Source organism: Protomyctophum parallelum (genome assembly GCF_964188405.1).
Source record: "Protomyctophum parallelum genome assembly, chromosome: 1".
Taxonomy (NCBI): Eukaryota; Metazoa; Chordata; class Actinopteri; order Myctophiformes; family Myctophidae; genus Protomyctophum; species Protomyctophum parallelum.
The window spans coordinates 9,422,629-9,491,055 of NC_139697.1; the positions used below are offsets into that span (position 1 = coordinate 9,422,629).

General features: G+C 40.7%; 2 protein-coding genes across 6 annotated transcripts; one reads left to right on the forward strand and one right to left on the reverse strand.

Annotated features, from left to right (window-relative positions):
- The first annotated feature begins 332 nt into the window (after positions 1-332).
- tmem79a (transmembrane protein 79a) lies at positions 333-4,113 on the forward strand. 2 transcript variants are annotated; one of them, XM_083776405.1, is made up of 5 exons: positions 333-453; positions 897-1,697; positions 2,386-2,571; positions 2,903-3,125; positions 3,371-4,113. In XM_083776405.1, exons 2-5 carry the CDS (start codon positions 1,004-1,006, stop codon positions 3,564-3,566), a joined length of 1,299 nt encoding a protein of 432 aa, XP_083632531.1. In that variant the 5' UTR covers positions 333-453; positions 897-1,003; the 3' UTR covers positions 3,567-4,113. The 2 variants fall into 2 exon arrangements, with proteins under 2 accessions (XP_083632531.1, XP_083632532.1); XM_083776406.1 differs by having other exon boundaries at positions 340-449.
- Positions 4,114-5,205: 1,092 nt separating this feature from the next.
- LOC310870784 (myocyte-specific enhancer factor 2D-like) lies at positions 5,206-33,283 on the reverse strand. Of its 4 annotated transcripts, none has more exons than XM_083782096.1 (12): positions 33,100-33,283; positions 25,364-25,801; positions 19,977-20,180; positions 18,899-19,036; positions 18,381-18,597; positions 16,970-17,026; positions 15,393-15,574; positions 12,754-12,883; positions 12,276-12,507; positions 11,070-11,138; positions 9,654-9,704; positions 5,206-9,134 (listed from the first exon to the last, which is right to left on the reverse strand). In XM_083782096.1, the coding sequence occupies exons 2-12, from the start codon at positions 25,415-25,417 to the stop codon at positions 8,693-8,695; spliced, it is 1,776 nt and encodes a 591-aa protein (XP_083638222.1). In that variant the 5' UTR covers positions 25,418-25,801; positions 33,100-33,283; the 3' UTR covers positions 5,206-8,692. The 4 variants fall into 4 exon arrangements, with proteins under 4 accessions (XP_083638222.1, XP_083638223.1, XP_083638221.1 ...); XM_083782097.1 differs by having other exon boundaries at positions 18,381-18,594; positions 25,364-25,806; XM_083782095.1 differs by having other exon boundaries at positions 25,364-25,806.
- Positions 33,284-68,427: the final 35,144 nt, after the last annotated feature.

A 68,427-nucleotide genomic window follows, 5' to 3' on the forward strand; every position in this document is an offset into this window, starting at 1 on the left:
TAACTTGAGTGTGGCTTCTTCTGAGAGTCTGCAAAGAGTATAGTTTCAGTTTTAGACCTGGCTCGCTTTATGGCGACATTATAGACTTCAGATGAACACTGAGGATTTTACTGTGTAGCCTGCCTGTCTACCCACTAGCCTACCGCCATACTATTACTTCCCCATCAGCCATCATCAGACTAGCGTGTTCACTCACTGTTCTGTCTGTGACTCTGTGTGTTTTTTTTGTTTTGTGTACTAGCCGGCCACGGGCAAAGTCTCCCTAGTTGCCCCGCCCTACCTCATGTAAAGAATGAACCTGCTATAGCCACACCTGCCCAGTAACTTTTCTGTCTCACCTAATATCAAGACAAGCAGAACTTCTTGTCAAACAGAAACAGGGGCGCATTCAGGATCGTTTACGTCTACGTCTTCTACGGGTTGATTTCGGCAATGGAGCGGGATTAATAGTAGGTAGGCTATGCTCTCTGACTCTGTACAATCATATTAAGTTTTGGTAGACTACCCTGAAGGATCGCAATTTAGACCGCCCCACACAGGAATGTTTTTTTTGCTATCATCTGAACCTGAACAGTTGTCACGCGGGTGTGAAAAACTATAATCGCATTTATAGCCTACCACTAGGGAAAAGTTTCAATTTAGCAGGTCAACTTTAATAAGGCATTGATCTTTTCATACAGTCCCAGCAGGCCATAGACCTAGATTGTAGCCTGCCTAAAGTTGTTATTCATACATACAGTAGTGATGGTGGTGTATATTATTGGAGGCTAGTCTATATATCTTTTGTAGACTATTGTTTGTAATATGACACACAGGCACACCCATGATAACAAGTGAACTTTGCTTTTTGAAAATGGGAGTTGAATTTGACAATGTCAATAACATTTATTTTTCAGAATCCACTGAAGACTGTATTCATGACATGCAACAACAAAAATGAGTTGTAGAGGCACAAAGAGACTAAAGACAGACACAGATAAATAAAAGTTATTGTCAGACAAAAATGTCTGGGCAAAGTAATTTAATCACAGAATCCGAAGCCACCCATAGTCCTTCTGCGGTAGTAGGCCTACTCCAAGTAACAGAGGCCAACAATCAACATGTAAAGAAGGGGACAGAAGAAGAGAAAGATGACAACATTGAAGCACAAGAGCTGATAAAAGTGCAGGAGCAGGAATTCCACAAGGAGGAGGAAGTATTTGGCTCTGCTGTTTTGGAACCAAGCACTTTGCCATGGCCAGGAGATGAAATGAGAAGGCTGGAGATGGTGAACAAGGGATTGTCATCAGAAAACACAGCTGAAAAGATTGAGAGGGACCAGAACATGGGTAAAGGAAGCCATGACCTGTCAGAGAACCAAAGCCAGGCATCAAGTGACACAAAGGGCAAAGCCAAATGGAGGGAGAGCATGCCTGAGGGAGAAAGGTGGAGGGACGAGGACATGGACAGGCATGACAAAGGTGACGGTTCATTTGCGGATGATGAGGAAGAGGACGAAGAACCAGTGAATTGGATGCCAGAGAAAGCAGCTTTGGTGTTCACCCCGCAAGTTAACATTGTGCATCAGTCCAGCAAAGAGCTTCCCCAAGAGAGCAGTCACTATATTGACCAGGACAAGAATGAGCTGCAGACGGAAAACCCAGCCTCAGCAGGCCAGCTGTACTCGGAGTGGACAGGAGATGACAAGTATGATGCATGTACGTATGTATCCTAGATCAGATTGATATGTGCTATGTACTAAACAGAATATAGGCCTATTGTAAGATACGTACCGGTCTGGTACATCAGATGGCATGACACAAAAGAGCATCCATTATATTCAGTGGAATGTGATTAGGTTAATATGTAAATGTAACGGAACAAAACAATACTGAATAACATTGAGTAAAATAAGTAGTAGTGTGAAGATCAACATTAAAGATTATAACATTTAAAAAGGGGAACATTATAGTACGGTAAATGCATGCGTGTCAGGTCAAATCCAATAGTTTTCCATCTTGCTTATTGAGATAAGGGCTTCTCTGACACGCTTGCACATTTTGGTCTCAGGGATGGCATTGGCACCCGTTTGAATGTACTTGACTGTTGCAAACCATAAAGGTTTGACCTTTGCAAACCATGTATCATCACCTTTGGAGTCCCCATATGGTAGTCACAGTATGTGCTGTACTAATCCTCGACTTGTCATACAGTGATAATCACCACAATGAAACATAGGAGCTAGGACTTCCCTTTGTGTCTTCCTCTTATCTGACCTACACCTTTGTTTTTGTTCTGCTAGAATTTATTTAAACATTTTAACACAATTTGATGGTTCGATTCTATTATAAACATAAAGGAAAGAAAATAAACAATACAACTCTGTAATTTTTTCTCCTTTCTTAGACAATATGTGCGGTGAAAAACTTAAACTTGGTCTGGGGATAGCTGCAGCAGCTGTCATATTCCCCTTCCTGGTGTGGGGGGGTTATGCCTTCCTTCCCTTCGATGTACCACCGCTCAAGAATGCTCCTGTTAGGCTGGTGTACACGTTGCGCTGCTCTTTCTTTGCCATCATCCCCATTGTACTTGGTAAGACGTTAACTTGTAACTTACTGTATGAATTAAGAAGTGTTGTGCCATGCCATAGAAGCAGCCCATCTGAAAATAGGTTCCGTAATACATACAAGTTGTTGGCTAATGCTTTGTAGCACTGCAGACTAAAACAATGTGTGGTTGCAAGGACCACCCTGCAGTGTTCACACCACAGCTATGCACAATAATTTCTAATAAATTCAATTATAAGACTAAACGTATCATTCTTTGCAGAAAAGCAAAACAAAAGCAAACACTGAAGGAATGAGGAGATCACACACCGTCCTCCCTTTCTGCATGCCGACACTGTTGTTTTGTCTTTCTGCAGGTGTGTTGGTGCAGGGGGTGGCAAGGCTGCGGTACAGTGCACTGAGCCCCCTATACGAGGGCAAGCTGGAGAACAGGGAAGTGGCCGTCCACTGGCACTATGTCAACGATTCACTGACCCTCTTCCTAGTCTACTTCCTGCAACTAGCCGTCATGGCAACCTACATCAGCCAAGAACTCCTCAAGCTTGTGCCCCTGCTCACTATAATATTTGCTTTTGGCAGGTGGGTGTGTATGAGTTTCAACAGTCTGTCTATAATTTACTGCTATCTTACTGTTTTTATGCTCTTGTGGAGATTAATCATATCTCGACCAGATTAATCATATCTCCATCTACCATATTAATCATAAATTATGAGATTCTCCACAAATTAGTCATTTCTATGTTTGCTCTCCTTTGGTCTGTCTAATATGTTCTCCAAATTAGTTATTTTCGTCGGAAATAACTATATTGTTTTCTTTCATAAAGGTTGATCTACTGGGTATGTCTTTCGCTGGGAAGCAGTGTGAGGGGGCTGGGATTCGGTCTCTCCTTCTTCCCCATGCTGGTCATGCTGGGCGCCAATCTGTACTACGTATGCTCATCACTTGGAGAAGAGTCAATCTTTGATGTGGCACCAGCTACTACCACGGCTCCACCTTCCATGAAAAGGTGGTGGGGTTAAGGGATGAAGTCTGGGGCAATGTTGTTCATAGAAGCAAGGCTATAAGAGAATATGTGCAATGCTTTTTGTTTCACGACACATAACAGCATATTGGGATAATTATGGTTTTCATCCTCATAAACATTCATTTTAATTCAATGGCATGTGTTCTTAAAGCAAACCAGCTGTCTTGAATTCACAGTGTAACATTATTCTGGGTGTGTTTCTAAATCTGGTGTGACTGTCCCAATACACCGAAGCAGCAGCCAATGCAGAGTGATATTTATACACAGCCGATATGAAGGAGACAGGAAGAAATTAAAACTGTCAGTCACAACTAATAAACCATCTGATTTGCACAGAATTCATATGAAGTGTCTTGGCATATTGTTACCTAGCAAGCTCAGTCAGTGAGATTGGTGTCACTTGGTTACTATAGCAAAAGGTGTAAATGTTCTGTTCCTCATGGTCCAGACGAGTGCCCAGACTACATGCACATTCTGAGATCCTATGATTTTAAGAACGTCAATTCTGATGGGGCTTTTAACAGGCAGTGTCCATTTCTGGGAGAAAATACAACAGGACAAAACAGTAAATTGCCAACTACATTATATGCACATGCTCATTGCCTTTTTAGGGTTATGTGGAATATGGAATATTCAATGAATTATTAAACAATTGCTAGTCTTGCCAGAAATGTGTTCTCTAATGTAGAATGTATATTTTTTTATCAATTTGAAACCAATGTTTACAATAGGCTACTAAACGTTTACGTTTTCCAGTGATTAAAGGCTTTTATCCTTTTTTGTCCACAGAAGCACATTACTTTTTCACTTTTGTATACTCTTTGGTGTTTTATATAAACTGTCGAATGATCTTATCAATGGAAATAATTTCTATTCGAAATAAACATTATTTCAAACCTTGGATGAATTCTAATTCATATTAGCAAATTTGACAGCTCAGGTCATTCTCACTGATCACCTTATATTTCATTAATCCGTCCATCCATCCATCTTCAACCACTTATCTGTAGTTGGGTCGTGGGAGCTCCACCAGAGAGCTCCAGACTGATGTGCCTTGGTCTGCCCCGGGGTCTCCTCCCAGTGGGACGTGCCTTGAGGACCTCCCTAGGGAGACACCGAGGCACCCTAACCACCTAAGCTGGCTCCTTTCCAAGCGAAGAGGTAGCGACTCTACTCGGAGTCTCTCTCGTGTGACTGAACTTCTCACCCCATCTCTAAGGGAGATGCCATCCACCCGTCGAAGAAAACTCATTTCGGCCACTTGTATTCGCGTCACAACCTTATTCTTTCGGTCATCATGACCCAATAGGTGAGAGTAGGAACGAAGATTGCTCGGTAGACAGAGAGCTTTGCCTTCTGGCTCAGCTCTCTTTTCGTCACAACAGCAACACCTTATATTTACTCAACACAATGTAAGACTGTTGAAGCATAAGTGACCATAGGCTGGCATAAAAACAGGCCCTTTGTATTCCACCTTTTTTGAGGATTCAAGCATGCATTATTCGATTACAGGCAGTGGAGTGGCGATAAAGATGGGAAAAATGTGATTTGCAGCAACTTTCATGAACCAGAAAACCCATTTAACTCATCAAAATGATTACCATTATAAAGGAATTGTGAAAGGTTCATACACATTTCACTCAAGTTTGTCTATTTAATATATAAAATACGGTAAAACATACGCAAAAAGGATAAGGTTTCAAGGGACTTGGATACTTTGGTACAACAAACACTTTTTTTGTAAAAGCGGTATAGAATTTTAGTAACATATCAGTGCATACTTTGTATATGAAAATATACACAAATTGTATATCATTCTCGAAAAAACAACAAAAAGAAATATTTCTTTACAACAAAACCCAAAGCAGACTAGCTGAACACAATATATTAGCTATAAATTTCCTCTTTAGTATTTCATATGCTACATTTTTCTGAGTTGTTTTAAACTCATTTGTGATGCATGTCCTTTATCATTATGGTATGTAACATATCTTTTGTTGTTACTTGTTGCTATCCCATGCATGTACATTTTTCAAATTTTATGAATTGCTAAATTTCAGTTGTTTCCCCCCCATTTTATAAATATATTCTATATCTTAATTAAAACTGCAGCATTTAACTGGTATTTTCCTTCATTGCATTTGCTAATACCACAATAACTGATCGTGCAATTTTTAGCAAGTTGTTTAAAAAAAAAAGGAAACCAGTACTATATATGTATATGATAAGGTACATCAAATAAAATAAAATAAAAACTGTTGGCTATCCTACACAAAATAGCAATGAAATAAAAAGCTCCATAATAATATCATAATAATAATAGACAATGGAACTGTCACCAGCACAAATTAACAATCCAAAAATAGTGAGATTCTAAAAAACATTGTACACAACAAGAAAAAGGGGTGCAGGTTTTCATTTCTCATATAAGATTGTCTTGAGACTAAATTGCTAGATTGGACAGAGAACCTTTTGTACATGAATGACCTGCATATGGCAGGATGTCGGAGCCAAATGCTGTGGTGTCACATATTTCACTCGACCACCTGCTCCCATGGAGCGAAGTCTTTCCATTGAAATGAGTCTGGTTCAAAAGAGAAATGGCCACGTGACGGTTATTATTCTTAATGGAGCGAAGAGAAGGTAAAATTACCTAAGCAATAGAACTTCTGAATTATTTCCTACCATACTGACATGGTATTGTATCATGTTGACATTTTCTCAATCTCACACACTGCATGCAACACTACAGCAGCTGTAGCAGGGAGGAGGGGTGTAAATGTCTTTGTTAGCTGCCCCAAAAAAGTGCAAACATCAGCATCTGCTCTCACATTTTAACAGCGAGGAAGATACACTGAAAACACTGCATTGCACTATGGGAGGGCCCAGGACAAGCCATGCTGAACATCCATTCAGGAGACTGCTACCTTTGTGCACCTGGACCAAAATTTATCCCACTATTTCCCCAACACAGACTTAGCACTGCTGCAAGAGTATACATAACCCATGTATTTAAGAAGTAGCACAACATTGTTTACCTGCATGCATGATCTGTAGAAACCGATGCTGATTGTATAGTTTTCATATAAAATGTGTATCCTATCTATGAGAACTTGGCAGAATGTTACCTCTTAACAGAAGTTTGTTCATGGTTATGCCTTTTCACGGTAGGAGTCTAGATGTGTTTGCTCAATGCATAGAGCCTGTATTTTCAAGATCAGTCTCGATTCTGTGAAGAAACAAGGTATACTAAGTCTTCACATTATTCAAATTTGAATGTCTGTCCATCTGGATTTCATCCAAATGTCTTGTGGCTTTTGACATCAAATGTTAAAATGGGTGGTTAGAGAACATAGTGACACCACAACCAAGCAGGCCTCTGTGAGTGAGAGACAGAAAGTGCACACACCATCAACACTAGCATAAAATAGGTTACTGAAACGAGTCCGATTCACCAGCACTAGCATGTGCGGTTTAACCCCTGCGTCGTAGCTCGAAACATATCAAATTCACACTCATATAATGCAAACAGATCCACTGAGAATTAACACATTGCTTGTTTTAGGGATACCTAGCAAAGTCTATGCAAATATATTCATATGTACATACACGTCATCCAAGCTGAAAAGCTATTTTACTTTGCTGCCAACTGAAGCGGTAGAAATATAGAAAACGTTCCTTTCACTTTTTGAAACACCACAAAGAGCTAAGGAGAGCTAGTAGATTGCTAGAGGGTGGACATCAAAGCTTTTTGTATAAGGAGTGATTTTATACAAAGTCAGAATTCCTACTTCTGGACTACTAACAGACCCTCAAAACAGATTTAAAATACCAACAGATAAAGAACACTTGGACTGAAACTTGAACCAAATACTTCCCTATACCAAAAGCCATCGGAGGCTCCAATAACTGACTACAAGTTTAAAGTGGATGGCATCTAGCTCCTGTTGTTAAGCTTTTATTACACTGGCTGGATTGGATTTCGACAACTTCCATCCACGTTCTAAAGGTGGCGAGGCGTGAGGACTGGAGAAGCACCCAAACTGAGGAGAGAGCTACGGCCGACTCAAATCGCTTATATTTTGCTAGCTTCACAAATAGTATCATAAGTCATTACTGTGGGAGTGTCAGAGTGCGAGTGATATTCTCCGGTGTCCCTGCACCATGTGTGAGAGGCATTTGGCATTTTCAAAGAGAGGAGGTTGATATTGGCACTCTGGCATGGCGCTTGGGTCTTTAGTCGTAGTTGGTAGCACACGTTGACCGCAGAGTGCCACCTTTAGCCCAGGGAGGGGGTTGGTAAATGTGTCAGGGAAGGGATCCATTCATGGTGAATTATTCTTACCCGGAAGCCTGTCTAACGCTCTTTGTCCAGTGCCAACCACTATGTTGAGCCAACAGTCTTCACAAACCATACTCGTCCAGGTACAGTGGCTTCCAAAAGTGCATTTTGGAAGGTATATTCATGAGAATGAACAGTACTCACTGCAAATAAATGACACTCGATTTGTAATAGCGAGAGTGGACAGTCAATATGGTATTCAAAGTTCCATGTGGACAACCAGCCTGTGTGCCACCTTTCAAACTGTGAGCAATGTGGCAGTGCTCAGTGAACATACATAAATGTGATGCTGTCAACAGGATCTAACAACATAGATTCTGTTTCACAATTGGTATAAGCACCGAAACCACGTGAAAGGTAAATGTTTTGCATAAAGTCTTCAAAGCAAGCCTCGGTTCTGCCAAAAAGGGGGGGAAATAAAAAATACTATGGGAGTCTGTTCATTCAAGCCACATTTGCTTTGAGGTTCTACCTTCTCTCTATTTACTGCACTGCCACAGACACAAAATCCTACTGGGCCACACCTCCCTCACTCAGAGCATGCCCCCAGAAGTGTTTTTCTATTTATTTATTTTTTACTTGTTTTGGCAAAGCCTCAAAAGTCTGGACAAATCAGTGGGGTATACAGTTTTGGACAGAGGCAGATGTGTGATGATAGTGTCATTTGGCAGTGGGGTTGAGGCAGTGGATGGGAGGGTACAGGGATGAGCATGTGGAGGTGATGGGAAGGTGTTTTAAGTGTCACCAGGACTGCAGGCGGCAGGCGTCCCTTTCTGCCTCTATGTGACCCAGCCGTCCAATCTCATGCGCTTAACGTTACCGCCCTCCTGCTCCGATTCACTCTGCACTCTAAGTAGCTCGGTGGATGGGCTGAAGTCAGAGGGCAGGGATCGCCCGGCAGAACCCGCGGTGATTGTTGCCGTGATGCCGCCCCCCGCTCCGGACTCGTCGCGATCGCTGCCTTCGTACGAACTGGCGTTGCTGCTCACGCTGTCAGCGGGAGAGCGGCCGGTCGGCGGCTCCAAGCAGAGCAGGGAGCCAGGGTACTGAGGTGGCGCGGTCAGGATGCTCACTCCGGAGGCTGATGCGGGCGTAGTGGAAGATGGAGGCGGGCAGGGTGTGCTGCGGTCTCGCCCGGGTGAGATAGGCTCTGACTTGATGCAAATGTTGGAATTGGTGTTGACAGTCAGCATGGCGCCTTGAGGTATATGCGTCACAGGCCTGAAGGATGAAGGACAGACAAAGAGAGAGACAGAGAGAAGAAAGTGGATGACGGGGGACAGAACATATGAAAAAAGAAACTAGAGGAAAGAGAAGACAGAAAACCTTCATCTTTTCTTTTTATAATTGCCAAGTCACTGGACAGAAAGCGTACATGAGTAACTGGCACATCACTCGAATGTCAGACAAAAAGAAACCTGACAATTACACGGCACAGCACCGACAAGGAGAAGCCACACCAACTGATTAAAAAAAACCCAGTCCATTCCAAGCACTTTCCAAGCATATGCAATAATCTTGCACCCAAATTATCCACAAAACAGCCCAAGAAGCATGAAATGATTGACGGGTTGATTGGCCATGAGTCGGCTATGTTGTGAAGAAACTTCAAATTAAAATAATCCTGGGCCAGAGAGGTATGTCTATTTCCTGCAGACATAACTTGACATGCTTGGGGGAGGGGGGGGGGGGGCAGCCAAAAGCACACAAACACACAGGAACAGAAGAGGGATACAGTACCGGCCCAACCACTCATCTCTACCCAAGAGCAGGTTGGACGGAGAGCCAACACTGTGGGGAGAAAAGAAAATGTTGGAGCCTGCATCCAAAAGGAAAAGGTGAATTTGAAGCATGTGGGGGAAAAACCCAAGAAGAAAAAAAACAAACAAAAAAACTGACTTCTCTGTAGTCATAGAGCTTGGATGGTCAACGCTAGACTAGAGCAACATTTGATTAGCATCAAACACTCTACTTAGCACCAGGGGGGATGTATAATAATAAGCTACTGTATGCTGAAAACACAACTTACTCGATGAGAACAGACAAAATTATTTTTCTCACCGGCTTATCAAGTCTTCCTACAAAAGATGACTGTTTGAAAGAATGAATCTATCATTATTTCATCCTCATTTTCCCATATCTTGCTAAACATCACAAGACGGAAGGTCTGGGTGTTTGTTTTTGTTGAGGTTTAATCATGTTTAAGCCTAAAGTCTTTTTGTTACATCATTTGTATTTTAATTTTTACATTGAGCGATATTCTGATACCGCTCAATTATGTATGAAATCAATGATATCATGTTCAAAAGCAGAGAGGTTTACACAATAGCCAGTCAACACTCTTGCAACCTTTCCATTAACTTAACTTCCGACACGTGAACTCTTTGCTGGCTAGCTGGCTGCTGCTCCCCTATACAACTATAATTTATTAAATGATCAGTATTGATGACGTCATATAAGTATACAGTAGTATCAATAAACTATACATAGATAGACACAGAGTTGGAGCATATAGAAAAAGTGAGAGATAGGAAATAGGCCATTGTTATGATTATTAAAACTGTGACTATCATCATGCAGACTGAGTTATTTTGTGTGTGTGTGTGTGTGTGTGTGTGTGTGTGTGTGTGTGTGTGTGTGTGTGTGTGTACGTACTGTGTAATCACATGTATGCACGCACACATCAGTTTATTTATTCATAAACGGCAGCCGAAAATCAAAAGGGAGACACAAAAATAAGAGTGCCTTCCATCTAAAGGTGGAATAAATAGTGCCCCAGACAAAGGTTATAAGTATAACATTTGACTAGGGCTGAGCGATATGGACAACATTTCTGACTAAATATCTCTCGATATCGATACTGACAATGATATATATTCCTTCTTATTTAAAAAAAATAGCAGATTTACAAGCACGTTGGAAGTATGTACATCTGCTACTTCCATTATATTTGACAATAGTATAAAATAAGGCTTTTTAGTGGTTGAAACCAGGAAAACAAAACAACACGTGTGCCATATCACAATGTCAATGTTACGATGTCCAATATCAACGAGACAATGTCTAGTCTCAATAATCAATATAGTATATTATTGATATATTGCCCAGCCCTACATGTGACACACTCCCACGCACACACACTGGTTGGCTGTTCACCTCAGATTGGCAGCCAGACTGGAGACCTGGCTAGACAGCTCGCCGCTCTGTCTGTCCACGCCCCACATGCTGTGGACGAGAGGAGAAGAACAAACTTCAAGGTTCGGCTGCAGAGCCCGACCGATGCCAGATTGTTGGGTCCCATCTTGACACTGGAGAGTCCGGGACCACCGATTACCCATGTTTTGACTGATTGTTTTGACAAAACGTGCACAAATGTTCTAATCAATTTGAAGAACTTGATTTCATTAAAGTTCCTATTTCAGAACATTTCACTTATACGCAAAAAAATAAATACAAATACAATAATAACTGTTGATATACTGTATATTATATATATATATATATATTATTTCTTTAAGTTTATTTAATTTAATAATTTACTGTAAGCCCTATTTAAAAACTTTCAAAAATAACTGATCTAAAAGCTGTTCTCCTATAATGACATGCCTAAAATAGGGATATAAGGTGGAAAGTGGATTAAAAATTGAGGAACGGAATAATTGCCGACACAGATGTTGGCATTTAGTTAAATAATGTCTGGCCCTAGTTCTGTATTCCGACCTGAACAGTGCCGTGCCGGGTTATGAGTGGCAATTGACGTAGTTCCACTGTCCGCAATCCACAGAGATGTGTAGTGTACATGTAATATGTATATAATGCATCTTGTATTTGTAATATAGCATAAACTAATTGTGGAGCATTCTATGTCCAAGACTGCTGACACTTTGAGACAATCAACTACAACCATCTCACCAACTATGTCCATTATAACACATCATCTCCATTCTCCCTCCTTGCTACCGCACAGTTCACAAAAGCACTGTATGTCAACTCCATGTCCTAAATGTTAGGGTACCGGTTAAAATGAAGATATGAAGAAACTGAGATGGTGAGATGCTGGTGAGAGACCAATTCACCAATTCAGGAAATGTGAATTGCTAGCATAGTTATGGTATGGGGACTCCATGCTAGCTGACTTGGAGTCAGCAGCATTGCATTAAAAAAAATAAAACAAAAATCAACGTTGCCCAGAGGATTGATTGATCGTACACAAGGGCTGTCGGTTTGCCAAAAATGTCTTAGCCACCAGGTTCATCCCGGCCACAGGCCAAGGATGATGGTAGCGATTTTTTGGAAACACAACCCAGATGCTTGGAAAAGGCTGTGAGGTCAGTGAGATAATTAAGAATCAATTGTACTTACACCAGGTTACTGAGTGACGCGAGATTGAGCTGTTGCTGTTGCTGCTGTTGTTGCTGCTGTTGTTGTTGCTGCTGCTGCTGTTGCTGCTGCTGTTGCTGCTGCTGTTGCTGCTGTTGCTGTGATTGTTGCTGCTGTTGCTGATTAACCGACTGTTGCCATGCCGCCGGCAACAGGCCTCCAGGTGACGTCAGGGCATGTAAAGCTGTTATGTCAGCACTCGTCAGCTGGTACTCTAGGAACCACAAATAAAAATCATGAATCTGAAGCAATTCCTCCTCTGAATTTTCCTTAAATGACACATTCTTCCAACCGCGGTTCATGAACAAAGTTTAGCTCTGTACAGCATGTCACCCTCACCAACAACACGCAGATACAGTAGATAAGCAGATACAGTAGCAGATACAAGAAAGGACATACATAGAAGGGGAAAAGAACTGAATGAGTTTTAATTCAGAGTATATGTTTATTATAATTTTACCTGTGTTGTAAGCTGTGGGCATAGCCGAGAAAGGCAGGCCCTGTGCTAGGAGGCTAGGCGTGGCCACAGAGACCACTGGCGTAGTGAGCGTTTGTGCCACCTGGGTAGCTGCTGCTAACCGCTGGGCGTTCTGCCAGAAAGGAAAACAGGAGGTTAGATGCAATAAATACCCAAGAAAAATGTTGGTGTGAATCAATCAGAATATTGTCTTGAATGAATGCAACTTTTTGACATGCTTGAAATGAAAATGTGAATCAGGCTGGATTCATACATGGTATAGTGTGTGGAGTGAACCTTTAACATGTTTGTTTGTTTGTTTAATAATTGACTTGAGGATGACGTAAAAAAAATAAGCAAAAGAACCCCAACCTATGAATTACTAATGAGGTGGACATTGTATGAATTATTAAGCTAACAAAAGTAGTCTGTGGTTCCACTGCATACTGTCGCAGTGCTGCACTGTTTCTTAATCTGTGGCTGTGCTTTGACTTTTATGAAACCAGACTAAACCTTTAAGGAGACTTATTAAAATCAGATCATAGCAAAAAGGCTATAGGTTATAGAAACAAATGCGTAGTAAAAATAATAATAATAATAAAGTAAAGTATACAGTATTGTCAAACCCGTGACAGAAACATATAGCTGACTGTAATGCTGAATTAACAGAGTCAAATTTGAACTGGTTGTGGACAGTCACTGGGTTCCACACATTGCCAATGCAGCAATGAGTGTCTCTCTAGTCTCTCTACTAGAAAAAGAAAAAGGTGGTACTTGCAGGTTTTTACATCCTTTTGTATCATAAATAACAAAACAAGTATTCAGTGGTACAGTGGGTGGTACAGTAGGTGAAAATGAGAACCAGTGTGGGATTTTGGCGAACAAGAAACATGCATGTGAAAAGACATCCATGCTTTCAAGTGTTTCAAGTGAGATCTCAATCAAGCAGAAAGTGTTTCGTCAGTGTTGCTCTGTTTGTAAGCGTAGCCTACCGTGGAGTTTTGCATTTACAAATTGAGAGAGAGAACTAGCATTTGTTTAACGATCATACGAGTATGATCCTCGGACTGTACACAATCATGCTGGAACCACAAAACAATGAGCCTTGAATCACATGCAGTCCGGTGACGGGCCCGAACTGCCAGTTTGCCGAGATCAAAAGGGAAAAACTATCGTTTCTTAGGCACACGTATGAGGACATTGCATCCATGCTAATGTGGAGGCAGTCGATGGCAAATCAACTCATGCGAGTGATTGACATGGGGAAATTCACCTCGTTCACCAATTCCAGCTCATCCTCTGTCTGCAAAAGGTGGTAACAGAGAGGGTTACAACTCTGGCCTGTGGTTACTGTACTGTAGCTATAAAAAATAATAACAAAATAACAAAACCTAAAAAGCCATATAAAAAACTAAATGACAGTCAAATCTATGCCTAAAAAATAACTGTGTGTGTGTGTGTGTGTGTGTGTGTGTGGGGGGTGTCCATTGTTTGTCCCACATTATACAAATACTAAACAATAATAGTATAAACAATTTTATGCTTTAACCTAAATATAACCTTAATATCTGTTAATCTTAAGGTGACTTGACAAACTTGTTCAGACTAGTCTGACTGCTTAATACTGTCAGATTGCAACAGACTAGAATTTTTTAATCAGCACAAAACCATTCACCCGACGAAACATAATTCTTTCCCAGTCGCTTATAATAAGCAGAACTGGCAACACTGCAAACTGCGTGCGCTGCAGGCTGCTATTTGCAATTTTCAAAAAGCAGCCTGCAGTGCAGTTTGCAGTGTTACCAGCTCTGCTTATTATAAGCGACTTTGGGCTAGTTTTCCTGTAATGTTCCATAGATTAATATTCATAGTTGCTTTAGTTTGGGCTTATTTCTGAAGTGCAGTTGCTTATTTGGGCTTGCTTTCATGATTCTTTTAGAAAATAGCGGATGTAATACAGTGGAGTATTTATTTTTTTTATTTTTTTTAAGATATTTTTTTGCGGCTTACGCCTTTTATTGATTTTTTTGAAGGGACAGACAGTAGGCTGACAGGAAACGGGAGAGAGATGGGGGGATGACATGCAGTAAAGGCCGTGTCGGGTCCGGGAGTCGAACCCGCGGCACACCGCGACTGGATTACCAGTCCGGTGCCCAGACCGTTACGCTACGGCCTGGGCTCAGTGGAGTATTTATTTACCCCCGTATCACTACAACACGGATAGCATCGGCTACCGAGGGTCACCAGCCGACCGAACATGTTCGGTTCTTGCCGAAAAAAAAAAAGAACAACAAATCAGACAGCTGTATACAATGAGGTAAATGCATTATTTTTGTGGCACATGTTTTGCTGGTACTGACAGTAAATCATTCTTTAATTCACTGTCCGTTTAGAGTATGCCTTTTGTTTGACATATTGAAATCATATACTTTTATTGCTATGTTTATATTGCTATAAACATTTCTCCACCAACTCCAAGATAATATATCATAGCTGCAACGTTATGCTTGCTTGGTTAGTCTGGCAAGTACCTGGCCACTAAAGACAAGAACAGTTTAGTGAGAGACGGACAAGATTAAGCCCATGAACTTAGTTAAGCGAGTCAGCCCTCGTGAAGACGGGTTCGGCGTGTTTAAGCTCACCATCTGCATGAGGTTCTTTCCCCCCTGTGAGGTGATGACCCTCAGGTCTGGCTTGCGGCTGTTGGCCATCTGGGGGCTGGGGGGCGGCGGTGGAGACTTGGCCGGAACTACTTTCCCCAGGCTGTTGCCATTGGAGACTGAGAGGAGGCCTGGGGAGGCCCTGGCACTGATGTATCCGTTTGCTGCAGGGGAAAGGAAACAGGTGAAGCTGAATGGAAATCAATGACAAAGCCCAGGCGTGTAAAGGAACGAACAAAGTAGTATACATACGTACATACTGTAGTATATTGACGACAAAACATTCAGGAAAGGCTAAAAGTTGTGAGAACATTCAAATGTTTTGGCAAACAGTGTCCGTTGAGGTCACATTAGCATAAAGGAAAAAACTAAAAAAGATGAAAATCAACTTTACGGGTAAACTTCAAGAAAATGTTTGAATCATAATGCCAATAGGCCGCTAGGAAGTTGGTTCAATGGAGCATATAACCTTGTAGAAATTGAACAGTTTCTGTTCAGATGTTAATAATATTCAAACCTTCAGCCAAGTTACTGATTGATTACCTCTACATTATCTTAATAATTATTTCTCATGATGCTTTGTCCCTTGGCTTTCAACTTTAACCCATTTTGACCTGAGATCAGATTCTAAAAATGTCTTCTACATCCTGACAGTTTTCTGTCATTCGTTCTTCGATTTTTCAAAAATAGCAGACCTACAAGCTCGTAGCGCCACTTGGTGGTGCGCTATGAGCTTGTAGATCTGCTATTTTTCAATAGCTAAAGCATAACATAATCTAACACCAAAAAGGGTTCCCGCCCAAAATGGGTTTTATAATAGTAATCCAGAATTAAATTAATTATTGAAATGCATAAAAGTTCTCCATTTTATTTATATCCATCAAGACAATCCATTCCTTATGACACATTTATAGATCGGCTGCCACAGTATTGTGCTGTGTTTGTACTCAATATAGTTGTTTATAGTTTATGTACATGAAATTTCGTTGTTTCATGTAAGCAATGACAAATAAAGATCTATCTATCTATCTAGTTGCAAATTCAAGTTTGTATGTAAGTTTAGAACACACTACCCTGATGATTCCTCTACGCCTTGGTTCAAATAAGTAAAGAGGCCGTGCTTAGCATACTGTAGTATGTAGAGGTCATTGAGGAATTTATGATGAAATGCATAACACATTTAAGGTATGAAAACACTATCTGCCGGTATCAGCACATTCAATTAAAGACGTTTTAATACCTTTTATGTTTTGAAAGATTTTTTAAATGTGGCACAAATCTTTTAATATATATTCTTTCAGAGTGGACGTCTTTAACTAAAATCTTTGCTCCTTGATCTTTGAAAAAGGTTGAGCACCACTGACAGAAACATTTGTAGTATCTGGTCTCCATTTCAGACCACTTTTGCATAAAATCGCTAGATAGCAATGCTAATGCAGAATTGCCTACTTACAGGGATTAGTTGGATGGGCTACGGTTGCACACATACTGTATGTCCCACTCATAAAACTGAGATGACATATAACTGATTATGAATTAGGTAATTCACAAATACTTACGGACTGGACTTGGGCAACCCCCATTCGAATTATTCAGGTCACCTCCGAGAAGAGCCCCTGTTGAAACGAGAGAAAACCGTCAGACTACACGAGTAAGTAGCCTGGAAAATAACAAGCGATTTATCTTTCGCTTAAATAACACAAAGATTGGGAAGGCCGCTTCTTATCACCTAACAGTGGGAGTTTATCCGGTAGGACATAGCACATGGATGGAACATGTTATTCCAACCAGTTAATTTCCCCTCCATCAGGCGCCCCAGCTGACCAGGGGGAGGCAGTATAGAGAGACCAGGTTTATTGTTTTTTTGTGAGGTTACCTACCCTCACAATTATTAGTATTATTAACTAGTAAGATGGATATTGAAAAACCCACATACCGGTAGTCTGATAACATAAAAAATGTCAACTGTATCGACATTATAAAGGTCTTTTAACAAGGGGAGCGACTGATGCGGAAGAGGCCACAATCCAGAGAAACTGTCACGTTCATGCTAGTCTCACACCCGCATCATGTCTGTCACTGAGTTGAACTGAGCTGAAATTTCTTCCATGTGAAGTGTAGAAACACATCTATTCACATGACTCCACGGATCCAAGCGAGTATGCAGGCATGCTGCCTGACTGTGTGAAAAGACCTTAATATACTGAGTAAATCCATGTATGCAAGTATCTGAATAATACAAAATAAGTACATAGATCTAAGGTAGCATCTCAGTATTTAGTAAATTATAATCTATTAATTTGGCTTTAAAGTATGAGGAACGTTTTGAGCTCAATGCGTTTGTTTGTCTTTGTTCCCTTCATGCTACCTATTCTCCTTCTTATTCAAATATATTTCAATCACTCCACAATTTAACAAAATGATTTGTTTGCGTGACAGTAAAATGTATTATAACAAATTTCCTTCCAGTGTCGATTCTAATCACTCATATGCAATTTAATTTTCTATTCCCTGTGTGTTTGGAGGTCATTTGCAGAAGATTCCAAACTGTAATTTGATGCCACTCATGGAAAATGATTTATCAAGCACTGCCTGATCTGTGAGTTTCCACACTGTCAAATCTTGGTTGATGAATGAGCTATATTTAGATGCTTATTTTACATGTTTAATTTGTTTATAGAACACGTTCGTCCTTGCAATAACATCTAGCAGATAAAACTTTCAACTGTGATTTTATGACTAAACATTTAAAAAAAACAGTCACAACAATTACATTCTGAAGCACAGGAATGACTAGCCAAGTCAAATACAAACATTAATTGCACAAAGAGGAGACGACGACAATGGAAGACCAGAGAGAGAGCTCAGTTGCTTTCGTGTTACTGTTGGAATTGATGACTTGTTAAGTCAAGGCATGCATGACTTCATTCTTAGCACAATCATTAGAATGCCCCTAGATCCTTTCCTCACCTGCGCTGGCCGGTCGCTGTGGCAACCCAGGAGATACCGTGTTCCTCTGAAGCGCTGGTTGCTGAGGCGACAGCAGGTGAGGATCGGAAAGTGAAGACGAGGTCACGTAGGAGGTGGTCACCAGGGCGTTGCCAGGGTTACTGAACTGTAACGTGTTCTGATTCGATGCCTGGATGGTGACTGGCATGGAGAATGTAGGGGGCTGGGCTGTAGACTGCTAGAATGGAAAGAGAAAACTTCAGTTTTAGTCACCACCACGGCTTACTGGTCCTAGGAGAGGTAGCATACCGTAATTATGGCTTTGCTCATATCACCTCACACAGGTATGTATCATCAAGTATAAAAATGTCAAAGTCAAATGACGGCAGATGAAATAAAATCCCACATTACTTTGAAATACTTCAACTCTGCAACTCTCGTCTTCTCGACTGACATTGTTTGGAAATATGTATTTCTCGAATCAGTGGAAGATCTGTAATGTTTGTAGAGTGACAACGTATAAATTAGGACAGACTTACTCCATAACGTTTGAAGAGTATGTCCAAGTCCTCAGTTGTCTTGCGGTACTTGTCATCGTTTAAAGGACTTTGATCGATGGAATCCTCTCCATCGGGCTCTGGGCTGTCACATCCATTAAAACCTTTCTTTCTCAACGTCTGAAGGCAAGAGAATTTCAGGTTAACAGGGAGGAATTTCAGTTACTTTGAGTAACCCATTTAATTTTTTAATAATCTAATTATTAAGGTGTGAATAAGAAAATCTATTTAGATTTTAGTCAAAAGCAGATCAAACAACATTACCACATGTGAGAGGAAACATGTTTTCCTAAACAGCAACAACATATATTTTGCAAATAATTCAGATAATACTAGTAATAATCATAATACTTTCTATTATTGAAATTTTAAAATTGCATAATTTGTTTCATTATACAAAGCACAATCATAATCCCACTAAAATACAAGCTTTCTTGTACACATGTTACACCACCGTCCACCACACAAACACAAATGTCATCGTGATTTACTGACATTTGCTTGTTTGATAAAGCATGATATATAAAATTAAAAAAAAGAAACATGAAGTGCCGTGATTTTTGTACTTTTTCCAATTTCTCATGTGTTTAAGAGGTGACAGTACTTCATTAGACCCCTTGGTGTGGTTGTTATGTGCAATGATGTCTTCCCTTTGTATTTAGGGTTTCTTCCTGGAGGCTGAAACCTTGACAGTCAAACATGCCAATGAAAAAAAGAGTAATATAGTGACATCACACTAACACCTCCCCCTTTATCATAGAACAACAGCTGGGGCTTCAGTTCAGGTGGATCACCACCCATCACCACCACCCACTAGGCAAACCAGGCATACTTAATGAACTGGTGAGCGTGCACACATAAAAACGACATTTTAACAAATACTGTACTAACACATTCTTCCTCCTTATATAACAATAAGACCTGATGATCATGTTTTAGGGTGGAAAAAAATCATGGCACTCCATCTTTAAAGTTCGCCTGCGATAGAGGAGTTGAGTATCCCAGACCCAGATATCTCAAGATGATTTGGGAGAGCTCTGTAAATGGTGCGGCGGTTTACCTCAATGATGTCTGCGTTGGTCCGGCTCTCGTGAGGCTCATTGTACTCTGTATATTTGAGCAGGACCTTGTCCATGTCAGTACTGGCGTACTGGAACAGCTTGTTGGAGTGGTTGAAGATGATGAGGGCGATCTCACAGTCACACAACACGCTGAGCTCGTAGGCCTTCTTCATCAAGCCAAACTTCCGCTTGGTGAAGGTCACCTGAGGGGAACAGGGGAGGGGAAACAGATGGCAGTGGGTGTCAAAAAAGAAATATGTAAGGATGGACGCCTTGGAATAAATGGTCCACTGACTGACTGTTGACAATTACAGACACGTTTTGAAGATTAATTGTGACAGATGAACTGAATTACGTACTGTTCTTCTGTGCTCGTTCTCACGTAGTTTCTCTGTTTTCTTTCTACCTGAATGCGGTTTCTCTCATTTGCAACACGGTGCTAATGAGATGGATATTGTATCAGAAAATATGGATTCTATAAATATTCCTCACTAAGCCAATGTCAAGTTATTATCAGCATTCAGTACACTGGCCCGTAATTCGTGTTCATGCTCTGTCCAGTTAGCCCACGGTTTGGTTTGTTTATACTTTGGTTTTAACAATTTTAGTTTGGTTGCAGTAATGTTTGGATATACACACACACACACACACACACACACACACACACACACACACACACACACACACACACACACACACACACACACACACACACACACACACACACACACACACACACACACACACACACACACACACACACACACACACACACACACACACACACACACAGGTCCATCCCAACGAATTAGAATAATCTGAAAAAGTTGATTATTTGCCATAATGTAATAAAAATAAATAAACTTTCATATATTTTAGATTAATTACACAACAACTGAAATAATTCAAGCCTTTTATTGTTTTAATATTGATAATTATGGCGTACAGCTCATGAAAATCAAAAAATCCTATCTCAGTGAATTAGAATATTTTACGAGACAACTAAAGAAATCTTTTTTTAAACGAGAAATGTCGACCATCTGAAAAGTATATGAATGTATGCAATTACTACTTGGACTGGGCTACTTTTTAACCAGGTTTGCTTTGATAACAGCCGTAAATTAAGTTGTATTGTTCAGTCTTATGTCTCACCTTCCTCTTGACAATACAATAGGGGTTCAGGTCAGGCCTGTTGGCTGGTCAGTTAAGCAAGTTAAGTCAGTACACCAGTTACTAGTAGTTTTGGCACTGTGGGCAGGTGCCAAATCGAGCTGGAAAGGAAAATTAGCATCTCCATGAAGCTTGTCAACATACTGAAGCACAATGTACTCTAAAAAGATGGCTGTGTTGAAACCATTGTTAAATTTTCAGTCATGAGTCAGTCAGTGGATCAACACCAGCGGATAACATGGCCTAAATCATCACTGTGTTTTGTCATGTCCAGAGTCTCAACACAACCATCTATTATGATATTTTACAGCACTGTGCTAGCACCTGACGAAGCTCACGGCGAAACGCTTCGTGCTAATACATAAGTTGATGCAGTAAGTTGTCCGTCTCTGTTCCCTGGAGTGTGCAGTCCCTTCTCTGGAAGTTTTTTTCCCCTTTTTGATGTCTATGCCTGCTAACTAGACTTGCACCTCCCACGGGTCTTTTTTGATGTGCAGGAGTCCCCTTTTTTGTCTGTGTGTGTGTGTGTGTGTGTGTGTGTGTGTGTGTGTGTGTGTACACACACACACACACACACACACACACACACACACACACACACACACACACACACACACACACACACACTTTTTTATATATATTTTTGCCTGTTTCTGCCTTTTTATTAATAGGATGAAAGTAGACCGACAGGAAATGGGGAGAGAGATGGGGGGGAAGACACGCGGCAAAGGCTGTCGGGATCGGGCCGTTGGGATCGGGCTGCAGCCTAGGTCTAAGGTGCACACACTTGTATTGAAAAGAATATTGAAAATATTTCCAAAATGTTCTCCTTATTTTGCTTATTAGCAGAAAAAAGAAAGGGTTCTTCCATTCATTCAGACACATTCCAGTATGACTGTATGACAATAAGATTATTGTCTGCCTTTCATTATTTAAGGGGAAACAATTAACATTATTTCACTATTCATTTCACTAACTTCACTGTGTGTAAGAGGGGAGGGACTATCACAAAGAAAAACATCAAATTACAGCAGTAAAACTAGGAACTCTGTATAAGGACTTAAAAATGTGCTTACAACAATATTGTCACTATATGGTGGGTTAGGAAGGTTTGACCAACTGATGGTGGCCCTCCTGAAAAATGGCTCCCACAGCCACGAGGGCGCAAATTTGTGATGCCCCAAATCCCCCAATATATATATCTGCCAAATGTTGCGCTTTTATCAAAGAATTTAAGATGGTTTGATACGTCGAGCTATGCCACCCCACCTCAATAAAGGAGATTCATTCTATGACCAAAATCAAATTCATGTCCAAATGTGCAACATTACTTATATGACTAGGAATTAAAAAAGGGCGGGAAAGATTTATTACGACTGTAGGTCGCAGATTACTATGAAAACCTGCAAAGCCTGTCAGTCAATCCGACACGCCTCCATACTGGTTGTCAGTCCATCACGCCTCGTGACACATCATGCCATAATATACTGTATGGTCGTCACAACACTGACCTCATCAAACCCTAGATAGCCATACATGGAGAAGACTGGCCCTTTAGCTGCATATATGGAGCCGGCCAGCAACTCTACATCTGACCTCAAACCTCAAACCCTTAGATCTCCATATATGGAGCTGACCTAGAGAAAAAACTAACGACAATAGAGAAAAGTCAGAGAACAGAGAAGACTGCACAACAGAAAATATTGTTTGGGTTCATCCTTCTTCAGAATCAGTTTAGTGTCAGATATAGATTATGTAAAGAATTCATCGATGTAAGGTGACTGCAGAGTGCGGACAGCATGATTTTGTCCATCTGAACACAATTTGTGCCCAAGACGCCCACAGACCTAGGAACTACCGCATGTAGTGCTCAGGACATCTGTACACGTCTTGGGGAAGAAAAGAATATTTGTTTTCTTCAAAATGTCCAAATGTGGGTCAAAATGTGGGCACCCCACGTTGCTATTTTGAAAGAATGAAAGGGCACATAATGTGTTCTGATCTTTACATCTGTCTTCACACAGATTATTGTGCATTCTGCCACGGTGATGTTTATGCTACAATATGGAAAAAAAGACAGAACAAAGACAGCTGATATTGTGCAGTGTGTGTCACATTTACAGCGACAGTCATGAGTGTCAATATTTACTTCATTCATGAATGTCAATCAAAAGTATTGAAAACCTTGTACGGTACAAGGTGTCCACCCGACAGCAACTAATATATATAGACAACGTCTATAGTTATAGAATTATAGTAGCTATATCATCATCATACTCGAGGTACTGCACAGGATGTTTGGCACTGCTCTGTACTGCTTGGAAATGAGCTTGTATCTTTTGTCTTTTCTTGTTTAATTCGTCTGAAATGCAACATATTTCCAAACAGCACCTTCGCCGTTTTCTAGCTATTAATTCAATATGAATTGACTTTTGTCCAGAACACCATCTCATATTGCTCAATCGAAGGTTCATGGAGGCTCTGCGCACTTGTCATCTTCAACAAGTTGACACCATGACAAGACCCGCAAACTATTTCAGTGAGAGGCGGGGCTGCTCCATGTGGGTGTGTATGTGGCCCCCAACTGGTCATACGCAGCCGTGTGTCTGTGTGTGTGTGTGTGTGTGTGTGTGTGTGTGTGTGTGTGTGTGTGTGAGGGTGTGTGTGTGTGTGTGTGTGTGTGTGTGTATGTGTGTCACTGTTGCAATGCAGGGAGACTTTTCCACTAGGAAAGAGTCATAGGAGAACGTGCGGCTGGTATCATACCAACAAATACTTCCAGTCATACACTTCCAAGATAAAACTCACGGTGGGGTCACATTACATGGTACACGCCGTAATATATACGTATGTTGTGTTCAGGGGACTCACTTTGAATGGGCAGTTGCTTGGCACAATTTTTCGGGACAATGAACGGGAGGCGGGAGCCAGAGCCAATTCTATTACAGCTAAACAGAACTTTATTGGTGTCCCTTCTGCTGCGTTACCGCAGTCACTCCTGCAATCAGTCACTTTCTTTACACAAAGCCAGCTACACTAAACTGCAGTTACTTTGTCCCCTCGGCCCTCATTATGCATTCCTATTGGCCGGTCGCCAGTTGTTTTTAACACAGATCTTCCTACAATTTAGGCATATAGAAGACACTAAATACAACGTGCAAGATCAGACTATTGGCTAAGGATGTCAGAAATGACAGTGGCAAATGGGAATGTAACAACAAACACAGTTGAATAGTGTGTTGCATAGATGCTCATTCTCATTTGCCGAGCGGCTGTTGTGGAGGTGCGAAGGGTACAGAATTCGACATTTCTAAAAGTGATATCTGCCCAGTATACCCAGTGTAAATTCAGCTTATGATCCATGTGTGTCCATGTTTTGCAGACTTAAGCCTCAAGTCTTTGATGAATGGAAATCGGACGCAGTAGTCCACAAATCTCTGCTTGTGCCATGTCAGCTCAAATACAACACATTCCCTCCAACTATGATGAAGCATTTCTATGCTTTTCTTTTAAGAAATGCTGCCTGTCAACCATGCAAAATACACACAGCACAAGCATGGATGAATATTAACACAAGTACACACTCACAGAACAGTCACATGTGTGCTGGAGGACTGCAGCTGCTACGGAAGGATTGATTGATCTGGAGCAGCTGTCCTGGGGCTCGTGTGACTGAGATGATTGGGCTTCCCGATGCTTACTACCCGATGCTTACCCGATGCTTACTACAACAGTGCAGCACTATCTCTCTCTCTCTCTCTGTTTCTGGCACAACAGCGCCACTTTTGCCCCTACTGGTACTCATAGTCACACACTGGTACTCATAGTCACACACATAGGTTAACACGGACATATAGGTTAACACAGACATTGCTAACACCAAATCTTGTGCTGCTCATGATGTCCTACTCTTTACTGCTGCTGCCAGTCCCTGAAACTGACCCCGACGGGACAGCCAAGACCTCGGAGGTATCATGGGTCTGTGTAGCAACATCTGAGCGAGCCAAGTGTGAGATTATTTCTAATCCATCTATCTAGGTTATTTTTCACAGAATATGTCATAAAATGTAAAGATAACTTTATCCGATGCAAACAAAAAGAGAGAAGAAGCCAAATGCTTAATTTATAATTTGTCGTATGATGGCGTCACATTGTTGCATAGACAATCCACAAGCTCACAGCGCGTCACAATGGAGTAGAAGGGGAGGGAGCTCACCTGCTTGTTCCTTTCATCTGTGATCCGCTGGATCTGAATCTTTTTCCTCCCCATGATGCCTTGCAGTTGCGGAGAAGGATGCTGAGATCAGTCAAGTAGAGAAGTGCCTCTCAGAGGGCGAGAGGGAACGCAGCCTACTACTTGTACAGCCAAACACTCACACACAGGCATGCAAGCAGGGACACACGCGCACACACATTTCTCTGCCCTGGCGTGGTGTGCCAAGGTAAATTACTCTATTGACGAAAGGCTGAGCCAGGCGATGGTGGGCACCGCTGAGTGAGGGGTGCAGGGTGTGTGTGTGTGTGTGTGTGTGTGTGTGTGTGTGTGTGTGTGTGTGTGTGTGTGTGGAGGGGAGTGTCTTAGTTCATTGTTTACTTAAAAGGGACAACACTGGCCAACTTCTCTATTGTTGTAGAGGTGCAGAAAACGTCACTCCTGTCCTGAGAGAGAGAGAGAGAGAGAGAGAGAGAGAGATGAGAGAGAGAGAGAGAGAGAGAGAGAGAGAGAGATTATTCCAATATTAGTTTATATTATCAGTCATATCAGAGGAGGCTAATATAAAGAAATGTGTGCACATGTAGGCACAATGTGTATCAGAGAGATAACAACTGACAAGAGTCCGATAATATGAAGACAATGCATTAATTTGCACAGACTATAAAAGTGTTTTGGTAAATCTAAAATTAGCTATATTTCTGTAGTTACACCACACACAAATAGTAAATTTATAGGAGCAACTGAAATAGCATGTGCAACCACAGACTGTTGCTCAGAAACAAATTACTATTATTATTAATGAGGACAATGGTGTCAGTTCTGTCAGTCAGACAATGTTCCCTCATATAAACAAACACACTTGCAAAGTTGCACACACAGGTGTGTGCACACAATGTCATTCACACACACCCACACAAACATAAAATCAATCTGAAACTACACCTCCCAAAAACTGAGAAAGGAAGTTGTCATCTGTTCATTATTTCCTTCACAAAAACATATTTTAGTTTTCATTTCTGTTAAACAGCAAGCTATATATGGTTCAAATAACTTAAATAAATGAATTGATTTACAGTAGGACAGTAAGTAAGTAAGGACCGAGTACGCAAATAGCGTTTGTTGAGTGTCACTGTTGCGCAGCCCCACACACACGCACACGCACAGACACAGACACAGACACACACACACACACACACACACACACACACACACACAGACACAGACACACACACACACAGACACACACACACGCACACACACACACACACACACACACACACACACGCACACACACAAGGGAGGAGGGCTTGTACACAGTACAGCACCACTCAGTTCAGATGGCTCTGATGTGTAGTTGTATTTTCTATTTACCTGTACACAAGATGTAACAATAAAGCACAACCTTGAATTTTGAAGAATGGTATAGTTCCCCCTTGGTGCCATGGTGACAAGATATTAATTATATTCTACAAGGCTAAAAAAAACAATCAATGGTGTCTTCCTTGGGGGTGGACGGGATGGGGGGGGGGGGGGGGGGGGTGGACGGGTCATAACCGGATAACTTACAATGGATTGAATGTCATACAATGGACCTGAAAATGGGGGTAGCACAGTAGATGGCAATTATTATATTACAATGAAATGTGGAGGGCAATACAGCCTGAGGTCTCAAGACTCAATTCTTTCTGCTGACTCCTCCTAAAGCTTGCACTGTTATGAGAAAGAAAGCCTTAATGTGTTCTCCATTTCCTCTGAATAGGTTGCAGGCAGATTTAAGCTTAAGGAATAGGATAATCTCATTAGTGTAGGGCTGGGTGCAATAACCGCAATATCGCCATACCGCCGGTATGTAACGCATACCGCGGTATCGGGTTCATTACCGCGGTTAAAAAAAGAAAAGTTAATGAAATGAAAAGTGTTAAAAAAAAAGGTTTATCAGACTATAAAGATCAGATTACATAGAGCAGTGATTCCCAAAGTGGGGTTCGGGGTCCGGGGACACCCAGGGTCCTTGAGGCAGTTCCAGGGGGTCCCCAGGGAAATGATGGTTTGGAACCAAATGGACCCTTATGGGTCTGTAACTCTGAGAGTGTACAAATGGAACCAAATGGACCCTAACAGGGTTTATTATCGTGAGAATGATGGCTTCCATTTTCGCATTGCAACTTTTCAGGACTAGAAAGCCTGCAGTTTCTATTAACTTGGATTCTCCATTGATGTCACTGTTGGGTGGGTTTCTGAACTGCCCAAAGCCCTCCTATGTGACACAGACTGGGTAGAAAAAAGATAGGTTGAAAAGTGGTCCTTTAATGATTACCGTCATTATGGTAATCTCACAATTAATATCGCACATACCATACCTGTAACTTTTATTAGCCCTCATTATTATTCCCTTATTTTTTGGGGGCGGTATGGGGGCTGGCAATAACCGCGGTAATACAAATCCCATACCGCCCCAGCCCTACATTAGTGTACTGTCAACTAAGACACAACTTGGGCTAGTTGTGTAAATAAATGTTATATTCCGTTTATGATGTGACAAGAATGTTAATTGAGTAGAAAGCGTCAACTGGTCATGTAGTATGGGTGCTAATCTCTAGTAGTACACTACTACACAGTAAGTATCGCTTTTTGAGCGGAGGATCGCTGTGGATATCATGTCCATCCATCGCATAACTACCAAAGCATGATGTTCTCCAACTGTCCAACTTCATGCTGTTATCTGTACATGAACCCCATCCAGTCTTGACCCTCAAAGCTCATGCTTTTCTGTGGGATATTTGTGAGGTTAAATGGAGAATACTAGTTAGCTGGTGGAGTGTGCTTTAAGCCCTTTGCTTCTGTGATGTGTTCAGAGGATGTGAGAAGTGACTTTGGTGGCCCATGGCCTTTCCTCTGGCACAGGGGTTCCCGAAATGTGGTGCACGCACCCCTTGTGGTGCACGAACGTGCTGGTAAATCTGGTAAAACACTGTTGTAAGGAGATGTATAGAGCAGCTGCAGGAGTATACAGCAGCTGCAGTGACATTCCGTGATTATTTTCCATAATCATATTAAAATATTTATGGTTTTCAGCCAAATACAACGAGACGGGGCACTGGGTGTGCGTCAGCTAGGTCAGGAGGTAACTGGGGGTGCACGGCCAAAAATGTTTCTATCACCACTCTTAGGCCATCATTTCTAGTTGGACACAAGATATCTCAAAACGGAAAGGGCAAACGATCGCGCTTGCTGAGCACACATGTTGTGTGGTGGATGAACATGAACCATTTAGGTAGCCCCATGATGTGCAGCCTATAGTGGCACGCCGCACACCCCCAGCCCAAAATATCAACTTTTGAAAAAGGCAGATTTCTGAATGAATCTTAATGTTTTTCCCCGTTGCTGTGTCCCTCCCTGTCATGCTTTAATATGCAAAAATATATTTAAAAAATGAAAATGAGCATGTGAATATATGGTATCATGTGTCTTGGAAATGAGGAGACATTAATTTAGGCTACAGTGATTCTGACCACAGCACGGCCAATGCATTTAGTCTACCTCTCCTTTCCAGGTGATCTTGTTACGGTGAGCTTTGTTTTCTCCTGAATCCTTTTTTTACTTTCTGTTTCTGTTGACATGTTTATTATTATTACCTATGTTTTTCTCCTTGCTCTCCGTTTCTCTGAACCTCCCTTTTACACCTGTGAACGAGTGATGAGACAATATAATTTATTCTGATTCACTGTTGTGTTGACGTGCAGTTTGGTCATGTTTCAATGACTATGGAGAAAACGAAATGTAAATGTCCTATGTTACAATACAGTGGCCCTAGCATACATACAAAGACCATTTTCCATTATCCAACTCCTGCCGCATATGGCTGAGCAGTTATGTATTCATGGCTGATGGCTGTAAAAGTGGCTTTCCCTGCGGTTTCTGTTGAAAAAACCATATCCTATATAATATACAATTGTCTGAAGTCAGGTAAAAGCTGCTTCAGAAGGTGTTTTATTATAAATGTTAAATGAAACAAAAGGTCCACTGACTGTTGTATGATGCCACACTCAAAACCTTCTCTATTTTGGATTGAGAAGTGCTTGAGAAATTGTCACAGCAGCTCTTTGCTTATAGGCCATGGCAATTTAACAATCTGTGGTATTGGCAATAATAATGAAATGATCTCCAAGGGTTTCGATTGCTGTAATGATTTCTATTATCAAACATTATATGCACTCAGAGTCAGACTAGCACTTAATCAGGAGCATGTACAGCACACTAATATTGTTCCGTGCTGTGCATAGATGGCGCTTTTATGTCTATTAGGGCCCTATTCCCGAGCAGGCCACATCAGAAATCATTCAGTCATTAGCTCTAACTTACTGAAAATCGCTGACCCTGAACAATTACCACAACAAGACATGTTGTAGAAACTGCCACTGCCAGAAGCAAACATGATTAAAACATACTGACTCTCCAAACTTTGCAACTGTCAGGCTACAATATTATCTTTAATTTGCTATGGACTGGTGTGAGTGGGGCAGCCATTCAGAACCCGGGTGCAGCCTTATTCTGCCCACCAACCTCTGCATGGCTGACCCCTCATTACTGTAATTGTCACGTTCATCCGTCCTCGACACCCTCAAGGCTCTGATGGTTCAATTAAGAGCAAGCTAGAGGACCGATTGGATGCCAAGATAATGAGGTCGCTACTTGGGTCAAAATTCTGTGACATGAAGGAAACAAGAACCCAGTCAACCCCAAACTAGAGATGACTCAAGACAGACACCTGTACTGATGGAAAATGAACAACTTTGGGATGTGCAAATTCTGCCTCATTGTCTTTGGAGGACAGGAATCTGCCACCTTGGTTAACCACTTGAGTAGATAAAACAATATATACATTGTTGAGTGTTCCCGTAAAACAATAGGGTGTAAGCCCTAATATGACTATAGCTAAAGTTCTACAGGCGCACTCTGCTATTTCTTTTTGCAACATAGATGCGAGGGCCGCTATGCCCTCACACCTTTTGGTCGGATATGCCCAAATTATGAGTGTATGAGAGGCACCCAGGGGAATAGCTCACCTAAAGTCACCTCGGCCATTAATCCGGCAGTATGGTAGACCGGTCTCTACCTGGTATTCCTAAACGTAAACTCAGTAAACTATGCCTAACCTTATTCCTACCATATTCCTAACCTTAACCTCAGTAAAACGGTGCAAAAACCTATGCCTATTCCTAATCTTAACTTCAGTAAAACTAATAATAATTATTATTATTATTATTTTCAAATGATTACTTTTTTGAAAATGTACACAAAAATGGGCACCAGGCTGGGACAAATGGGCATTTGCTTGAATCACCCAATTTGATTTAATTTGATGATGACTTTACTACCCGAAGATGGACAACTTGTGTGATTTAAAGTTAATGATGACTTGTAACATCACCCACAAAATAAAAATAAACTTTCTGCTGACAAAAAGGAATACAAGATGTCTAACACCAAAATTGATTGTCTAATCTTTATGTAGCCTACAAGCATGATTGACAGTAATTACATTGGAAGGTGTCTAGTTTTTCTTTCTTAGGAATCTTATTGCTGAATCTACTTTTACCATTACCTAACCATGAATCAAAGTTTTGCTTCCCCACCTTATGGCCTCTGCAGTTCCAGAACACAATTATAGGTTTACACACGTGCTATAACTACAGAATTCAAACCAGATTTACAACAAATATAGACTTCTGCACATAAATCATTGTCAAGATTTTGTGTAATATGACAGTGTTTGACAAATTATATCACCCTGACCACAAAAAAACAGTTCCCCAGAGGAGACAAACACATAAAAAAGATTATAACGTCATATTTAAAGTCACTTTTATGATCTGCATGAACCAAAGTATTAAAATTAAACTTTTAGTTAAAGGGAATGGTGAACTTGAATCACCTTCAAGTTCACCATAAAATGATCATTAGCAGACAACAGTAGCCCTTTTAAAACCTTCTGTGCTGACCGATTCCCCTGCACTGTTACCCATTTCAATTTAGCTGAATCAGAGAGAACTACAGAAAGGAAAGCATATCGTTAATACCACCTACTCCAATTTGAGAGTGATAAAGTCACAGTTGTTCACCTATAACTTTTCATTTAAATGATTGATACATTATAGGTCCCTTTAGCCAATGTGCATACGCCGTGCAGACTTACAATGAGTGACCAGGTACTGAACTCTCTGCCTTGCTCAATGACACTTCATGACCGGTTGTGGATAATGCCTATATTGAACCTGTGATGTTCTGATCACAGTACACAGTCTTTTTAACCATGAAGTGTTGTGCCCTAACCACACCAGAGGGTCGCCCCTTGTCAGGAGATATCTTACTGTTGCTCATGCCTGGATGCAGAAATAGATTTATGGAACTTCCAGAACATAGTCTTTAACTTTCCTTTTGTTTCATCAGGCTTTAACAATTAAAACACATCATAGAGATGATTAGTATTACAATAAACAAGCTGTGGTTCATTTCACACGTTACACCGAGCTCCTTGTATCTGCTAACATGGCCCAGATGCCCTGGAGCCTGTCTTTTGTGCTTTCTCTGTTCATATGAGTGGAGCTGAACTTCCCTACATTAGATGACTCCATCAGTGTTGGGGGTGTACTATGGTGCATGACACTGTCAAACTGGCCTACTTCTGGCCAACAGCTTTAGTATGCTCTCTTGGGATGCCACAGAAAACTGAATGACACCAAAATGACAAAGTCCTGTGTTAAGCCACAGTACATGCCGTTTAATGTATTCCTTATGGAAGTTGCCCATTAAGGCAATGATTGATACAAATATTTGTAAGCTACTATAGTTGCTTCTCTGGGGGAACGTGCACATTTGGCACCAGGTGTAAAAAAGAACTGTTAGGCGAGATTTATATAATTTGATGATTATTATTGTTTTAACCTAACATGTCTGTTCCCAGGGCTTCAAAATATATAAAAAATCTAATTTCATAAATTATTCAATATTACACCGAACGGTTCAACTAACCCTTTCCTCGTATATACGTAGACCTCAAGAACTGAAGAAAAAAAGCTATTTGCTGGGTAGCTTTGAACAAAAGGCCCAGTATCTGTGTAGTTATTGGCTACTTAATTCCATTAGGCTACGGAGCATGTTATTGGAGTGAGCTCCTTGGGATTGGATTTAGGAAAAATAGGGCTAGAAGCTCGGCCACTATTATCATAGATGACTATTACAGTATTACTCAAAACTATGTTATAAATGCCCGTAACTAACGTTATGAAGCGAAGTAGGCCCCCACTGACGGCAGACAGGTAAATAATATGATTTGACAGCTTGGAAGCATTCACGTACAGCCAAATGAGCTGTGCGATTAATTTGACCCATAAACCAAACTGCCTGTTTATCTTGACATAACAAATCGCGGTTTGTAGAATATGACATATACTGTAGCCTATGTGTATACTAGCCATTTCACAATATACGAATCCGACCGACGGACAGCCATTACCTTTTTTGCACTCTCCACAAGTCGGTTCTCGATCTGGAGTACACAATCATTTAAAAATCCTAATAACGGCATCACGACATATGCACTGTAGATTTCGGGCCGTATATACAATGCGAATTTTACGTGTTTCTTTTTTGTTATGTCTACATAATAAATGTAAGCAGTTCTGTCCCTGCGAGAGGAAAAAAGACGCAGGAAGGAAATGTATCATTCCACTTACCCTGAAATGACTGTCCAAAGCCCTCGACAGGCCAATCAATCCGCGTTATAATACGGCGTTTCGTAACTCAAACACATTCAATTATTCAGCTTGAAGCGATGTCGCTATTTACATCCATCCATGGCATTATTTTCTGTTTAATATTCGAAGTAACTATACTGTCTACCCAGGCGATACAGTATAACCAGTGTACGACCGACGTCATTGACATAGTTTATGACTGACGGTGTCGGCGTCCAATGAGAACCCGACTTTGGAGCAGCTCGGCCAATCGCTGAAGTGGGCGGGCCCAGAGGAGAGGACATGACGGAGGTGACGGCCATGTTCTGCCATGGTGTTCGTATCCCTCCGCCTCACTATTTACCTTTTGCATGATTTTGCATGTGGGGGGAAAATGTCACTGTAACCCGACCGTGGAGTAACCCACCTCCTTTCATTAGGAAGGTCCGTTAGGCCATTTGCTTTTTCACATTTGTTACTATAACAGCGGTGTGAACAACAGCTGGGCAGGTCCCAGGTTCCTTTGGAGATGGCAACTGGCAAATGAAAGAATACCATTATGAGGGACGGGTAGCTACTATTGTTGTGTTAAACCCATAGGTTACACCATAGAGGCCTAATACATTCCTAATTTCCTGGTCGGGCTAGAGTTCACACAGGAATGCCAAAGGTTAGAGTATTGTAGCCTGTAGGACTCGGAGCTGTGATTTGATTGATTGATTGAAGTATTTATTAACAGTTTGCAGAATTACAGTAGGCATACATTTGAAGCACAACTCAACACAGTATTGCCTGGCTGTGCCTTCTTTACGGTTTGCACTGAAGGTGCGCCAAATTCTTCATTGTGCCAAGTTGCGCACTGATTTTTGAGGCCCAGCTTTGTGTGTTTGTAGTTTGTACCACGAAAATGATTTGATTGGCTGAGCACGGAATGTGATGTATGATAATAAGCGCCCCCTCAATTCACACGAGTGTGATAATGACGTAAATTCTCCATTCATTGTCAATGGAAATTTAATGTTAGTGTAAAAAAATCTAGTATAATAGCTGAATATCAACAATACAAGGGGTAAATGTAAATAATATCAATGAAAAGGTAGGTATGCATTCTTATGAATGAATGATATGAGTGGAGATACATACAGTTACAGGGGGGGGGGGTACAGAAGAAACTGCAATCAGGCTTGCCGGATAAACTGGCCTGGTGGTGACCAAGTGATGAACTTAATTTCCAGCTCACTTCCCTGCTGGCCTGGAGAGAGAAGGCAGGATGCAACCGACGACCCTCTTGCCTGAGCAGATGATCCGCTGCAGTCTGTCCTGACTGTCCTTGGCGGTAGAGGCAGTGAACCAGATGGTGATGAAGATGGACTCCATGATATAGCTATGGAGAACTGCACCACCATTTTCTCCAGCAGGTTGAATTCCTTCAGCTGCCTCAGAAAGAACATACTCCGCTTGGGCCTACTGGATGGGTGACAGAAGACACATGATGATGATAATGTGAATTCACGCGACCGGGGTGGTTTACCAGGCTAGTGTTAACCAGGGAATCAGAATGAGGGTGGGCCTGCTGTCTTTTACAGCCTTTAGAGTTTAGACTATAGGGTCTTCCAGACTCCATTTGGTTCCATTTATACGCTCTCAGGCATCTTTTCCACCAAAAGAACCTTGGTTCCTTGTGGTGTTTTCACAGAACCGGCAGGCCATTTTTTGGTTCCAGTTCCGAACCAACTTTTAGGGTTCTGAACCAAAGTATTTTCAGAGGAATCAATCTGAACTAGGTCAATATTAGACATGGAAAAAACTGGTTCAACCCCAGGGGAACATGGAAAAGGGGCAGAGTTATACAGACCTGCAAGGCCCTTGCAGGTCTGTAACTCTGCCCCGTTGCTTGGATGGGCTTTAAGCCCTGCATATCCAATTGGTTCTTATACTCAGCGACCCATATGGGTCCCTAGACCCCACTTCAGAACCAGTATTTTAATTTAGAGCATTGGGAACTGAGAACCTAATTTAACTTTGTTCATGAAACCAGGATCCAATCAAATAGCACAATAGCCTATATAGGCTAATGCCAACAAAGATGTTCTCAGTCAGCGACCTTGTTGTATACACATTATTTTCTGGACCATCCACTGGTCCCCCAAGGGTCTACTATAGACCCCATCCTTTTTATCAGCTTTACACCAAATCTATTGAACGAAAATAGCAGATCTACAAGCTGATATCGTAACACAATGCTTTGTGAATTTATAGACCCATTTTACCAAATGTTTTCCCCAGAATGGGGACGCAAGGGTTCATGTGGTTAATACCTTATAGATTTGGTGTAGAAAGTGGAAACTAGGCTATAGGACCCCTGGGGGACATGACCTAATGCAGGTTATGGAAACCATTCCCCCACATTACTATTTCTCCTGATAAAATGGTTGGATCCGTAGTATAGGTTTTTCAAATTAATATTCTGAGTAATTCCTTGTAAACCATTAGTTTACTTAATATTGCATGTCAGAAATGTGTAGGCTATTTTACTGTGTTTTGACACTGGCACATGTGTGCAAGTGCAACTCTGTATCCGACTATGCTCCAGGGCTGAAGTGAAATAAAAGCAGTCAGATGCAACATTGTTCACATTAGGCCTACACTTTTAAGACCACTGGAGCAGGAGTCACCACCAAAATGTTGACTATACCCTCGGTCGACTGACGGGGCAGCAGTGTCTTTGGAATTCATACATCTACGGTTATTCTGTGCAATACAATATATCACCACACGATGGTAGCATTGTCCCATAAAAGAAATGACCACTCGACCTGTAAAACGAAATATATACATTTTCTGTCTGACATCGTAATGGCCCTGGCCCCTGGGAGAATGGCACTAATTTCAGGGCTTCAGGCACTATAAGAAGTCATCGACTGTCATTATTCACATTTGATTATTATTATTATTATTATGTAATAAAAATCAGAGTACCGTCCATACCCCAATTTAACCATTTAGTCCTATATAGCCTACTGAAGAGATTAGGCTTAGCCAGGTTTAAAAAGTGATTAGCATACTTTTAGCAAGTGGCTTTACCATGTAAGGCCCAATAATTTCCCTATAATTTCAACGGGCTATATGACATATTTGAATGCCATGGTGTGTTTTTGACATGCAGGCTTTCTATACAAAGTCGAATCTTCCTTATTTCGAGGGAAATGCCTATACCTGTTGCAGCCTCTGGTCTGCTGCCTACCTTAAGTTAAAGGTGTTGTATTAAGTTATTTTTGTTAAAGTTAAACCTATAGCATAGCTAATTATCTCTCTCTATCTCTCTCACACACATTTTCAGATGGGTTGTCAATTTAATCATTTAATCACGAGAGAGCTAGACCCCGCGTTTATTATATCGTAAAATATAGGCTAGTAGCCCATAGTTCCAAACGTGTCTGCTAATTTCTTTGTTTCATCACTTCCAGTTCCACTTGTTATACGAGCTGAGTTCTCTCTCTCCTGGTTAATTTAAATTGGTTTCCCGACCTGAAAATTTATTTTCTGTTTACTAAAGAGCTGCGATATGGGCCATCTTTTATTTTTGTGTGTGCAATAATGCAACATTCGAAATAACCATATATATAGAATAGTCAATTTGTACTTCTTGCATATAGTATACCAGATACCAACATTTTCTATTAGATGTGTATTTTTATTCATTTTTGGAAGTAGTCCTATACCATTATATGAATAAAATAAACTCTCATTCCAAAATAAATATTTATTTACAGAAATCCATAATCATGACTTTCTGCAATGAAATTAAAAGATGGGCAAAGTTTGTTGATCTGCCTCTGGCTTTTCATCCATTGTTCTAAAAGTCATTGTTTTAGATTTATAGATTAACTTTTGACTGGGTATAAAACGTGTCCTTTCAAATGTCTCTAAGAATGACATAGTATAGAATATATAAGCCTATGGCTATAAGTTTAACTTTTATTATATTTTGTAGAGCGTTTTTCCACTAGTTAAACCTATATGGCAACTAATTAAGGCAAGAGACCATGCTGCATAAAAGCACTCCTATAGTCCTAATCAGACCAGACGGACGGACCATGTTGAAAACTTCCATAAGCAAAGAATATAGTTTTGAACCACCGCAGGCAGGCTGAGGAACGTCCACTCCACTCTGATGAGGTGCGATCGAGCAAACGCATGCTTAAAACAATTAAGAAGAATTTGATCAACATTTTTATTTGAGAGTTGACTACATGTTTGAAATCCACTTTTTCTCTCTCAGTATAGAGACTTTGAATATATGGAAAAGTAAGTATCCATATAAACATGCGTCCTTCACTTTCACAACGAGGATTTTAAACGGAATATAAAATCACAATTATTTCCCTTGTTTTAATGTTGGACATTTACAACGCTGGGAACAGCTTAATTAGCAAATGCTGTTAGGCTACATGGGGCCTAACAATTAATTTACATCTTTATCTATCTATCTGTGATATATCACCACATATTTTCATGCGTGCAATAATCCACTCATCCACTGAAACTGAATGTCCTTCTCGTTTGAGTCTTTTGAATGTCCCACAATGTCAATAAAAAGTGGCAGAACAGCTTGAACTGCCTTTTAGGGTTTCACGGGAGAGACATATAGGCTATATAACTTACTTCACAGAATGCTCAAATGTGTCTTGACTTGATGCAAGGTGTATTATGCACAAATCCATATTGGGCAGGGCTATTTTAATCAATTAAATAGCCTGATGTCTGCACCCACAGACACGTGCATGCACTATGGCGCATGGAAGCTGTATTGTAATATATTTCATTGTGTATGCATAACAGAGTTATAGTCAAAGCTTTCATTGAAACATTTTTTTTAAACATGTCCACAATCTTAGATTTTTTTAAACCGCATGTCCAAAATGTATATGTGTTGCTATGTATTCAATGCAGACCCCCAGGGTGGCATAGTCAGACCTTACAAACCGATTAAAATGGGTCAAGTGCAAGGTGTTAATTTTATTGTCTGTCTGTCTGTCTACATGTCTGTCTGTCTGTTTGTTAGTTATTGTCTGTCAGTGAGGGCGGCTTCATCATCATCACAGCTGCAAGTGATGGCCATGGCTCATGGTTCCTTAGAGAGCTGGTTCACATTTTATGTTTTATGACATTTGAGCCATTAATTGTTACTTAGTTAGCTCTTAATTCTTTAAAAACGTTACAAATGATTTCATCATCCACTCATCCAGTCTTTTTAGTCAAGTCTAATTTAAGATATTCGTTGAAGTTAACTTGCAAGTATATTTTTAGCTTGTTAATTGTTAATCAATAATCAGTTATTTTTCTGCGCGATACCGTCATGAGACGAAGCGGCGTAGCCTATAGGCCTATACGTTTGTTACACTCTCCAACAACTGTCAAATATATATAGGCCCACAACACATGTCTTTAAATAATCTTAAAAGCAAGTCTGACTTAATGTGTGTTTTTTGTCGTAAGGAGTTTAAAATAAATGTATTAAATTGCCAATAAGACTTACCATTCTAAAATCCTATATAGTCTAAGTTAACTCTGAAGCATGACTTCAAGTTCAAACTTCAAACCCAACTTTAATTCATTCTGCACCATGCACCACCATGTGTCATTAGTATGCATGTTATTCAAATCAGCGGGCCCCAATTTGAATACTGGCGCGACTGTGTGTGTGTGGGGGGGGGGGGGGGTCTGCTTGTGAGCTATAGGCGCATAATGCTCAAGTTCAACACACACACACACACACACACACACACACACACACACACACACACACACACACACACACACACACACACACACACACACACACACACACACACACACACACACACACACACACACACACACACACACACACACACACACACTTTTTACTCGAATCAATCAGTCTTACCCTAAATCACACAAATTGCACATGCATCTGACTGTACATATATAGGCCTATATGTAATTTCCTGCGTAATCGTATATCTTTGAAGCATGGTGGTGATATGTTGCCTTGAACTGTTGCCTGGAGCATTGTTTTTTTTTTTTCTCACGCTGTGCTGCACAACGTTATAGGGCGGTGTCCCGCCCTGCCGCCATGCATTAAAAACAATAGGGGGGTATGGTTTGGGGCTGTTGGAAAGGTCTCCGATGGTGACCCACGAATCAGCCAAGTGTCTGTTTCTCACGGGCATTGCACTGGCAAAGAGGTGCACGCGAGTTCGTGCCTCAATGGTTGGTTCGCGTGGGACAGGGGCAGGGAAGTGGTGTTTCTGTCTCCCTGCGCGTGCGTGCGTGTGTGCGTCATGTGTCTGTCAGTCAGGGGATAATGTGTAATGAACTTGTGTTATCTCATCACGATTCTGACAAAGTCTTGGTGAGTGCACTGGATCCTGCAGTTTCCCATAGTAGGAAAAGAAAACATGGGCCCATTGTATATTATCCCTGGCCCATTAGCTGCACTTGCAGTATAGCTTCCCAAGGACCTCGATGGCTCGCCCTTGGTTACCAAGCACGTACCTTTTGACTCCGTGCAAACGAACACGTGCATAATGTTGAACAACCGACTACAACTATATAGGCCTACTCTAGGCCTACCTATCATGCTATCTTATAGCCTACTCTAGGCCATGTATACCATGTTTTTAATCGCCTGCTGAGTGCTGAAATAGCGGCCAAAGATGCAACTTTGAGAATTAATTTTATTCATGCAAATGTGTGTTATATTATATAACACACATTTGCACCTTATATATAACTTATAAGGTCAACCGGGTCCACGTACAATGACATTTGCAACAACATTTAAGAAGATTCACCCACTATTGAACAAATTATTTAATGAGCATGTATTGTGTTTGTGTGATTATCATGATAATTAGCCAAGCCAGAGTGCCTCTCAAATTTTGAATTCAGCCTGAGTGCACTTGTTTCTATATACCAACGTTTCAACTGCTATAGGCCTATACATATAAGCATCCATTCCACTTCATTATTGAAAGCATGCTTGCAGTCCTAAACTGCAACATTAAACTTTTACCCAGTGTAAAAGATTCAAAGGCTATCCTATTACCTAATAGTATTTATATTTATATTGGTATAAAATATATAGGCTATTTAGATTTGCAATGTTGGTGCCAGCTTGAAGGCATATCCTTAATTTCTAAGTGCATGTGCTCCATGTGGCCAGGGAGTGAATGGGCGACACAGTAGGCTATACTGCCATGCCATGCACGTCTGCGTGCGTCTGTTGGGGGCGTGAGAGACGCTGCGATAGGTCTACAACATTGTAATTACATCGACTGTCTTGCATAACATTAAAGAAAATCTCAGAGGGTGGCGTCAATGTTACCTCACTGATTCACAAGGGGGTGGGTCTTATACGTCGTATATGATTTGGGGCAAATGAGATATAAACCATTTGGAGACAAGTCGACCGAGGTGCCATATACATATAGGCTACACTGACTGGACTAAGCGAGCGGAAAAGGCAGCCCCAACTCCCCTTTTTAAGGGGAGAGCGGGGCTGTGGATATTGAGGGCGGTGGACAGTTCGATATGGGAGCAAAGGAAACCACGAGGACCCGGTTGATTACAAATGGATGCTGCCTATACCCGACGTCACGTTGAGCCATACGTCGCTCGCCACAAAGCTCCAGAATATGCTCATGAATGCGCTCATTTGGCTCCCAACATGCTGGACGCACTGTCTATTGCTGGCGAGGAGAAGCTTGTGACGTCCCAGTACAACAACCCACCTCATCTGCATTTAAGAAGAGCAGAGTAAGTTAATGAATATTAATATGGTTTTGTTGAAAAGATCGGTGCATATAGGTGCATATAGGCTATAGCAATGAGGTTATGTGGACTGGGGGTGTGCGTAACATGCATGCTATTTGACGCAGTAAAGGCAATCGATAGGCCTGCTGGCATTGTAGGATGCATTTATTTTAATTGCATTCCAATGAGCATTGCCTTATTGTTCAAATGAGGGCTGCACGAGTCGTGCACATAATGGGCTAAAGGCTACTATCAGCTGACAGTTGAACTTGTGGCTGTATAAAGTGCTCTATGATATCCTATGGCTGTTGGAATGCGTGAGCATCACTGTACGAACTTGACATTCAGGAGACATTTCATTTGAGTTCCGAGTCACATATATGGCAATATCAAATGATCGTATTTATTGATTAAGTCTTAGCTGACTTATTTGCTCTTTCTTTCTATACATTTCTGTCTCATATATTATCTTTATCCCACGTTAAATTGACAACATTTGCAAGGAAATGTTAGGCATGCATCCTTTATTCAACCTGCTGTGGACCTATATAACTATAGGCTGCACTCAAAGACGGATTAAAGAGTTTACACATGTACAGTATACTTTATCCAGAAATACTTTTGAATAGGCTATAACCTAAGTAACAAGTTCGTTGCTGTCTAATCGGTACAATCTAAAACGATGATTATAGGGTAGTGGGTCGCACACACCAAGACTGCAGTTCAAATATAGTTTATTTCATATTTGAAACAAATGGACAAACGTTTCGGCTATCCAGCCTTCATCAGTTGTATAGCTACCAATTTTCTAAACAGTAAATAGCCTATACTGTATAGCAGTGCATATAGTGGGCCTGTTCTGAACCAGGCAATTCATGGCGTATCATGTTGTATTCTGCACATTGCGTTTACGTGCGTAAAAAGGTGTGATTGACGCGCAAAAGGCGCAAAAAGCAAAGGTGACCACACCAGGCCGCGGTGCATGCATGAAACCTGCTACGCAGCGTGGGGTAACAAATGGCAATGCATGCGCTTTGGGGACCTCTTATACTTATACGTATAGGCCCCAATCATCTTTATATGAGCAGGAATTAAAAACCTCGTGCATGTTTTCCAATTAACACTTGCAATGAATTTCATGCTCAGTGTTCGTCTTTGACCCATATGGGCCAAATCGTCCTTTTGAGGCTGACTTTCATGTGCTGACTGCATGGTGGTAGACTGCAGTGAAGTTTTGGCTTTATAACCTTACACGTTTCTGAGTGGGTTCCGTTATATTATAGGCTAAATTTAATTTGGGGGAATGGTCGGTTCAAAGTCTTTGGAAGATTACCCATGGTCTGAATAATATGACCAATGAACTTCAAGACTATAATGAATAATGATAGTAACATTAGGCCTATTAGACGGCAGAGCTTGAAGGTGAGCGAGTCGTGTAATAAGTATAGGCAGGTGGTGCTGGATATAAAACAAACCGAACAGTTCCGAAGTCCGAACACTGGAATTCGCTAAGACCGTATATACATTTCTGATGATAGACATTTATAGAAACGAGCAGAATTAACACATGACATGACACACGTGCACCCATGTGACCTGCTCTCAAGAGTATATAACCAGGTGAATATATAGGCCTACACGGTGAAATAGCCATATAGGCTATTAATGCCTAAACACAACACAGTCATGGAGGAATAGGGCTTGCGTTAAGAGTTTTATATGAATGTATCACAATGAATTCTGAAGTTCTTTTTGAAAGTCTTCACTGAAACATTTTGATAAACGTATTATTTAGCTTTATTAAGTGCCAGAGAGATGGACATAAAACGCAGAGACAGAGAGGTGTTATACTGTTGTGGTTTCCGATGTTATTTGATACAAAAATCAAATCAAATAAAACATACATGCAGACAGTAGACTATAATGCATGCCGTATATCGTTTGCCTCCCCTGACAGAACCTGCACAAGTCTCAAGGGAAGGAGCGAAGCATGCTACCGGACCAGCACGTTGGAGGTGAATAGCCTATATAATGACCAGTGAAGTAGCCTATTATCTACCAATCAACAGTTTACTTTGAATGAATTACCAGGTGGTTTCAATAAAGGGCCATAGGCAAATATAGATCAATATGGATTTAGCATTTTCACACAAACAGACTCTCTTCTGTATTATTACAGAGAAATTAGTCTTGCGCAGAGGAAGTTGACTTACGTCATTTTGGTTCGCAACTTCATACCAAAATGGGCTATCAGCTATCACACAAAGCAACACACAGTCACACACACACACAAGCACGCACGTACGTACGCACGCACACGCACACACACACGCACGCACCAGCAGAGAAAAAGAGGAGGGGAAATGATCAAACCGTCATTAAGGAAAATCAAACCGCACCGTAGCACGCTGCGTGGAACTAATTGATTACGCCTGGAAATCTTTTTTTTTAAATCCTCTAGGGATCTTTTGTTTAGAATATGTTAGCTGCACTCTATATTATTCACGTGCGCTATCACCGTTTTACACACTTTAACAATCCCAGACAAATCTTCAATTTCCAGTTCCTATATAATATTCTTAATATTCTTTCTTTTAGTTGCAACTATTAAAGTACCTTGCTGGAGTTATTTGTTAATTGAACTCTGCAGGGCGTGTATAAAATGTAACCAAATGTTTGGTTACATTTTGTAGGCTACAAAGAAATTATGAAATAAAATAAGGATTTTACTTTCAACTCAAATTCTACAAATTCCTCCCAACAGCTAACAAAAAATAAATGGTTATTCTAATTGTTGGTTTATGAATAATGGTTAATTTGCAAGTTTATGCCATTTAGCCTTCTTTATGTATTTATAGAATTCTTCATGAATTATATACAGTATAAAACTTGTATTATAGAACTGGAAAGAAAACAGTTTTGTTCCTATACTTGCAGTATCAGTCAAAGAGAAGGGAAAAAAGCCTATAGCCTCACATATATATTTTCACATTGCTGTTATATAGGTTGATAGGCCTATATCCTATATTGGAAGAATAACTATTATTCATATGATTGTGTGTAATATACAATATTTAAATCAGCTAATTGTTCATATATTGGTTTTATAATAATAAGAATAATAATATAGCCAGAGCAAGCTCTTTTCAGTTCAAAACTAATTTTGTGACACCATTGAATGTTTCTCTCTCTCTCTCTCTCTCTCTCTCTCTCTCTCTCTCTCTCTCTCTCTCTCTCTCTCTCTCTCTCTCTCTCTCTCTCTCTCTCTCTCTCTCTCTGTGTGTGTGTGTGTGTGTGTGTGTGTGTGTGTGTGTGTGTGTGTGTGTGTGTGTGTGTGTGTGTGTGTGTGTGCATGTGTGTTGAGCTTAATTAGACATCTGCACCTCGCTGCTGCAAATAATTCATTAATTGAACGGGATCAGTGCCAGTGACTTCATCTCCTTCTTGCCAAAAGCTATTTGTGAAAAAAGCCCCTTATGGGGACATTTTTTAAGCAAGAGGGAGACTGGGGGAGAGAGAGAGAGAGGGAGGGAGGGGGAGAGAGAGAGAGAGAGAGAGAGAGAGAGAGAGAGAGAGAGAGAGAGAGAGAGGGAGGGAGGGGGAGAGAGAGAGAGAGAGAGAGAGAGAGAGAGGGAGAGAGAGGGGGGGGGGGTTAATCAACCATTCCATTGTAGCTTGAATGAAACACCAAGCATCAAAACATAATCTTTAGTTGCAACTCAGGTTCAATAGGGAATGTAACAAATAGGCTACTATGGTGCACGATTATGAAATTATGACCGATATCCGATAGCCGATCTCCGATTATTTGCAGGGTCATATCTACCGATACCGATTCCGATATTATACAGAGGACCACAATGGAAACACATATATATAGGGCTTGGCCCAAAACCTGTCAATAAAAGTATTCAATCAATCAATCAATAGCATATACTCTTTTCCAAGTGACTATTTTCACAACTGAATGACTATACACAAATTAAATGTAGAAAAATGTAAAGTCAATTTTTCCTTAAGATTTTACATCATATTTGACTTTTGTTCTAGAGGTATAGGCTACTAGACACTTTTGATTTATAGTGAACTCATTGATGAATTTTTACATTTATTTATTTTTGCTGGTGAAAACCGATTAAAATCTGGATTACTTTGAGAACAATCCGATATACCGAAATGGCATTTTTATGGCCAATATGGGAAAAAAGGTTATACATTTGGGTCCTGTGACTGTCTCTTGCTAGAAATGTACTGTAGTCAAAAGTATATATTTTTATTTATATCTGAAATGTAACATAATGAAAAAAATCCTTACAGTACTCATAAGCACTTATACTGTCCACCACTGAGAGTGGATGCAATTTCAAGCATCAAAACTCATTTTGTTGCATCTCAGGTTCAATGAGGAACTTAATACAATTATGCACATTATAGGTTTCAGATTTCTAAAGATTCACCTGCAAACTCAATTAACAGATACATCAAATGCAATTAAAGTCATGAAAGTAAAACATGTCTCTTCTTATCACTTTACACTACAGGCAGATTCAAAGTTGATGTGGTGCACTGAAAGAATTACTAAGTTTAGACCATTATAATATTACTAACACCTTTCATAAAGTCCACAAACACCTATACATTTTAACACCGTTGTACTGACATTTTGGTTTTGATTCTGATTAAGTGAATTTCTTTAAAATGTCAAATTGATTCACTATATCTTACAGAGAGTAACAGCATGTAATCTTGGAAAATTATCTTGTATCCTTTTAGAATACTATTAGTACTATTTCACTAGTGAAAATAGTCGATCTACAAATCGATCGACAAGTGTGTGTGTGTGTGTGTGTGTGTGTGTGTGTGTGTGTGTGCGCGCGCATGCGTGTGTGTGTGTGTGTGTGTGTGTGTGTGTGCGCGCATGCGTGTGTGTATGTATTTATATCCCCACTGTTTTGGAAACAGTGTTTTATACCATGTGTTAATTTAACTCTATATGTGTAGAGTAGAAAAGTCTTTAGAAAATTCTACATAAACATTGACAACCACTATATTTAAAAATGCTATCTTAACATTCGCCTCACATTCAAAATGTCTATGGTCTCTCTCTCGCTAACATCTCTAGGATAGCATAACTTTTATCCTATTTTAGTATAGGATTCTTCAAGTAATTCCTCAGATATTTTACCATATGCTGGTGTATGCTAACTATATTATTATTTATTGTGTGTGTTATTTCATTAGACAGTTGTAAGGCTTCATTTAGATTGATGTAATTCTCTGTTTATTCTTCACGTATAGAACCTTGAAAATCCTTTATCTTAACACTCAATAACTTTCAAGGAATTTGAAACCAAATGAAAGACCATTTCAACTTGTACTTCATGTGATAGTCTTTGCCTTTTGATTAATTTTGCACATTCTCCATGTCAATGCAGGTGTGTCTGGGAGTGGGTGTGTGTTCATCTCTGAGGGCTCGCCTACGAGCAGGCCTGAGGGGTTGTCTGTTATCTTTGGTTATCTAGCTGTATGAGTGATGTACATTCTTCATAAAGCTAGATAACCGAAAGTAACAAGAATCCCATTACATGCATGCAAGGCTGACTTCGTCTGCTGTCAAGAACAACATATATATATATATACTGTATATACAATATATAACAAACAGTGGAACCGACCGAATGGATGCTAATGGACGACATGAAGGTAAGCTGCTATATATGCATATACCATATACATTATTTTATATTTATTGCCAATGGTCATAGTGGGTAGGGTTCGGAGTTTGGTAGAGGGGTGGTTAAGTGTTAAAAAGCCCCCCCAAAAACACACATGCACGCACGCACACACACAAAATGTGTTTTCGCTACAAACTTCTCTCAGCATTTGTTATGTTATGTCTCTCTCTGAAATGTCTCTCACTCAAGAATAAGCAATAAAGGATATGAATGTGCAGCACTAATGTGAAATTACTGTATTACAGATTACCCAGAAATGAACACTGATGTAAAAATGCTGATATGAAATTTTTAAGAGGGTTAGTGATTAGAGTCTAATAGGCTCATGGAAATCCTATTCTGTAATTTCTCTCTAGATCCTGGGGATTTACGTATGTCATAATTGTTGAACATATGTTGCTGTTTGTGACCTTTTCTGTGTCTCTCCTCGTCATCGTCACTCAAATACAGGCACACTCACACAGGTACACTCACATCTGCGCATGCACGCATCTGCACGCACACAGTTTGACCAGTAAAGATAGGTTCGATAAGTAGTTCCAATACAATGCCATGTCAGAGAAGCCCAGAGCACAGGGTCAGTCTGTGGTCAGCATTGTTCTTTGGGCCGTTCAGTGCCTGCCTTGCTCAAGGTCCGTTGCAGTAGATATAGTACCAGCCACCCACGTCAAGGACAACTTGCTTCCTTTTCAAATGGGGATCCACATGGCCAAATATAATATACATTTGGAGGTCCTTCTCATGAACATATTTGAGAAACACTGAACAACTGTAGATTTTATAATAATAATTTTGGTCCCCACTCCTTGGGGTGTTTTTTTGTCACTGTACTGTATATTATTGCACATACGTGACATTTCATGATGAATACAAACAGGCTATAAATATGCCATTCAGAATTCAGATATTTGCTGAAAGAAGGCATCTGCTGTTGGCAAGCTGGGGGTGTAATACCAAGCATCGCCACATAATTATAGTTTGATATAATGTGTGCATGATGATGTGTCAGCAGTATAAAATGTGCCTTGTTGTAAATTCAAAATCTCAAAAATGTCCTGTCCATTACTTTTTCATACAGTTCCAGGGTTTTGCAATAGAGCATCCTTAATTAAGCACCAATTCCTGCTCAAACAGCAGTGATGGAAGGGAAAACACTACCTACTCAAGAGGCAATTAGTGGCACTTAGCTATTATTTGGAGCATCTCCACTCCACTCCATCTTGCCTTCGCATGTCAATGGTCGCTGTCACATAAAATGTGACAAAGTGTCATTGTGGTGTTGCCTGGCACATCATGAACCCCCAGTTTCTATGATGCACTGTTTGAGTTCATACAAAAAAAGTGTTCAGTATAGTACTATTTTGCTGACTGCACCATTAGCATATAGTATAGTTTTAATCCTGAGAAAACTACATTACATTACAACAAATACTTGAAAAATTGCCAAATTAAGCTTCTCATTCATTCATTCATTCATTTATTTTGTTTGTGTTGTCAATGTTTGTCAGAATTTGTTATAGGCATATTCAGGGAATATTACTGATGATATTATATTGTACACCTTTCACACACTTTTTTTTCTTTTCCTGCTTTCCTCTAATTCATTTAATGTTATTCTTTTGGTTTTTCCCCAGCCTGGTTTTTCAGATGGTTGATTCTAATTTGCATAATGAATGTCATTTGCATGCTTAGGGGCAGACCATAGCATGAGAACGTCTGTGTTGGTTGTTTGTGTGTGCGTGCGTGAGTGCGTGTGTGTGCGTGCGTGTAGACGTTTGCATGTGCTTGGTATATGAGGCTGGGCATATGCAAATAACGGTTATACACACAGCACACACCCCCTTGCTCTGTGTATGTGCGTGTGCGACTGTGCGTGCGTGTGTGTTTGTGTGTGCTCAATATATACACATACAGTATACATACACACACTTGCCTTCATTTAATTTAGCTGAAACCTGTGTACAAATCTGTCAAAGTGAGAGGTTGTGTGTTCATGTGTTAGAGAGTCTCTGTTATATGTGTTATGCATGTCGGGACCATAATCTGTTCTGTTTGGCCTGTCTTCATAGCCATTCAGCCACGTACCGACTTCGCTAGAATAATAATAAATAAATAAATAAGGGACTGCTCCGGCCCCTCCCTTGCCAGTGTGTCCCTGTCTCCCACACGGCAAATCACAGTCCTGCCACCATCTTAGGTGTAAGACTGGCACAAAATGGCAGCGGAGAGAGGAACGTGGATAGCCCCGCGCGGCACCTTCCCCCATTTCGTGCATATATAGGCCCTGGTCTTTCCCGCGCCATTGGTTGCCTCGAGACAGTGTTAATTACTGCCAGTGTGTTAATTGTACAGATCGCCCCAAGAGACGGGCAGGAAAGAGAGGGGCGGGGGTGGGGGGGTTGGGGTACTAGGAGAGAATCATGGAGGGAGCCCGTATAGCTTTGAATGTCTATAAGCTGGCATCTTTAAGGGCAGCTGTATAGTCCCTGTGCCACTTCCATTGTACCCCCAGTCACGATCACGCTGCACATGGTGAATGGCCATATAGTGTTAATTTCCAATACTCTTGGAAATTGTTTCTTTTGTCAGTTTTATCAATGTGAATTGATCATCACAGTCTTAATTGCAAACTGATATTATTGTCTTAAAACAGCTAGGGAATATCGTTCCATATATGAGTCTTGAGATCATTATTTGGGCTTCGTTCATTCACATTAAACTCTGACGGATCTTTCAACTAGGAGTTATCAACTAGGAGTTATCAGGATAGCACAGCAGTTTATATAGACCTTCCTTTATATGAAATTAGGATTGCAGTATTAGACAATCTTACACATTGAAAGCCTTAGTGTTAATTTAACAATGTTCTGTGTATAGTAACACACATACGATACAGGCCTATTTGCACAGCATGTATCGTTCCTGATTTGATGCAAGACTCAACTCCTACGCTTTAAGATCAACTGTGAATTAGCTCCCAATAGAAATGACAAAAGGAATCTATTAGCAGACATTTCAACAGGGCTTCACGCATTGGTTAAGATCACTTAAAATTGTGATGTACTGTTACGTGACTTTGATGCTCGATCTAAATGCTGTCCGTGTGTCCATCAAAACGCACGGGACCCGCCTGAGGGTGTATAGAGCTGAGCGCAGGAAAAAGGAGGGAAGGAATACATGGAGCACAAGTGAATGAGTGAGAAAGGATGGGAAGGAGTGAGTGAGGGAGTGAGGCAGAGCAGACAGACAGGGAGAGGGGAGCCTGCGACAGTGAGGTCTCAATAGTGAGAGGCCTTCTTTGTGTTCTTGTGTGAGGTTTATTTTTTGGAGGGGTGGGGGGGGTGGTGGCGGGGTTTAAGGACGGAGCTGGAGGGAGGGGATCCTACCCTGGGCCCTGAGACAAGCGGCACATTGTCCTCCCCAATGTGTGGCGGCACTTGTGGCGTAACGCCATTATTTAGGCCAGTGGAGGGAACGGGGGTCTGGAGACCAGCTTAACCAAAACGCCAATTAGAGCCGGATCACCCTGATTAATGGACGGCGGAGATTGGTAAACAATGACAGCCATTGTTAACGTAAACCCCCTCACCCCCCCCCCCCCCCCCCCGACCTGCACACCTCCTTCTTTTCACACAGGGCACCCCCTCAACAACACACACACACACACACACACACACACACACAGACACACAGTCACTCTCACACACACACACACACACACACGTTTGTGCCAGTGCTCACTGCTCAGAGGCTTGACATGGTGCTCGTGTTGCCAGTGCCACCAGCCAGCTCCTCTCTAAAAAATTCTGTCCATTTTTTCCCCCAAAATCTCACCGTAAGTTTGCATTAAGCCTGCCATGTACGCATGAATTTCAGAATATATCGGTACAGTCGACGTGCCATTACAGTAATTATGCTATTCACTTGATACCATACATTGACATGGATTTAGTTCAAGAAAATAAGGTAACATATTAGTTACATTCCTACATCGATGGTTCTGATCAAAACATGCAAGTACCTCTAAACATGGTATCCCTTACATCCAATGTTGGTGATATACATCTAGGGATGGAAGTAGGCAGTGGGCGTGTAACAGTGTGTCTTCAAAGGCTACATCTGGCTTATATGTTAATCACACAGCATATAGAATGCTGGGCTCTGCATCTCAATACGGCCTACTTTATTGTTTTGTCCCCCCTTTTAAAGCATATGCGCTGAATAATTAGCTCACCACATACTCCAATCAGGGGCATGCCAATGTGGGGTTGCCATGGCGACCTCATCAGTACCCCTTCTCCTTCCCCCCGCCGCGACCGGTCGCATACAGGACGTAGGAAAACAAAGCGTGGGAAAACCACTCGTTGGCTCAGACAATGATGGGGGGGGGGGGGGGGGGGGAGGGGGGAGGGGGGTTTGTGTAGCTACTGGGCAGAGTGTAGAGGAGAGGAGCAGGGAAGAAGCGCAGGGAGCAGGCGAAGAGTGGGGTGCAAGGGCAGAGCAGCTTGCGTCTGGACTGGATACTGGAGACAGTTGTTTTTGAGCAGAGTGGGTGGTAGTGTAGGAGGAGTTGGCATATTGTTTGTCTGGGTCAGATTTGCGTGCTTGCTCCTCAGTGTTAATTTAACTCTTGAGAGCAGTTACTCTCCGAGTCACAAATGGATAAATCAACACAGTGGATTTAACGGTGTGTCTATAAGCGCGCTTGTGTATGTGCATGTGCATGTGCATGTTTGTATGCACCCACATGCTCACCTTTTATTGCATCACCAGTGAGCAATGAATAGCGGTTTACAGTTTAGTACACCATGTTAAGTTATATATAATCAAACAAAAGTTATTAACTCAAAAAGACCTGGATTGTAGGCTGTAGAGTTGTACTGTATAGCATGGGACCTTGTGATGAATTATTCCTGGCTAAGCACACAGTCCAACAGATTTGTATGAGTGTGTGTACAATTGTACAATACATCAGGGGTTCTAAACCCGTGGGTCGCGACCCATCGGGGGTTCGCCAAATTATTTTGGGGGGTCCCCAAATTATAAAAAAAAAAAACTGAATGGCTGGAAAATGGAAATGAAGAGTTTACATAGTACATGCATACACCTTCCCTAATGATTATATCTGGTTTCAGTATTTATTTATGGTGTATTGTCTCTATTATTAAGGTTATTGTAGCAGTCAATTTATGTGCTGGAATGGCTCCAATGCCATCCCACATCTATAAGTTCATCAGCACCATATTGGTATTTTATAGAAGAATTGAAGGGAATGCCTTGCTATCTGCATGCAGGCTTAATGAAACTGTTGTATGTATATGTTTTTAAATGCTTTGTTTAGGTACTGCATGTTTGCTTGTTTTGTTTGATGTTTTTATGTTGATTTTTATCGTTTTTTATGTGGATGAAAATTTGCATTTTTGCTAAATCCGGTGTATTTACGTCATTGCATTTATGTATTAACCATTAATATGCATTGTCTCGTCTAAGAACAGTGGTCTTAGATTGATTGAATACTTAATTATCGGTTTGCTAAAAAACATTGTGTGAAGTGAGTGGCACCTGTTAATGTTTGTTTAAGTGCTCTAAACAAACATTACCAGGCACCAAGTTCTCTAAAGAAACATTAAAAGTCCATAGACTTGGCTCTTGGCTGCCACATGATGTAATTCCGCAAGCCACACGTTGGAGGGGCTGGCACCCCTCAAAAAATCACAGGGAAGTACAGTACAAGGTCTGCTTACTCAATTAATCGAAGAAGGATGTGCAATGTATGAGTCAACATGTTTCAAATGAATACAGTTGAGTAATCTATTCAAAAGCCATACAACATTTTATATGTATTTATATATATTGAGGAGGGAGTCCCTTATTATTTATTTGTTATATCTATATCCATACCCAGCATTTGGTGTATGTGCACAAACTTTGTCCTATACACAAACATTAATTTCCCATTGACAATGAATGGACAATTTTACGTCATAGTGTCTGAGCAAATAGACAGTCTATTTTACGTCATGATGATGTACGATGATAAGTGCACCCCTCACTTCACAGTTCACACGGGTGTGATTTTTATTATTCTATCTAGTCAGTGCATCGCTGGCATGGCTATGAAGACAGGCCAAACAGAGCTGGAGGGAAAAACATGATTGTGTACTGCGTACACACGATACACACATACGCACACGCACAGCACTACAGCACTACAACCTGCGACATATTTCAAAATATTAAATGTGCAGTCATAACAGAAAAATAACAATTAATTATGGTGGAATATTGTTATGATTAATTGCCGCTTGTTCTTCATGTTTAATACGTGGGACTATGTAAGGCTATAGTGCATCTCGGGTTTGACAATACCTGTTATGTAAATAATGAGTAATTTTAGTATCTCCTCTTCTTTCTTTTTTTAAAGTGCAACTGCCAATTTGGACTCCACCCGAGAGAGCTCTGTGGCCCACTTGGATAGGACCCAGCAGCAGTCGTAATGATGCCCTGGTGTTTGCTCCACTGAAAGCTCCATTAACCTCACCTGCTCACCACAGGAGAGGGTCTGTTTATTATCTGCCGTGATGTGGTAATGGAAATCGTGGAGGGACTTGGTTGAACAAAGCGATAAATTGCTGGATTGCAGCCAGACCACGAGCAGAGGCTGAGGCTATGTGCCCAATAACCTGAAGGTGGCTGGTGGCATGTCAACAGTGGGAATGGACCCTCTTTACTTGGAAAATGGAAAAGTCTGATGATGACAAGAATTGACTACATGTTTAATGGATATAGGCTCTTCATTTCGAATGTGAGCCTTTCTGGGAGTAGGACTGCAACATTGTGGTGTGTGTAACTGCATTTGTGCGTGCGTGCGAGCGAGTACATATACGTATGATAAGAGTACAATGTGTTCCCGGGAACTATTTTACATGAGATTAATCTTTGATTGTTGGTCAAAGCTCAGATCTCTCTCACACAGACTATATGAATTCATAACTATGATGTCACTACTTTGACATCAGTTATCTTCATCATATTTGGATAAAACCAGAAGACAGATACTCAAATAGATCTTTCAAGGTCATCCTTAATGTATGTGCATATGAGATTAACATTGGAGAGGGTACAAAGAATTACAAACATAGATTTGAATGAATAGAATAGCAGTCTAAAATAGGTTGTTTATGAATAGCATTAGTGTAATGGATTATTTTTCAATTCAAGGTTTTCTTTATTTTACCATTTACATAAAATAGATTAGATTTATCTTTTGGGTTATGATTTGTATACTTGAGAACATTTTCATCTTTTGACAATTGACAATCTCTGACACTGATCAACTTGAAATTAGAAAAAGAGTAAAAAGACAATCTCATTCTGCCCATGGAAAAACTAGATTCCAGTGAAACACCATTTGAGAAAAGTTTAGGTTACGAGTTAGTTTTCAGAGAAGTAAGGTTCTCAAATGCCTTCAACCAGTAATTCTGTTTACAGTGCTCACGCATGTGTGATTTTCTATGCAAATGTTAAATCAGGGGCATACACATTTAATCAAACACATTTAGGTTTTGTACTCGGACACGAGAATAGATTGAATGCGAATGAATGCTTTTTTAATTCATGCAAGACAAAGCATGAGTTGTTGAGTTTGCACTATTATAACTACTATGCACTGTGAATTTGTGAGTCTCTATAGAGCAACAAGCACATTACAAAATGCTACGTGTATTAGTAACGTTAAGTCATTATTAGTAACGGTTACAAAGTCTGCCATGTCTTTAGATTGAGATTAATGTTAAAACATTGCATGGCGTGACATGGCCCTCATAGCCAATTAGGACACAGGGATGCCCATCAATAGTTCTGTAATGTGGCAGCGCTTGACATTTTGGACAGACCGACTGAGTGGCTTACTATCTGGCAAGTGGCAACTGCATGGTCACAGCTAGAAGTTATGCACTATAGGAGCACAGGTGCAATAAAGTTTGCGGTAATATAATAATTACTGTAGTGTATACCGTTGTGTTGATGAATGATAATATGTGAATTGTATTTTTAACTTGTCAATAGAATATATGTATATATTATTATTATTATTTTTGTAATATTTCTTTTTGGCTTTTGTGCAATTATTGATAGTTACAGTGAACCCGCGGCACTCTGCCACTCTGCCAGACTGTATTACCAGCCAAGGTGCCTGGACCGCTGAGCCACGGCCCAGGCCTGTGAACCACTCCATACTGGTTAACAAGCTAATAGCTATTGGTTTTGATAGCACATCAGTGAGCTGGATGCAATCCTACCTGGAGGGGAGAGAACAGATGGTGGAGGTGAACGGAACACTGTCCCCCCCCCCCACCCAGTGAGCTGTGGCGTTCCACAAGGAAGCATACTAGGGCCTTTACTGTTCCTAATATATGTAAACGACATGACATCAGCTTGTGACTGCAACTTGTTCCTGTTCGCAGATGACTCGGACAGGAACAAACTGCAGGTTGAAAAGACCCTCAGCTCTGAACTCGGTAGGATCTGCACCTGGCTCGCTGATAACAAACTATCCTTACACCTGGGAAAAACTGAATCCATTCTTTTCGTATCAAATAGTAATCTCAGCAAGGCAGATGGCTTCTTGGTTAGAGTGGGTGACAATATTATCACACGAAAAGATGAATTACCTACCTAGGTTCCATCCTGGAGGCCAATCTTTCCGGTGATAAAATGGCCACCAACGTAATCAAAAAAGTAAATCAAAGAACAAGATTCCTTTACAGGATCTCCTCACTGGTCAACAAAAACACCTTGAAGACCTTAACAGGAGCCCTCGTACAAGGTTTCTTTGACTATGCATGCACCTCTTGGTACCACAGCACCTCAAAGGCCCTTAAAACAAGGCTCCAGACCTCCCAAAACAAACTGGTCAGCCTCCTACTTGGCCTCACCCCCCGAATCCACCTCACCCCTGCCCACTTTGACAGGCTGGGATGGCTTGGTCGACGACAGAGTACAGCATCTTGCAATGGGGGTCAAAACCGCTCTCAAAGGGCACCTACGGACGGCTGCAATTCGAAACTGGCCCCCGTAAAATCTGAATCCCCCCCCCACCCCCCCTTTTTCCCCCTCACTGTATATGTTTCTTTTCCCTTTTTGCTTCCTTTATGATGAATTCCTGTTCTGTTCTTTAACTATACAAGTGTCTATTTGTACGTCTCTAAATGTTTTGATGAATTGAACATGGTGGAATCAATCAGTCAATCAAAAAAAGCCTACATTACAGTTATGACATGAGTTCATTAACTCTGAGGATTAACTTTGGAATGAATGTATGGCATTTTGGTTTGAATTAGATTTCACAATAATATGTGCAATAGATTTTATATGCAAGTGTGACCTACTGTACTATTTTAGTAGCCCAGCAAGCAAGATTTGCATGGATCCCTCACCCTTACCCAATATGCATGTACTGCGAGACAATGTATAACAAATGACCATGAGCAATAAATGTTCATGTTTACATTCAACAGTTGTACCGAGTGTTGATTTACTGTCCATAATAGCAGAATTCTCCTAATCTAATACATGAAAGTATGGATTTACAAGAATGTTTTCAAGCAAGTATGAAAAGTGGCAAAACTTTCTTCATAAAACATCATACATGCTTCAGTCCATATTATGATCACATCATCTGCACCATGTCATTATATACTGCATTATAAACTCATAAGTAAATATGACAAATTCCAAATGAAATGCTTTGACAACTACAGCAGCAGGTCAAAGTGACCCAGTGCATAGTTTATCATATATAATAAAATATTTGTGTTTTATTGAACTAACCAACCACACTAGAATTGCTTATTAAGTTACTGTACCTGCAATAAGTATCACTGAATGTCTTCTGTGAAATGACTGCATGACAGCCCCTCTCCTATAAAAAGATACAAATACATCTTAGGTTTAATGATTCAATTAGACATTTATAGACTAGATAATAGCTAGCCAAAATGTTCAGTGTTAATTACTCAAATCCTTACTTTCAGTTTGATTAAATTTAAACATCAACACCAATGTTGAATGAGAAGGCAGAGCAGTCCAAATGCGAGAGTTTAATGTGATAGGGAGGAGCACAGTAATCATGAACTAAGAAACTACACTGGGAAACTACACTAGAACAAGAACATACACCTGAAATCCAGACAATCTCACTTGCACGGTGAACAGGGAGGGTAAATAGACACAGTAACAAGTCACTCACAGGTGAACTCGATGGACAATTAACACACTATTGGCTAAGGGACAACGACACAGGTGGAGAACTCAATTAATCTGAAAAGGGTAGCAAGATAGACAGGTAACAGGAACACAAGAAAACTGGAAAACACTAGAACCTACTACAAAAAAATGGAACACAACAAGTAAAGTAAAACCTAAGTTATGTCACAGAAAACAGGAAACAATAAAATAACAAATCTATGTTGCAGGCTTTGATTCCAAATATGAGCAAGGCCAAGGTTTCAGACCAATCCACTGATGTCCAATAACATTCCAGTTAAATATTTCAAACATTTCAAACATATCAAACGTGTTAAATAAATGTGTGCAAAGATTTCCTAGGCATATGGAAACATGCATATAAATTGAATATGAAAGACCCCAATGGAAAGAAGCCATAGGCTTTCTTGGGTTATACATTAGTCGGTTGAACTGTACTGTCCTGTGTTTTTTTCTATAAACTGTTAATAACGTATTCAATCAATCAATCAATCAAATTTGGGTGGTTTAAGTTCTTGGACCTCTTGGCTGGTACTGGCAGGTCAAGCTATCCCCTAAGGCTCAGCCCAAGACTGCTTTCTCCATCAAATGACGACTGTGGCAGTCTGCCACAACTAGTGCTCTAAAAGATGATCAGGAGAAGTTCTTGAACAAAGGCTTGTAGTGCCAATGGATATCCAGTGCTCCTGAATATGACATAGAAGGGTGGGATAGGCTAGCTCAGGGGTGCCCAAAAGGTAGATTGTGATCTACCAGTAGATCACAAAGGCTATGCAGGTAGACCACATGACATGACCTTAAAACATGTATAATTAAAATATAAATTCTCTTCTTGATCTACTTCAATTAAGGTGACTTGATTGATTGTCATCAAGAAGCCTGTCAGCGACCTTCGCGGCTTCTATAGTAGGAAAAAACGTCATTAGCACCAGTAAGACGCCCTGAGGGCGAGAAACGAAGGTCGCGTGCACACATCGGCCTCATTGACAGCAGACTGCTGGGCGAGCGTTGGCGCTTTGGCATGGGGGGGCAGATCAACATGGAATGAATTCTGTACTGGCCATATAAGGAGCATGTTTTGAGTGTACAGGGTTTGATGAGGTCAGATCAACATATGGAATGTCAGAAAAGGTCAGCTCCATACAGTAGCCTATATGGAGATCTAAGAGTGGTAGGCAGCGTGGACATTCTCTTGAGTGTATAGGGTTTGATGAGGGCCCAGGTAGGGCCGGGCCTTAATTCTCACATGTCACATGATGTCACGAGACCTGGGCACCATATATGGTGCACCGTGCCCGACATACTAACTGACGGGAAATGCTCGATTCCATAGTTAACTGCGACCTTTGGTCGCAATTACAAAATTATATAAAAAATGTGCACTTCCATTTTGTGTGTAGTATGCACCCCATACAGTTTTTAAGTTGCTTGATTCAATATTAAGTAAATTGACCCCAACACTGCAGAGCTCAAGAACCTGATGTTGGATAGGAAATTGTGAATGGCAGCGATCCAGGAATCCCGAGTTGGTGTTGGCTAGACCTCAGTCTCGCATCAACTAACTAACTACTAACTTCACACTGAATTTTAACCATTCCTGGCTGTGTTTTTGTCAGGTGAAACCTGACTAATGAAAGCTCATCAAATGTAAGTGACCTAGTCATCAATGGGAGTCGACCCCATGCCGCCTAAGCCAATGGGAGCTGCCTAAATGCAGCCCTAAGCCAATGGGAGCCGCCTAAACGCAAATATAATTTCAGGATTTACATCATGGAATGGCCATTCAACAAGCAATAACAAGAGAATGAAACCAAGCAACAATACATGTTGTTAGGTAATAGATGAAAATAAAAATTATAGTTTACTCACTACACATATTATAATAACAAGAAGTGCTTCACAACTACAACTGTTTGCCTATTATGCCATGTCCAGAATGAGGACCCTGCATTCATGTGATTAATATCTAAAAACCAAGTTAATATAACTGTACAAATATAACTGTTTTGGCAAGTGAGCTGTATACGAGTTTGGCATTGTCTCAGAAAAGTCTGAAACATATTTATTTTATTATTTAAAGAAAAGTCATAAAGGCAATGATGCATGAATATGAATTAAATAGGTCACTAAAGTCAGCCATCCATAAGTTTGGGATCTTAATTTGAATTAATCTTAATTTGAAGATAAATATGAAGACATATTTAGGTGAGGCCAAGTTGACGATTGACGATTTGAAGATTTCAGATATACCATGTATTGAAACTGCAAAGGTTTTGAATTTGATTTAATTAAAATTTGAATAACAAGAAAGCAAACCCTACCTAAAGTCAGAATTATCATGATCGTTACATTGCATTAAATGATAGTCAAACCTTGAACGTCTGCAGTTAGTAACATTTTGGCTTTGAACAGGGAACCATATGCTCAATGCTCATGTAAGCCCCTTATTACGATGAATGATCAATGTTTACACGGGTTGCACAATCACAGAGTATAAAAGCGGACCACATCTGGACAATGTTTGTGCCTGGAACACTGTGGCCCGACTGCTCCAAGAATGCCCAGTGCCAATGGAAACAGCTGCTACCATGCCCCTCTGCGTAGATCGCATCTGGAAGGATGTGTTCCTTAATGTGTGGCCTGGTTATGAACAGTCACTCAGGGATCAAAGGTGGGTCAAGGTGAGAGCTCTCAGAGCTTGTGTAGCATGCATTAAAATGATGAATCATTTGAAGTAAATGGGTTTTCATCTAAGAAACACGGGATCAAAAATACATTCTCCACATTGCCAATAATGTAATCCCCCTCAGTATCCCTACTCACAATAATGACATTTTGCAAATAGACCCCAGAGCAATGAAGATCAAAATGAAAATGCATTCTTGGATGCTGTTCACATTAAGGCACGAGGGGATATAATAATATATATATATAATATATGGAGTGAGGTAATGATATTCTTACATCATGTTCAGAGGTTTGAGGGTTGATCCCATTTCAGTATTCCTATATGACCATATAGGCAGAAGCTAATTGTTTCATAGGTTACTACTCCTAGTCAGCAGCGTAGACCAGCCTCCAGACAACAGGAAAGTTAGGGGTCCCCTCTGATTATAATAGAATCTCTAAAAAACAAAAGTGAATGTCTGGGAGGGAAATCGTGGGAAATACCGCCAAGGGCCAGATTAGCATTCTGTATTGCATGTCCCGATGGGCTGTCTCCTGGAGTCCCCCAAGGGCTGAAGAATGGCTGGGCAGGAGGGTGGATGTGGGGGTGGGTTGGGGTGGGAAGGGGTAGGATGAGAGGTTGCAGAGGGCCAGACGGGGGATGCGGAAAGTCAAGGCAGACAGCTTCACAAAGACATGCATGGTGTTGGGGTTTGGAGGAGGTGGGGGTCTTGCCGTGAAATCAGGGGGTATGAGGGGACTGGGTTCAAGTTCAACAGCAAGTCCCTGTCTGCATGTTGAGAAGAGAAAAAAATATATATAGGCCCATCTCCCTGGGAGTCCTGCCTCCAAAGTATAACTCTTCCAAATAGGGGAGTGCAGACACTTGGCTAAGAGGAAACTGAGACCACAAAACCTTTTCTTCCTACGAAATAAATGTGTATACGTTGCATCAGGATGCCAACCACACCGCTTTAACTCGCACCCACATGAACCCTGAGGTTTCAATCCAAAATAAATTCAGATACTTTACTTATATGGAGCATGGTATTCTGGGAGCAACAATTATTTTAAAGAAATGTCCTTTTTAGAGATGAGCAGTTAAACAAAATGCAGAATAGCATATAATTAATTAAATACAGTACAACAAAGGCAACAAATGTAGGCGAATGTGTAATTTGAAGTCATTGCTATATGCGCTGCAAGGCACAGGTGTATTGAATAGTCAGCATATAGACAGTTTGTACAATAACGGTGTCCTGGGTTTACACCAAGGTAAACGAAAAGACACATTCAGGTGCAGCTAATAGCTATAGCCTTAATTTGTAAGACAGAATGGGCTGTATTTTGCGTGTCTTAAGTACCAGGTCTTATTCCCTAACTTGAGTAAACTAAAGACCTGGAGGCGTGATCAATGCTCTTTGGCCACTCAGAATAGCCAAATGGCATTGATCACGCCTCCAGGTCTTTAGTTTACTCAAGTTAGGGAATAAGACCTGGTACTTAAGACACGCAAAATATCTCTTAAACTATTTTACTGGAAACAATTAATTACTGACTGCAATGTTGTTTCATTGATCATGATTATTATTTTTTTAATTTTAAGATATTTTTTTGCGGCTTACGCCTTTTATTGTTTTTTTGAAGGGACAGACAGTAGGCTGACAGGAAACGGGAGAGAGATGGGGGGATGACATGCAGTAAAGGCCGTGTCGGGCTCGGGAGTCGAACCCGCGGCACACTGCGACTGGATTACCAGTCGGGTGCCCAGACAGTTACGCCACCGCCTGGGCAATCATGAATTATTACAATGATCCTCTAACTGTTCCTGAATATAACGATTCTATTCTATTACTGAAAAAAGGAATGCAGTAAATACATTTTGTTACAAAACGCCTAATGCAATACCTGTCAGAGATTGGCCAGTGATTGAGAGTGACACTGAGGGGGCTGAGGGATGTGACCTTTGGGCATGGGGATAATGGGCACTTCCTCCCTCACACGTCATCCCTCCAGTCGCAAGTGATCTTTTGAACTGTGCGTGCGTGCGTCTGTGCATGCATGTGTAAGTACAGGCATGAGTTGAGCCACAGAGGAGAAGGAGAAAAGGGGAAAGTGAAGAGGTTGTGCCTTGTGACCCTCTAGGTCAGGATGACCTTTTATAAGTTCTATGACCTTTTTGACCCTTAAGATCGTTGCTCTGTCTTCTGGTAGTCCATAGGGATTTCTCATGGCAACACTGGTGATATACTCCAGTTTCCATTATGCTTTGGCCGTCAGAAATCATTGTTAAAATAAAAAATCACTCCCGTGTGAAGTGAGGGGCGCTCTTATCATCGTACATCATCATGAGCTATCTTGTCGATTTGCTCAGACACATATGACGTAAATTCTCCATTCATTGTCAATGGGAATTTAATGTTTGTGTAGGACGAAAAAGGCAAATTTTGTTTTGTAATAATATTCCAAATCTACAATATGTAACTAGTAACTAAAGCTGTCAAATAAATGTAGTGGAGTAAAAGTATAATATTTGGATCTGAGATGTAGTGGAGTAGAAGTAAAAGTATTGGATATTGGAAATACTCAAGTAAAGTACAAATACCTAAATGTACTTAGTTACTTTCCACCACTGCTGCCCGGTCTGGGTCAAGGCCATATGAAGTACTTGTCGACCTGACAGCTTGTTGCGGTTGACCTTTAGGCCTCCTTTTTGTGCGGAGTGCATAGAGGTCATTGATGAGTCAGGAAGGGTCAAGGGGAGGCCTTCAACAGGGGCGTAAAATTAAGTGTGTCATCCACCCTAACTGGCCATGACATTTCATTTCCGTGCTCAAACTGCTCATACAAATACACATAATCGAATATCTTTTAATAAGTTCACATCTTCAACTACATAATCATTCATCCTATTACTGTAGACATTTGTGTGAAATCTTTATAATAATTATTCTAATAATTCTTACGTTATGGCTATTTTATTTTATTTTATGACGTTTGTTCCAAATCTGAATAAATTCTCTCAACGTTCGTGACATATTGCGTTTACTAGAATGGGAAAGACAGACGGACGGACAGATAGTCAGATGGTTGGCTGGATGGACAACCTAAAAACATGCATCTATCCATGACTGGAGGCATAAAAAGACTCACTGCACACAGATATACAAAGAGCCACATGATAAATTTGCCTACTACTGTAGTCACATCCAGTCTAGCTCCTCAAAAGAACACAGCGTGTGTGGCAGATTGCCCTGCCTGCTGGCCTAAAGCCTAATGTCTTATATCGCCAGGAGGGATTCCCCGGTTCCCCAGTTTACGGATGAATGATACGCTTCCTCCAAACCTGGGAAACTATATACAACAGGCTTTGACGTCTCCATGTTTGAGGTACATTGTCTCTCATTTGGTGTCACCCAATCAGCAGCAGCGGTTATACAGAGTTACAAACCCTCCTGTATTAACTGCTCATTAACTGCTATATACTGTACCTCGTTGACTGGAGTCGAACAGGGGTCTATACTAGGTCCCCTCCCTTTTGCCCGCTACACCAAATCTCTACTGGAAAATAGTCGATCTACAAGCTCACAACACATCGCAATGACGCATTGTGAGTTTGTAGATCGGCTATCTTTGAATGTTCCATGTGCCAGAATAGGGACTCTAAGGTTCATGTGGTTAAAAAAAAGCAGTGTGCACAATAGATCCAACAAAAATACATTACAAATTCATCCTCTGGAACTTGCTGTATGCGTTTGTAAGCAAACATAACTTGCATCTTTGGCTAGTCTATATCATGGAGTGACACCTTCATAAACCTTTCTACTAATTACAATATCATATCACAACAGGGAGCAGCCGGAAAGATAGCACTATTAGTATTGCTACTTGGTAGTAGTCTAATACTAATAATTTAATAATTAGCTCATGAGCTACATGATATTATCATAACACAGTGAATGGTAGAAAGTGTATTATCCTTCACATGAAACGTTTGCAAATGTTTGATAACTATAGGAACCACACCTTCCCTTCACTCGATGGGGATGTTCTCCGCTATTCGGGACAGCAAGGGAATAACATAATAAACTATAACATAAAAATAAAAATCATAGTCCCCAACAAGCCTTTGAAAATAATGCAATGAATATCCTTCTCGGCTACCATAGTCTCAATGCTTGCCTATAACATAATCAGAGTCATCCACTGTGTTGCTTCCCACAAAAACCATCTGGTGTGTTTCTTGAAAACATTTTGAATTCCTTGACATTTCCCACACCGATGGCAGTGGGGGTATTGTAGATAGATGATGAGGAAACAATTATGTCATAGATTGCAATATAAAACCACTCCTGGCAGACACAGACACAGGCACAAACATGGCAAAAAATCTCCCATGAGTGTGTCATGGCACTTTAGAGTGTCTGACTACTTAATTAGACATATAAATAGAAGGTCAGATGGATCAGACAGGCAAAGAATAGCAGGAGGGATGAGGCCCTTCAAACTGCACCACTCGGATGATGCAGTGTGTGTGTGTGTGTGTGTGTGTGTGTGTGTGTGTGTGTGTGTGTGTGTGTGTGTGTGTGTGTGTGTGTGTGTGGCATGCGTGCATGCGACGTGCGTGCATGCAGGAGAGTGTGCATTTTCCCATTTGCATGTCTGAATCTGGATTGAGCATGTCTGTATCGGACAGTGTTAAGGAATGTGTCTGGGGTGCATGTCGGCTGGTGTGTGTAAGTGTGTGTTGGTGCACAGTCACACTGGATTGGATTAATGAACAAACGCAATCCTCTTCACCCCATTTGGGTGGATTGTTGCAAATTTGTTGGGGAATCACAAGATTATCAAAATGAGTCAATGACGTAACGCACTTAAGTGTTGAGAAAGTCAGAAAGGAGTGACCAGAGAGAACGAGCAAGCGCTAATGTTGGCCTGTCAACAAAGACAGGTGCAATGTTAAAGATTTAAATATTTCTGTTACAAAATAATTGTAAGATATCTATGGAAGAACCCCAAGACATTTTGGACAAATAGTTCAACTATTGCAAATACTGAGAAATAGCAAGCCACTTGGTTTCTGAATGTTTGAGTTTGCAATAGGTTCCATCGCCAGATTTCCTTCTATTTATGCAGAGAATAAGGTTCTGTGGTCATTAAAACCCTAACAGAATGTCACATTTTGTTCAATTAGATGTCTCCTTTCCCTCTGCAACAAATCTCTTTGCTGAAAATAGATGATATATACAAGCTCACAGTATGTCACAATGTGACACGTTGTGAGGTTGTAGACAGAATAGGGATACTGCATCATCTGCATGTGGTCAATTTATCGGCAGTCTCTCGAGACTGTTGGCTCACTCAATTTTCAAAATGGTTCTGTCATAATAGTCTGTGAAACGGAAGCGCTGAAATATTTGTGTGAAAGTAAGTGACGAACAGATGACAGCTTCCGTCCACGGCTTTCAGCAGGCAAAGTCAAGTCACAGACTTTATCTACATTCAAAGAGTGTGGAATACTTGTCTGGCTTGAGAGACAGTCGAAAAACCCATTGAAAGAAGTTCCATTGGAAATCTGTGGTGGGAAGTTGGGAACCCACAGCAACGGTAACTTCCGAGGTGGCCTTGCAAACAGACGTCATAAGTATGCAATATTTGATTGTGCATAAGTGAAGAGGGAGCATTAATGTTTGTCAGGAGTGCCAATCTGCAGAGTCCCCGGGTGAGAAAAGAACCCAGCGAGATGGGGGCCTGCTTGTGACTAGACAGACAGGGCCACAATGCATGAATCTGAACTAACCTGTCTGGGATCTTTCTTTTGGGCCCTTATCCACGTCTAGCCGGGCCGAGAGGCGGAGCGAAAACCCCATGGTGGGGTGAGAACCAAATGGGTGGGACCTTCCATCACAGTCACAGCCATTTGCTGTCTGAGAGACATAGTGGAGGGGTCAGAGGGCAAATAAGTTCACAGGAACTAGAGGCTTTCACATGCAAATGCTTTGGGGAAGGACAAACCGCCGGCAGCTTCATGTAGGTGGTTATAGGTTCGTAGAGGTTTGATTGATTGATTGATTGAAATGTTTATTAACAGTATGCAGAATTACAGTACATTTCAAGCACAAACTCAATACAAAGACTGTTAACTGTGAGTGGACGACCCAATTAAGCATTACACTTGTTTACAAGAGGGTCCACCATGTTCAATTCATCAAAACATTTAGAGACGTACAAATAGACACTTCTATATAGACAAAGAACAGAACAGGAATTCATCATAAAGGAGGTAAAAAGGGAAAAGAAACATATACAGTGAGGGGAAAGGGGGGAGGTCGGTGGGGGGGATTCAGATTTTACGGGGGCCAGTTTCGAATTGCAGCCGTCCGTATAGGTGCCCTTTGAGAGCGGTTTTGAAGGAGTCAAGGGATTCGCATGTCTTAATGACTGTTGGTAGGGCGTTCCACATTTTGGTGGCATAGGTAAGCTACTGTATTTGTGTAAGTATTGCCGGTTCAATTGACACACCGAATAATTAGACATGTATACTGTTGGATTGTGTGTAATCCACTTTGTGTAAAAGTAAAAAATTATAGTGTCCTTGAACAGAGTGGAATGCATGGAGTCAATACAACATATGTTCAAATCATATTTTCCTGTTACTAAGGCTTCATGATGAACTCGATGCCTTAATTTGAAAGTGACTTTTACCTTTTCCCAAATATTAGAGGGAAAATACAGGTTTCTGCATTTTCTCGACTCAACCATATGGGGAAAGATAGCCTACTCACTGTAAGTAAACATACTGTATTTCTGTATGTGCTGTAGTTTTATAGAATTGTATTTAAGACAATGCTAAAATTAGGCTACAGTATGCATCATGTAACATTCTGTCTCTTGACCGTTTATTCTGGTAGAATACACAGAAGTATCATGCACTTCTTTTGGTGACTGTTTACAAACCCATGCCTCAGCATGTTTTGGGGCATTATACATACAGTACATTATACATACAGTACATTATACATTACAACACAATACAACTCAATGAAATAAAACAGAACAAAACAATATGTAGCCTACCTGGTTGGTCAGTCACTTATTTTGGTGTTACACACCCAAGCCTCAGCAGGTCGATAATTAGCACTTAGCAGTGTGACCAAGAGCAGTTTGTTTAAACAATTTACCGTTTGGTATGACAAGTCAGATGACTGATGAAACTAATGAAAACATGTACATCACTACTTCATGTAGGACCAGGTAGCATAGCAATATAGCACACCACTAGACTAGGCGAAGAGTGACAAATCCTGGACCGGAAGTTGGCAGAATGCACAGGACTCGGGCAACAGCCTATGATCTTAAATTCCTTTATTTTAGATCGTTTTTTTAGTAATAGTACAACATATACATTACAGAGACTTTAGTTGTCACTGTACAATACTTTAAAACAGTTGCCATGTTGCACACACACTAAAATTGCTGTAGCGGCGCCCTCGTTTCAAACTACAGCAGGGCTGCATGAACACTGAACAGCGTTAAAGCGCTGTTTTCTGACCCCTCAATGGCGCAACTCTCTCAGCTATATGGCTCTGTATATTAGGCTACTAAATTCTGTTACATATTAAGGCTACAGAGGGGAAAATTATTCTTTCAAAACCATAAAGTAAACCCATATAGCCTGCCCTATACCCATGTAAACCTCTACCACCAGATATCAAAATGTGTTGTAAAAATAAATAAGTTTAAATAACAAAAATGAATTAAACATGAACACACAAAATGGCAAATAAGTAAATTAATCATGTCACTGAATAAATAAGAGTCGTTGAAGGACTGTTGGCTTGGGGGTCCTGACTCTGAGATAAATCAAATCCATTGTTGAAGGGTCTTGTTTTAAAGTTATAGAATGGCATACATCATTATTTTTATTATCTTATTTTATTTTATATGATCAACTTAGGGATCTCTTCTAATTATAGGTGCAGGTCATGTGTCATGTGAAACCTATAGCATAGGATTCGTTTCAGACAGAGATGGGGCGGTGACAGCTACTTTAGATGTCTAATCAATGGTTTGGGGGGGCGACTGAAAGCCATGAGAGCCAGACAAACACAGACACATGCATGCATGACATAACACAAACAGCAAGCCTGCACATATAAATATCTATTTCTATACATTTCATTATTATCCTAACATGAAGGACTAGTGCCTATATATCCTAAGATTCCTATGTGATCCTGTTTGACCAAACATCACAAGTGTGCCCCCATCTGGAGTTTTACAATATTGCAGGGCCTAAAGCACCATGGAGGCAGCAGTGGGAGATTAAAACAAATCATTTCACATAACATAACCTAAGTGAGATCTCATGTAAATCGAAACACATGATTCGTATAGATTGCAAATAATATGTATTTGTATATTTAGTTTTCTTCAAAAGATCACAAATGACGTAAAAGCTATGTTCTTTGCCCGGTTAAAGCTGAGCCTGTTTGTTTTGGAGAACTCAAAACACAAACCTAATGCCCCTTATTGTGCACAAAATAGTAATTTAGTTTGATCAATATCAATAGCATATCAAAGTCATATAAAAGTAACTATAACATTTGAAATACACTAAACAATAATTGCAACAATTAAGCATTACTTAAAATTACAAATTAAAATACTTTAATGAGATACATAACTATTATACTTTAATATAATACTTCTTATAAAAGCTACAAGAGTAAATATTACCTGCTTGAGCAGAATTTGATTGCTTTTTGGCTTTGATGACAAATTACAGAAACAAGATTTTTTGGGGAAAATCTATCCAGTATTAGTAATATCATTATTATTCACTACTCTTCGTATGCAC

Coding starts and splice junctions, on each gene's coding strand:
- tmem79a (XM_083776405.1), top strand. CDS start 1,004: ATGTCTGGGCAAAGTAATTTAATCACAGAATCCGAAGCCACCCATAGT. Junction 1,698..2,385: donor AGATGACAAGTATGATGCAT/GTACGTATGTAT, acceptor CTCCTTTCTTAG/ACAATATGTGCGGTGAAAAA. Junction 3,126..3,370: donor ATAATATTTGCTTTTGGCAG/GTGGGTGTGTAT, acceptor TCTTTCATAAAG/GTTGATCTACTGGGTATGTC.
- LOC310870784 (XM_083782096.1), bottom strand. CDS start 25,417: ATGGGGAGGAAAAAGATTCAGATCCAGCGGATCACAGATGAAAGGAAC. Junction 19,037..19,976: donor CCAACGCAGACATCATTGAG/GTAAACCGCCGC, acceptor TCTTGCCTTCAG/ACGTTGAGAAAGAAAGGTTT. Junction 17,027..18,380: donor ACAGCGACCGGCCAGCGCAG/GTGAGGAAAGGA, acceptor TCGTTTCAACAG/GGGCTCTTCTCGGAGGTGAC.